At 39.7% G+C, this 72,089-nt stretch overlaps 3 protein-coding genes across 3 annotated transcripts; 2 read left to right on the forward strand and 1 right to left on the reverse strand.

Moving 5' to 3' along the window:
* Positions 1 to 1,274: 1,274 nt before the first annotated feature.
* On the forward strand, positions 1,275 to 24,168 carry LOC131236528 (NAC domain-containing protein 82-like). Its single transcript, XM_058233765.1, has 7 exons — positions 1,275 to 1,500; positions 3,057 to 3,528; positions 4,082 to 4,359; positions 22,181 to 22,555; positions 22,662 to 22,967; positions 23,081 to 23,198; positions 23,597 to 24,168. The coding sequence occupies exons 2-7, from the start codon at positions 3,372 to 3,374 to the stop codon at positions 24,016 to 24,018; spliced, it is 1,656 nt and encodes a 551-aa protein (XP_058089748.1). The 5' UTR covers positions 1,275 to 1,500; positions 3,057 to 3,371; the 3' UTR covers positions 24,019 to 24,168.
* Positions 24,169 to 31,502: 7,334 nt separating this feature from the next.
* LOC131236529 (putative clathrin assembly protein At1g03050) lies at positions 31,503 to 34,411 on the forward strand. Its single transcript, XM_058233766.1, has 2 exons — positions 31,503 to 32,160; positions 33,123 to 34,411. Exons 1-2 carry the CDS (start codon positions 31,503 to 31,505, stop codon positions 34,196 to 34,198), a joined length of 1,734 nt encoding a protein of 577 aa, XP_058089749.1. The 3' UTR covers positions 34,199 to 34,411.
* A 2,794-nt stretch (positions 34,412 to 37,205) lies between these two features.
* LOC131236530 (uncharacterized) lies at positions 37,206 to 41,023 on the reverse strand. Its single transcript, XM_058233767.1, has 3 exons — positions 40,856 to 41,023; positions 40,466 to 40,528; positions 37,206 to 37,476 (listed from the first exon to the last, which is right to left on the reverse strand). Exons 1-3 carry the CDS (start codon positions 41,006 to 41,008, stop codon positions 37,339 to 37,341), a joined length of 354 nt encoding a protein of 117 aa, XP_058089750.1. The 5' UTR covers positions 41,009 to 41,023; the 3' UTR covers positions 37,206 to 37,338.
* Positions 41,024 to 72,089: the final 31,066 nt, after the last annotated feature.

Genomic DNA, 72,089 nt, shown 5'->3' on the forward strand with positions numbered 1-72,089 from the left:
CCAGCATGTGGGCCCCAGTACTCGCCGACAGACGCTGGATTCTAAGTCGCAAGTAGCGACGGAGACAAAGCCGCAAGACGAACTCATTCCCGCAGTTTCCAGTAGGCGCGGACCGGAATAGTATCCAGCACGTGTTTTACGCAGGGCGTAAACTAACCAAGCCATGTGGGGCCCAAAATTATGTAAATGTAGAATCCAATCCGTCCATCAGGTGAAAAAAGTCATTTGGACCTTAAGCTAAACAGATAATCTCAATTAAAAACTCATGGAGGCCACACCAATCGGAACAAAGTAAAATTTATCTCAAAACCTCAAAGCGCGGCGGCGTGGCCCGGCTGAGTTTTGTATCAGTCTTTCTTTTTTTATTTCCTGATCATCCTATTTACGCCCGATTTACGGGTTTGATGAAAGATACGAACTACGGTGGTCACACCCAGATCCATGGCTCAAGTGGTAGACCGAGTGAAAGATACCTCGTTTCAACATTGAGGTCCTGGCATCGATTCCAGTGGAGGTGGCTAACAGTGAAATGTGATCTAACAGTGGGTGTACTAACAAGCTAACAAAAAAAAACTACAGTGGTCCCAAACAAATAAACCTATGGCTGGCAACCCATCCCTATTCTTCCACCTTAACTCGTTCCACACGGAAACGGATTGGCTACTCCCTCTGCCACCAGCCCCGTAGCTGGTGGTGTCTGTGGGCCCCACCATGATGTATGTGTTTCATCCATTCCGTTCATCCATTTTTACATATCATTTTAGGGTTTGTCCTTAAAAGTGAGAGGGACACAAATGTCAGTGGACCACACCACAGGAAAACAATAGTGATTGGATATCCACCATTAAAATCCTCCTATGTCCTGTTTATTTTACATCTAATCTGTTGATTAGGTCATACATACCCAGATGAAGGGAAAAAACAAAGATAGGCTTGATCCAAAACTTTTATGGCTCCCAAAAAGTTTTTAAAGATTGACATTCATTCAACACTATTTCCTGTAATGTGGTCCACTTGAGATTGGGATATACCTTATTTTTTATCACATAACATAAAGTGATCTATAAAAATAGATGGACGGCGTGGATGAAACACATACATCATGGGGAGTAGCCAATCCGTTTCCCTCTAATACCAACGATAGAACCTGATAAACGGAGTGGATCCTATAAAACATGGTAGGGCCTCACGAACTTGGGTGTTTTTCTTGCTTACGCAAACAGGCAATGCAGAGGATTTAGCTGTGAACGTTCGAAGATTTTTATAGTTTCAATCCAACAACCAATGAGAAGAGGAAGAGTGCGAGGGAAGCTTCGTTCAAGGAACTAGCGCGAAACAAACAGCCCCGGGCCTCTCACTCGTTCTGTCCAATTATTTTACCCTATAAAAAACCCTTTTCCATTTCAGCTCTTCCTTTCTCTTCATCGACGAGGGTTTCTCCATAGCTCTCGTCTCCTTCCCTTTCTCCCCCGCTGTTTATTTTTTCCCCTCGTCGTTCAGGTAAGCTTCAAAATCTCTCTCTCCTCTCTTCCATCATAATTTCTTTACGTACCTGCATCTCAGAATATCCGATCTATTTATTCTGTGATTCTAACGTTTCCCCGAATTTGGATTTTCTAGGGTTTTAAAAGACCGATTCCTTCCCTTGAACTCTTTCCCATTTTTCCCCTTTTGTTTTGTCTACTGTAATCCTTGAAATCTCACTGAATATTATTTACCCTTTTCTTTCATCTCTCTCTCTATTTTCCATCTTTGAAACAATATTTTCGATTTATCTTGTGATTTATGGGGTATTTTCGGAAGTTGTGATGTTTTAAGGGATTTATTAGGCCATTTAGGTGACCGGTTCTGAGGTTAGCAAGCAAGATACGGGTTCTTTGTACTGTTTTTTTTAAATTTCATTTTTAGGGTTTGAGTTTAGTCATTTGCGGGGTGGGATTCTACGCATATCAATTTCTCGGCCCTCTCAGAAGTTCGTTCAGATTTTGATGTTATTTAAAAATAAAATGTTTTGAAAAATTTTAAAATAATATATATATATATATATAGAGTCATGCTCCCCTGCGCACCTACGCACGTGCGCACCTTTGCACACGTGTCATGGGTGTCTAATCTGAACGGTCCATGTGATGTGGAATCCCATGAACCCTCACGTGAGAAATTTTCACCCTGATCTAAAATTCTGGTGGGCCATAGCAAAGATAAATGCAAATCAAGGGAGGAAACTGTTTTAATTTTTCATGGCCCATAAAAGTTCTAGATCAAAGTAAAACTTGGTCCTGGGGGGTTTCACAAGGTGCTGCTTCACATGAACGGTTCAGATTTTGGATCCACATCACGTATGATGGGTTCTCAAAAAAGTTTGTATGTAATAGGTACGAACTGGTTCGCAGGTGAGCGTTTCGGTGTGTGTGTGTGTGTATATATATATATATATATATATATATATATATATATATATATATATATATATATATATATATAAAACTGCATGATTCTAACCTCCAAATATTTTTTTCCCTGTCGAAATCACAATATTTTCACAATAAAATTGCAAAAATTAAAGGCTGCTGTGATCTTGAAAATCGCACAATATTATCATGATAATATCGTTTAAAATTCTGCCGACAACATCACAAGATTGTCAAAATCTCAGCTATGTTTGTCACAATGGTTTTATGCTCTGGTCCTATCCAGCATTTCTGTAATCCAGACTGTTCATCTGGTGGGCCTTACTGTGGATGGATGAATGACCAAAATTCCCTTCCAACGGATATTCCCAGCTGTCATATTGGTGGATTTATTGTTTATGCTGAACATGGACCATTAGCCACATGTAGTTTAAACCATCCATATGGATGTGGAACAATTGGAAGGATTGGATTCTCCATTTTTTAAAGCGTCATCTTTCCATGATGGGACCCACCAGATGAGCTGTCTGGATCACTTGAAGGGGAGCCCTGCTTGCATGGAATGCTGGCTGGTTCATGCCAAGTGATGAATAATTTCTTCTCGAGGGCTTCTCACTTCTGACTCTCTTAAGGTGTGGAATACAGGGATTTGCTTGCGCGTCAAATGTCTGTTAATCTCAGTGACGGACATTCATGCCTCGTTCGCAGTGACTTTGATCTTATGTATCGTGACCGCTTGTGGTGTCCTCGCCTATTCCGGCACTGGACTTAATAGATTTTGATTGGCTTGTGGGAGACTTCTGTTGAGATTTTGCTATTGCTCTGGGCTTGCTGCTGCTGTGATGGTTATGTAGATCCATAAGATATTATATTCGGTGTTAAGTACAGCAGGGATTTGATTTTTGTTAGAGCAAAAATATTTCACTATTTAAAGGACGACAATAAAGAGATATTTTAGATATGGCGAGAACATTCCTCCCACCTGGTTTCCGTTTTCATCCAACTGATGTTGAGCTAGTTAGGTACTACCTGAAAAGGAAGGTAGTCGGAAAGCCACTTTGTTTCGAAGCCATTTCAGAAATTGAATTGTACAAATTTTCTCCTTGGGATCTTCCAGGTATCTCTCTCAATCTCTCTACATCTTTCTAGCTTTTACTGGTAGGTTCAATGATTATTCATTGTTAACAATTGGAGATGCTTGCATGTTCCTTGGTTATTTGGGTTTTTAATAATGATTTTTTCCCCATCAACAAAATGTAGTTTCTGAAAAGGGCAAATCGTTCTGATAGTATCAGGGTATTTTTGCTGGTAATTTAGTGTAGAATGATCACCTACAACTAGTTGTATGGGATACCTAAGGATTTTATCTCTTAGATAAAAAAAAAGGAATCCTTGACAGATTAATTAATTAATTTATTTTTTATTTTTAATTTAAAGGTGACACCTGTAGTCAAATGTGATAATTTCTCTTTAGTGGGAATTGAAGTGTCACATGTTTCTGATAACTTGTGGATCCTTTCTTTCTTTTTCTTCTTCTTCTTCTTCTTTTAAGAAAGATTCTGCTAGAATATTTCTACTAAGGTTACTCTTCCACTCATGTTTGTTGCATCTTGTGCTTATTTTTCTCATGTATCTTATTCTTATAAAAATTTCCCCCTTTTTGGGTGCAGAAAAATCTTGCTTGCAAAGCAAAGATCTCGAGTGGTTTTTCTTTTGCGCTCGAGATAGGAAATATGCAAATGGGCAGAGGGCGAATCGTTCCACTGAAAGAGGGTACTGGAAAACCACTGGGAGGGACAGACCTGTCTGTCATAATTCCCAGACTGTAGGGATGAAGAAAACTCTGGTTTTCCATGTAGGTAGGGTACCTCGAGGAGATAGAACTGACTGGGTAATGCACGAGTACAGGCTTGATGACCAGGAGCTGGTTGATGCTGGCATCCCGCAGGTGACATCTGGTTCTTGTTAATGGCTTGAAAACTGCAATCTTAGGTATTGGTGGTTTGTTTCAGACATTTTTGGATCTACATACCATCCATTTGAAAATCAGTTTTCTCTTTCTAGACTTCAAAGGCCATTAGAGTGCATGCACTTGCATGCGTGTGGCATGTGAGAAAACGAGTGCACACACTCAGAAGAAGGAGAAAAAGCAAAACATCAAGAAAACCGGGAAATGAATCCTTGATACAGTATCAATACCCTCTTTAACACGGTTATAATTTTTCTTGCATTGCTATCATTTTTCACTTTATTGATAGGTGTTCATCCAGTTCTGCTTTCTTGATGCACTCCTTTTTTTTAAGTTTTGTCATTTCTCAATGAGCAAACACATCTTTAGTAAATTTCATCACTTTTCAATGAACACACAGAGACATTCCTTTTTAATTTCACAAGATGATTGCTCCTGAGGTTGAAGAGGCTCAGGCACAGCATGTTTTCCATTTTTGGTTTTATGGTGCGCCACCCAAAGTAGCGGCATTCACGTGGCTGGTGGGCTGTGGGCAGGAATAGGGTCCTCACAATTGACAATCTTCAGAAGAGGTCCTTGCTGATCCTGAACATGTGTTGTATGTGCAACCAAGACACAGAATCTGTGGATCATTTATTCATCTTTGCCCATTTGCCAGCGAAGTGTGGTGTCACTTTATGGCGGTGTTCGGAGTCGATTGGGTGATGCCTAAGTCAGCTTGGGATCTTCTTTGGGCTTGGCATGGAAGGGGCAGGGGGAAGCATTTTACGGTGAAATGGCAGTTGACGTTGCCAGCAATCTGGTAGTCTATATGGGGAGAGAGAAATTGGCGCCGTTTTTGTAATCATTTGCAGTCTATTCAAGCAGTGATGGTGGGGATATCTCATTTGTTGTTCGATTGGACTGAGTTGTGAAAGCATTGTGGGGTTTTTGTGTTCCGTCCGCTTGTGGGCTGTTTATTGTTTCTTTTCCTGCTTAGCAATTGCTAGCGGTTTTGATGCGGACACAAGTGCATTCAAGGTGTACCAACGAAGAAAGCGCCAACCACAAGTGCCGTCCTTGTGGATAGGCAACTATTGAGGAGCTGAAGACCTTTCACATGTGATTGGACATATAGAAGACCCCACTTAGGGAAGACACATGTGAAGGAAGATTGGAGAAAGAAGACCGAGGCCCCAAACTTTCCCATACTTATTTTATTTGCGTGTTTTTGACTTAGTTAGGGGTCTTTTAGTAATTTTATGTCTTTATTTGCTTATTCTAGGGGTATTTTAGTAATTTTACGTCTTTATTGGTTTATTTAAGTGGGCTAAAGCCCTAAACACGAATTTTAACTATTGATTAATGAAAAGCAAACCCTTTGGTTGCCTCCTTCCTCTCTTCTCTCTAATGGTGCTTCTTCTCTCCCCTTGATCTTCTTCTTCTAATTTCTTCTTGTGCCCCTCTAACTTCCTCAAGGTAATAACTTTCTTCCTTCTATTTTTCAGTTTTGGCTAATTCTTCTTCGATCAAAATCTTGAGAACCGATCTAAACCTTAAATCCCCAAATTCTCAAATCCCTAATCCGAGAAACTTCTTGGTTCTTCGGACTGGTGATCTTCATTGATCGATTGGGTGTGACCATGCAAGATCGGGAGGTCTCATCCCTCGCCGGATCCAACCTAAGTAGTAATTGAATTCCATACTCCATGGTTGTAGTGATGGCCCGCTCCATTGCATGTTTCCTTTATGATTTTCTCAGTTATGATGATTACTGTTAGAATTTTAAATCATTTATTCCTTTTATTTCCGCTGTTTAATTATCTCAATGAGCATGCATCATAATTAAGGCTGTCCTGCGTCAAATTTGGTATCAAAGCCTAGGCTTGCATGGTTTTTGTCTAGATCGAGTTATCAAATTAGGGTTTCGATTTTTAGGTTTAACTTAGGAAAGTTCCAGGTTTAGAAAGTTTTCAATTTTAGAAACTTTCCAATTTTAAAAAGTTCCTAATCTGGAAAATTTTCAGATTTGAGTTGTTTCCTGTTTCAACTTAATTGTGTCAGTTCATAGTAGTTTTGCATTCATCGCATTCATCTTGAAAGTCATAACACCTAGCAGTCTAGTTAGGTAGAGTTTGGTTCAAGTCTTCATTGTATGCCCACGAGAAGAGGTAGAGGTTTCGGACTTCAACCTACCATGAATAACGAGCAGTTATCTGAGCAACTTGCTCAATTGATACAAAAGATAACCGCCCTAGAAGCGGGTCAAAGGCGTGAGTTTGCCCGCCTTGAGAATCAAATTACCACTACCATGACTAAGGTGGAGCAACTAGAGGCGTCCCAAAAGGAAAACCCCGCTGTAGGGGAAGATGCGCACTCCCAAGTGGAAAGAATCATTGAAGAACGTGCTGCCACACGTGGTGGTAGTAAGGATAGAGATCGTGGTAACGGTCGTGGTGTGGTGCGAGAGGCACGAGCCACATGTGGTCATCAAGACCGTTATGATCCAGATGAGCGTGCGATGAAGAGTGTGAGAGTTGAGGCCCCGAGTTTTGATGGACGCTTGGATCCCAAGGCGTTCCTTGACTGGGTTGTTGACATGGACCACTACTTTGAATGGTATGGCATGTCAGAAAACCGTCAAATGCGGTTTGCTAAGATGAAGCTTGTGGGTCAAGCCAAGCTCTCTGGACTAACACCGAGCGTAGGATAGAGAGAGTTGGTAGAGCCCCTATCACACATTGGTATGAGATGAAAGAGAAGTTAAAGAAGTACCTTCCTCTCTTATACCGTCAGAAGCTCCTTGACCAATGACAATCCTTACGCCAAGGGTCAATGCCTGCCGCTGACTATATCGCTAAATTTGAAGAGTATGTGATGCGATGTGATATCCGAGAAGACCCTCTAGTAACGCTCTCGCGTTTCAAGACGGGCCTTTGTGTGAATCTTCAGCGCGAGCTTATTACTCGGCCCTTAACGGACTTAGATGAAGCATATCAAGTCGTGCAGGAGTTAGAGCAATATCTGAAGGTTCCTGTCGTTCGTCGTTTTGAGTCCCGAGACTCCAATGCTAGATCTAGTTCCCAAGGAACTAAACCTAATATTGGTAATCAACCTAGGGCACAGGCGACCATTCCGCCTAGGCCTAGGGAGGACAAGGGCAAAGGGGTTCTGGGTGCCGGTCCTAGTAACATGAGTCAAGTGAGGTGCTATGAGTGTGGCAACCTTGGCCACATGTCTAATCAGTGTCCTACGAAGAGCCGTGGGAGAGCCTTAGTTATAGGTGAGTCCCACGAGGGTGGAGATGACCAGGGTGATTATGAAGTTGAAGAGTATCACCCTGAAGGAGGACTTACTGATGAAGAAGAAGTGGATGGAGAAGCAACGCTTGCAGTAGTCAGGCGTGTGTTAGCTCAGTCTAGAAGTAGTGCTGACTGGCGTCGAAGCACTATCTTCTACACTATTGCCAAGTGTGGTGAAAAGAATTGTAAGGTGATAGTGGACAGTGGAAGTTGTCAGAATGTGATTTCCACTAGCACCTTAGATCGCTTAAAACTGAAATCCACACCTCATCCAGACCCGTATAAAGTTTCTTGGGTTGACAAGACATCCCTACCTGTCACCCTGCAATGTCTAGTCCCCATTGAGTTTGGGTCACACAAAGAGTCACTGTGGTGTGATGTTTTACCTATGGATGTGGGACATGTTATCCTAGGTAGACCGTGGCTATTCGATAATGATGTCACGATCTTTGGCCGTTCGAATGCGTGTACTTTTATGTATAATGGTAAAAAGATCAAACTTAATCCCATGCCACCTGAGAATACACTAGGGAAGAAGAAGGATGAGAAGGCAAGTGAGCCTAGAGAAATGAAAAAATCCAAACCTAAGTCTTTACATATAATCAGCGCAAGAGAGTTTGAAAAAGAGGCTAAGGAGGATTCTATGGTGTATGCCCTTATGGCTAGAGAAATTACACCTGAGGTTCCATCAGAGTTGCCCCGTGAGGTGACCTCGGTCCTGAAGGAATACAATGATGTATTTCCTGAAGACTTACCAAATAAGTTGCCACTTATGAGGGACATACAACATGCCATTGATCTTGTCCCAGGGTCTACTCTACCGAACCTTCCTCACTATAGGATGAACCCTGCAGTGCATACAGAGTTGAAGAAGCAAGTTGATGAGCTTCTGCAAAAGGGTTTCATCCAAGAGAGTATGAGCCCGTGTGCCGTGCCTGCATTGTTGACGCCAAAGAAAGACGGCACGTGGCGCATGTGTGTGGACAGCCGTGCCATAAACAAAATTACTGTCAAGTATAGGTTCCCTATACCTAGACTTGATGATATGCTTGACATGTTGGCCAGGTCCACTATATTCTCTAAGATAGACCTCAAGAGTGGATATCACCAAATCCGTATACGCCCAGGAGATGAGTGGAAGACGGCGTTTAAGACGAAAGATGGGCTGTATGAGTGGTTGGTCATGCCCTTCGGCTTGACTAACGCACCCAGTACTTTCATGCGGGTGATGACACAAGCTTTGAGGCCATTCATGGAAAAATTCCTAGTGGTGTACTTTGACGATATTCTTATTTATAGTACCACTAAGGAATCACACCTTGAACATTTAAAGAAGGTCTGTAGTGTCCTTAGGAAGGAAAAGTTGTACGTTAATCTTAAGAAATGTGCATTCATGTCTAGCCAAGTTGTGTTCTTAGGATTTATAGTGTCATCTGAAGGGATGCGAGCAGACCCTGAAAAAGTCAAGGCCATAGTTGAGTGGCCAGAACCAAGGAACATTCATGAGGTGCGAAGTTTTCACGGCCTAGCAACTTTTTATCGTCGGTTCATTAGGGGTTTTAGCACGATCATGGCTCCCATTACCGAGTGCATGAAAAAGGGAGAGTTCGTGTGGTCTAAAGCCGCCGTCAAGGCTTTTAAAGAAATTAAGGGCAAGATGGTGGAAGCTCCTGTCATGCGTCTACCTGACTTTTCTACGGTCTTTGTAGTAGCGTGCGATGCGTCTGGTGTCGGTATAGGTGGAGTGTTGAGTCAAGAAGGACACCCAGTGGCCTATTTCAGTGAAAAACTGAATGAGGCAAAACAAAAATACTCCACTTACGACAAAGAATTTTATGCGGTAGTGCAATCCCTGAGGCATTGGCGACACTACCTCCTACCGCAAGAATTCGTTTTGTTTTCTGACCATGAGGCTTTGAGATATTTGCATTCTCAAAAGAAACTCAACCCAAGGCATGCCAAGTGGGTAGCGTTTCTTCAGGAATATTCGTTTGTTTTGAAACACAAGGCCGGGGTTGAAAACAAACCAGCGGATGCCCTTAGTAGGAGAGTGGCGTTGCTCAACTCCTTGAGTGTAGAGGTAGTCGGATTTGAGCAACTGAAAGATGAATACCCCGTATGTCCTGATTTTGGGGGTACTTACGTGTCGCTCTCTAGTGACCAGCATATTATGGGCGAATATGTTCTTAAAGATGGCTTTCTTTTCAAGGGAGACAGACTTTGTATTCCCCGTATGTCCCTTCGTGAATTCCTTATCTGGGAGCTTCATTCAGGAGGGATAGCTGGCCATTTTGGTCGTGATAAGACCATTGCCCTCGTGGAAGATCGTTTCTATTGGCCAAGCCTCAAGCGAGACGTAGCCAAAGTTTTAGGGCAGTGTCGAACATGTCAGCTGGCAAAGCAAAGAAAGCAAAATACAGGGCTGTACACGCCATTGCCAGTGCCACATGCTCCGTGGCAGGACATTAGTATGGACTTCGTGCTCGGGCTTCCCAAGACTATAAAAAAGCACGATTCTGTTTTTGTCGTTGTGGACCGTTTTTCTAAAATGGCGCATTTCCTCCCATGTTCGAAGACGTCAGATGCGTCTCATGTTGCTCGTATCTTTTTTGATGGTGTGGTGCGTCTCCATGGGTTACCTAAAACCATAGTGTCTGATCGTGATGTTCGATTTACTAGTTATTTTTGGAAGACACTGTGGCACATTATGGGAACTCGTTTGCAATTTTCTACTGCTTACCACCCACAAACAGATGGTCAAACTGAAGTGGTAAACCGTAGCCTTGGAAATCTTCTACGTTGTCTAGTGGGTGAACATGTTAAGACTTGAGACCTAATTTTACCAACTGCTGAACTTCCGCATCAATTGTAAGTTAATAGATCTACAGGGTTGAGTCCTTTTGAAATTGTAAGTGGTTATAAACCTAGAATGCCCATAGATCTCTTACCTATGTCTGTTACCCAAAGGTCTTCTGAGTCAGCCGATGCATTCGCACGCCATATTCATGATTTGCATACACATATTAGACAGCGGTTAAATAAGAGCAATGATGATTATAAAGTTTCAGCTGATTCTCATTGTAGAGTGCAAGAATTTCAAGAAGGAGACTGTAATGGTGCGAATAAGGCCAGAGCGATTCTCTCAAGGATCTGCAAAGAAATTACAAGCGCGTAGTGCTGGACCATTCAAGATATTACAAAAGGTTGGGTTCAACGCGTATCGGGTTGACCTTCCATCTGAAATGAGCATTAATCCAACTTTTAATGTGGAAGATCTAGTCCGTGCCCATACTCCCATTGTTGATACATCGTCCCTTTCATGACCTTTTTCTGAGTTTGTTACTCAACCCCTTCCACCCCCTCCTCCACTCATTACCCATAAAGAAGCAATTGAGGAAATCTTGGATGACGAGATAGTATCCACGAGAGATGGGGGTTTCCAAAGGTATCTTGTCAAGTGGAAGAACAAACCATCGTCTGAATCTACGTGGCTGTCGGGCGACGCATTGCAGGGTATTGATCCAGATCTACTCGAGCGCTATAAAAGTTTCAACTCGTCGGAGTCGAGTTTTTCTCACCCGAGGGGAATTGATGCGGACACAAGTGCATTCAAGGTGTACCAACGAAGAAAGCGCCAACCACAAGTGCCGTCCTTGTGGATAGGCGACTATTGAGGAGCTGAAGACCTTTCACATGTGATTGGACATATAGAAGACCCCACTTAGGGAAGACACATGTGAAGGAAGATTGGAGAAAGAAGACCGAGGGCCCAAACTTTTCCATACTTATGTTATTTGCGTGTTTTTGACTTAGTTAGGGGTCTTTTAGTAATTTTATGTCTTTATTTGCTTATTCTAGGGGTATTTTAGTAATTTTACGTCTTTATTGGCTTATTTAAGTGGGCTAAAGCCCTAAACACGAATTTTAACTATTGATTAATGAAAAGCAAACCCTTTGGTTGCCTCCTTCCTCTCTTCTCTCTAATGGTGCTTCTTCTCTTCCCTTGATCTTCTTCTTCTAATTTCTTCTTGTGCCCCTCTAACTTCCTCAAGGTAATAACTTTCTTCCTTATATTTTTCAGTTTTGGCTAATTCTTCTTCGATCAAAATCTTGAGAACCGATCTAAACCCTAAATCCCCAAATTCTCAAATCCCTAATCCGAGAAACTTCTTGGTTCTTCGGACTAGTGATCTTCATTGATCGATTGGGTGTGACCATGCAAGATCGGGAGGTCTCATCCCTCGCCGGATCCAACCTAAGTAGTAATTGAATTCCATACTCCATGGTTGTAGTGATGGCCCGCTCCATTGCATATTTCCTTTATGATTTTCTCAGTTATGATGATTACTGTTAGAATTTTAAATCATTTATTCCTTTTATTTCCGCTGTTTAATTATCTCAATGAGCATGCATCATAATTAGGGCTGTCCTGCGTCAGGTTTCTTTACTATAATCCTTTTACTCTTAAAAAAAAATAAAAAATGCAAGCAGACATGAATGCACATGTATGTTTGTATGAGAAATGCTATTGTGAAAATATGCCCCATGTGTGCACATGTGCATACACCACATGACATTCTCAATGCCCCATGTGCTATTGTGAAAATGTTTGCACCATACTTATGGTGTAAATGGTTGAAAATGGGCCCCAATGGTGTGTGCATGACATCCAGCCCATCCAACAGGTGTAACACAAAAAATCAGGCTAATTTGACCATGGGGTGGGCCAAACCATGCAATACAACGAAAAATTTCAAAAAACGTATGAGTTCAAGTGGTGGGGTCAACTGACCATTGGATTTGGTTGATTTTTGGGGCGTTCCATCGTCATGGTGGGGTGCAATTGATGCATGGGTTGGATGTCATGCACGTGCCACATGGGGCTTATTTCAACCATTTGCACCATGACTATGGTGAAAACGGTTTCATGACAGCATTGTATTTTGTCTTCATAGTTGTTATCATATCACAAAATAATAATAAGGTTTGAATCATATCGAGTTGCAACTCATATTATAGGTCATAAGGTTATTTCAATTTTCTTAAATGAAATGGAAAAATCTGAACAATTATAAATGAATTCAGAAGAACTAAGAAAATGTAAATGAATTCAGAAGAACTAAGAAAATGCTCCATTTTCCATCAATATGCACCAAGAAAAGTAACATATCATGGTCAGTTATGAATTGAGAACCTGTGTGGTGGGGATATTTGTGTCAGTCACTTATAATAAGATTCATTCCACTCATGCACATTTATATGCATTTTTAGTATTATTTAAAAAAAAAAGCCAAAAAAAAAGTATCCCCTCCTCTATTCTTCATGCATCCACTATGCCCAGGGTGTTCGAAAATGGTTACGTTTCGGCCGTAACAGCCGATACATAACGGTAACGGCCGTGACCGTTACGCCTTATGGGGTCGTAATGGCCACCCCCTCTTTTTTGTGCCCGTAACGGCCGTTACGGTACCGTAACGACTGTTACGGGCCTAAAGAAAATAAGAAAAGATGAAAAAATGAAAAAGAAAAAGGAAAAAAAAACGTACTTTTTTTTTTTCCTTTCTTTCTTTCCTTCTTCTCCTCTTTCTTCTCCTCCTCCTCGTCCTCCTTCTCGGGCTGCGGCTGTGGCTGCGGCCCTGCTGCAGCTGCCCCTCTCATTTTCTCCTCCTTTTTCTTCTGCGGCTGCAGCCTTGCTGCAGTTGCCCCTCTCGTTTTTCCTTTCTTTCCCTCTCGTTTTCTTCTTCTCTCATTTTCCCTTTCTTTCCCTCTCATTTTTTCTTTTTCCCTCTCATTTTTTCTTTTTCCCTCTCATTTCTTTTTCCTTATTTGTTTAAGTGGTCTGCGGCGCACGCCGCTTAGTGCACTTGCACTGTTTTAGTGCATGCGGCCCACCTTGATTTATGTATTGTATTATATATCCATGCCACCCATCAGTTTTTCTTGATCATTTCAAGGTATGGTCCCTAAAATGAAGCAGATCCAAATCTCAAGTGGACCGCATAGTAGGATTGAATGCCTACCGTGCACTTGCATTGTTTTAGTGCATGTGACCCACCTTGATTTGTGTGTTGTATTATATATCCACGCCACCCATCAGTTTTTCCTGATCATTTCAAGACATGGTCCCTAAAATGAAGCAGATCCAGATCTCAAGTGGACCACACAATAGGATTGAATGCCCGCCGTGCACTTGCATTGTTTTAGTGCATGCGGTCCACCTTGATTTATGTGTTGTATTATGTATCCATGCCACCCATCAGTTTTTCCTGATCATTTCAAGGCATGGTCCCTAAAATGTAGCAGATCCAGATCTCAAGTGGACCACACAATAGGATTGAATGCCCACTGTGCACTTGCATTGTTTTAGTGCATGCGGCCCACCTTGATTTATGTGTTGCATGAATTTAACGTTGATTTGGGGCATCAAATGGTCCACCAAATGAGCTCTAACTCGACAACACTATTTACTTGAATATAATTTCAAATTTTTTCTTAAGATTTATTGGGAAAAATTATATTAATTTGTTAGATATATGAATTATATAATTGGACATAAAAGCCCCTAGATTGTTTGTTGAAATAAAATGTACACAAGTCCCAAGGTATGTAATACACCAATACCTATAAATATTTTAGCCGAAGCTGCAGCCGCAGCCGCAGCCCAAGAAGAAGGAGAAGGAGAAGAAGAAGGAAAAAAAGGTATGGTTTTTTTTTTTTTTCCTTCTCTCTCTTTAGGCCCGTAACAGCCGTTACAGCGACAAAATCGGGTGGGTGCCCGTTTCGGCCCTGTATTGCGTAATGGCCGATACGTAACCGATTCGGGATACCTTGATCTATAGCCAATACTAGGTTGTTAGGTTCATAAATTCATTAGGCAGTCCGATACAACTTCTCACCAAAGAGTGGACTGTTACACCACCATAAACATGTTCCAAATTATAAATGAATGCATATTTGGAATATTTAGAATATTCCGGATTTAATGGACATTTTTCCATAATTTTTTGATGAAAAAAACAAATTGCACCGTTACGGCCCCGTATCGGCCGATACGGGGTGTATCCGTATAGGTAACGGTGGGCACCGTTACGCCTACTGATACCGATACGGAATACCTTGGCCATGCCCCTCTCGTCGAGGGTGGTGGCAACATTATCATCACTATCATCCTAATAAGCATATTGTTTTCTTCTTCTTCAAAATCGGATGAAACAAATTCATCTTCCGCTTGGACCTTTTTTCTTCATTCTATTCTTTTGCCCTTTCTTTGCTTCTTATGAGAAACTTTCTATGACCTACAATACAAGATAATTGTTGTCTTATGATTTTATCAATTTCACATAACCAAATTACTACACAGCACACACGGCTACACCATGCTACAAAAAAGAAAGGTATCTAAATTTAGTGTTTGAGTGTAAAGTCTACCATATGTCCATATTGGTTATCCTGTGATTGTGAAGATACAACTCCATTTTTTTTTCAATGAGCTTCCACAGAACATTTGACCATATCTATCCATGCATTGTCTTATGGAAGGTCAGGGTCCTCTTTCTTGGTTATCCTGTCATCATTGGATTCTATATCTGAGAAACAAATGGGATCAAGCATTAACTGTCCTTGCATAATGCACTTCAAGTTGCAAATTATACTTTGTGAAAACAAGAGCATTCAATATTTTTTTTCCCAATATTTTTTTTCTTCTTTGAATGCATCCATAATACAAATTTACACAATAACACATAACAAAAATATATAATTATGTTCATATGAATGCATTACACAAAATCGAACTTTCTAAGAATTATTTCACATGCTCAAAGGTGTTCCAATTATGCACACAACCTGTGCAGTTGTGAGTCTTAATGTATAAATTGCCAACTTTTTCAATTTTGAGAAATGATCTCCACATCTCTCCTATCATAAACTTTTGATTGTGGAAATGTATGTAATTTTGTGTGTGCGTGTGTATGGTTGTCATGTACTATTGTGGAGCATTGTAACATTTCCTTCAAGTTAATATATATACGGGTGTATGTGTTAGTCTTTTGACTAACCAGAACACAACCCTTTGCCCTAGCCGTCTCTCCTCCTCTCCCCTTCTTCTCTCCCTTCTCTACATTTCTTCTTTATTTTATTTTTCTACTTGGTATTGGAGCGTCCGATCCAGGACTTGACTGCAACTTGCGGTAGTGGGACCCACTGCTTACGTCATCCGTACATACGGGTGATGTCAATAGTGTACGACCGTACTGCCTTTTTGGTGTAGAAAGTATGGGATCTGGTAGATCTGGATTTTAGAGGAATAATGAAGATTTTTCTACTTTTTTGGAGAAGTTTTTCATTGTGTTTCAGCAAAAATGAAGAAAAATCGAAAAAGTTTAGATTTCGTTTTTTATTTTGTGTTGTTTTTCTAAAGGACTTTTGCGCAGATCTTCTGTAAGGGTTAGGTGTGGTTTATCAAGAGCAATCACTAGATACAAGTCTCACGAAGCTTCGTCAAGATTCGAGTGTTTTGTGAGGAGCGTGTGCCATCACCCCCTTGTTTTTTTGGATCTTTTGTTGGAATTTCCTTATTCCCTTTTCTTTTTGATGTTATGGGGCTGCGTTGTAATATCATGTTGCTCGGATTGGTTTTATCGTGCCTAGAAGAATCCTGCACACACAAGGTGCACTCAACTTCACATGTGAGTTTCTTTAGAAATGATGGATCCTTCCTTCTCAGTTCATCTTCCATTCCTTTATCAGGCCTGTTGGCAGCGTGAGTGTCCCTCCACCCTATTGTTTGTTGTTAGTGTAGTTCACTCACTTCGTGTTGCACGTGATGTACACAAGTCTTTACATGCTATTGTGTTTGTTCTTTCGAGTGTTGCACGTGATGCACCCTTATTTATTGTGCAAGTTGCACTTGTTTGTGAGAGAATTTGCATGTGTATGACAAGTTTGTGACTCGATGGTTGTCGAGTTTAGTTATGGCCACGTACTTGAAGCGAAGATTCAAGCGACAGTTTATGTCCTGCCATGTTGCGTTTGAGCAGGAACAATGATCCATGCTTATAGTTACTATCTTCTTTATATGTATTCCAAGTTGGGCATGATCGTTATACATGCTCCAGCTTAAGGGAGAGTATGGAAATATATGCAATTTTGTTTGTGCGTATGCGATGGTTGTCATGTACTCATATGGAGCACTATAACATATCCTTCAAGTTTTATATATATATGTGTGTCTTTTGACTAACCAAAACACAATCCTTTGCCCTAGCCGTCTCTCCTCTTCTCTTTCCTTCTTCTCTCCCATCTTTACATTTCTTCTTTATTTTATTTTTCTACTTTGATCATATAGAAAAAAAATAGAAATATGAACAAAATAAAATAAAGTAGGCATTTTTACTGGATAATCAAATGGAATAATATAAATTACCTAGCTATTTCGCCTTCATTTAATTTGATCACTTTCTCCTAAACGTACCATTTTTTTTTTTATAAAAAAGAAGTTGTCCATTTGGTCATTGATTATGACTCACACACTTGAACTTGGCACCATTCTTACTTTGCAGTTTAATCCGACCTTAATTTCCAAATATGCTTGAAAGTCATCTTTGTATTGAAATCTCTAATCTAGAAAGTATCCGGCCGAAGACACCTTTACCTACGAAAGTTGTATGTTCCATCGCTCGATGATCATCCAAATGTGCATATATCTTTTCCTTGCATCTCCAAGATTGTTTGCAATTGTTTCCTTGGCCCTATTCGTTGCTTTCTATTGAATTAATCCAAATGCTTTAAATGTGCATACATATAACCCATGACAAGCCATTCATCAAAGTTGACTAATATCAAGGCTTTCACTATTGTAGTCTTCAAGCAATATTTAATTGACAACAAAAAATCTTGATTTGCCAACACTATATCACGGACTCTTTCCTTTGCGACTATTCGCAAATGCGCTCTGCTGCCATGTCTTTGATGCAAACAGTTATCTTAATTTGACTTGCCGTACTTGGATACTTTTTAAAGGAGCCATGTGGCGAAGCGTGTCATGGCAGGTCTTATGGGGTCACCGTTTGTACCTTTTCTCGTTAAATGTAACATCCATACATGCCTATAAATATACATTGTGAACACCCTTTTCTTTTGAGCAAGATGCTTTTTTCCATAGTCCCTACATGGACCAGCAACCTTCCTTTGGTAAGAATAAAGTCAATGCAGTGTGCAGTGTGCCCCACATGGTGATCTGTTTCCTTTTTTTCCATAAGTATTTGACCGACCTCACATAGGCTGATGCACTGTTTGTAATCATTTGAAATACGTTATCCTCAACTTCTTCAACCACTGAATTGCGAAGTTCAAATAAAATTTTCACATTCTTGGAGATGTCCGATTTATCAATCGATCTTAGAAGAACCGGACCACTAGGACTATTTATTAAATTTTTTTAGTAATTGACCTATTTACCCCATTGGTCCATCCATTAGATATGATTGTACGCCCCGTTTTTGCCCACTCTTTATTGTCCACTTTCATCTTTAGATATTTATTTCTTCATGATAGTTTGAAGGCTTTAACCAAGGTCTGAAAGATGCCATTGCTTCCATCATAGCAAAGAAAAATGGACTTTTACTAGGGAATGGCATTTGCATGGAGAAATCTACAATTTGAAAGACAAACGCTTTCTCTGTTCTACTCCAAAATTTGATATGGAGTGGATTACTTTCCTGTCCCTCTACCTTCCCTACTAACAAAATCATTCATTGACTTCATTCGTTTACCTCTGCCATCTTTTCCCTCACCAAAGTGTATGATAAAGAACTCATCCAATGTTGTACATTGCTTCTTTCTTTTGTTTCTTCTCTTTATCCATGCCACTCAGCAACTTCTTAAACTTTCCCCCCCACATTGTCACTTGGGGGACATGCCACAACATTTTTCTTTGTTTGCGTTTGGTGATGTTTCATTTGGAACACGTCCTTGCGATATGTTTTACCATGGAAATTACATCTAAGGTGGATTTTGTTATAACTTAATTTTAGAACAATACTCCGATGTAATTACATTACCATTGTCACCTTCGCCATCTTGACAACCAAACCCAAAGATCCAAAAGAATGCCTCACAAAAAAAGTGTAAGGGATTTTTTGAAAAAATTGGCTTCAAAATCAAATAAAGCTAAAAAAGATATTATACATTCTTTCACACCCCTTCTCTCTCTCTCTCTCTCTCTCTCTCTCTCTCTCTCTTAAATGTAGAAACATGTGTGAATAAACGCCATCCGATTTTGTTTAGAAATAAGAAAGACGTGAAGTTCTTTGCTTTAGGTTTTTTGAATATTTAAAACCCGAGTCCTCTCCTTTTATTCTCAAAAGTTGCAAAAGAGTCAAATAAAGGCAGTTGCAAAAGAGTCAATTAAAGGTAGATTATAAGAGGGGTGGGCTTTTTGTAAGTTTTAGAAACAGAAGGGACAAAAAGGTTTAAAAACAATTTCATTAATTTGGGGGAGCCTATTTGCGGCAACACATGAATCACACGATTAATGGTAGGAATCATACGATTCATATGATTCGTGTGCAATAATCGTGGATTTGCAGTTTGACCATACAATTCATATCATGCGGTGTGCAATATGATATGAATTGTATGATTCATGTGGCAGCATGTGTTCGTGTGTGTGAGTAGACTATTCTCAAACAACTGCACAATGTTGATACCTTGGGAGAGGTATCAACGCATGCTCTCTTTGTTTAGGGGACCCGTACCCATGCCTAAATGGATGTCTTTTTTTCCCTTTGTAATTTTTGAGCTGTTTTGATAAAATATTGTTTTGTTGTTGATTAAAAAAATCATCATAATTATCTAAGTCTTATTCTGTCTGAGGTTTTTCTCTGGCGGGCCCTCTTAATACAAGTTTTCTTGCCTTTTGAAAAAAATCATCTAAGTCTTGTCGCAACAATTGTTCGGAGTATCCTCGATATTATCTCTATCTCCAGCTCAGCAATACTGATAACACTGGTAGTATCAGAAGTTTCAGTTATTGACAATGTATCTCTAAGTATCGCCGATGTATCACCAATATTTTTTACTATGTAAATTTCAGGCATTGCTTGTATTGCTAATGTATCGATATCTCCAATGTATCCCCAATATTTTCGATTGTGTTAATTCTAGGCGTTGCTTGTATCGCTGGTGTAATATTTTGAAAATATCGCTAATGTATCGATATCGCCAAAAATCTGTTTATTAAAAAAAATTCTTTTTTTAAAAATAAAAAAAAAAAATGGGCATATAGTTGTATGCAATGTTCAAATTGCCGACGATATTACATTAACGCAACATGGGTGATATCAAGACTACCTTCTTGTGTCTCCTTCTCAATTGTCAACAGTTTCTCGGCGAAATATCGTGTTGTCGATATTATGAAATATTGATGGATGTTTGGATGGATAGATGGGATGGTTGGACTAATTTCTTTTGATAACACATGCTTTTAAGCCCCTCATTAAATGGAAACTTATTATGTATGCATTCTTTTTGTAATTTTTTATTCCTAAATATGGAAATATGTGTATTTTAGCGTCTTCTGAAGTTCTGCTAAAAATTTTCAATAATTTCCCGCATTTTCGGTTATCGACAATATCGATATTATTTTGATATCCCCAGCCAGTGAAACTTGTAGCGACATCGATACTTCGAACACTGGTTGCAACTATTTGGGGTTGGCTACATGAATGATGTTCCACCATTCAACTCCAAGGGCCAGACTTTCAGTTAGACCATTTGTCATCAAGTCTTTTCCTGCTACCCATCGATGTCCTTTTAGGCCTTCCCCTTTCCCTTTTAGAGTCTTCATCTTGTACCAACTTGCTCCTTCTAACCAGCGCAATTCTTGGTCTCCGTTGCTCATGACCAAACCATTTAAGTCTATCCTTTCCCTCATTTTATTAGCTATTAGTCCTACTACTAAGTTCCCTTGAGTGCATTCATTTCTAATTTCGTCCTCGTATTGCCACTCATCCATCTCAATGTCCTCATTTCAGCAACACCTCCTATGAGCATGTTGTTCTTTAGCTGCCCAACATTCTGTCCCATAAAGCACACCGGGTTTATAGCTATCCTATAAAATTTCCCTCTAAGCATGGCTAATTGATTGCAATCAACGCATGTACCAAACTATTAAATAACACTTGATTGTAATCAACCTATGTAATAGTCTATTACATTGCTCATGTGGGATCAATGCTCTCATTGCTGATCCCAAGCCTAGATAAAGGAGAGGGATTGCATCCGGTTGGCAGACGCCATCAAACTTATGCCATTACTTTGATCATGAATGAGGTGTTCTGTAATTGTAACCATTGTTACCTTTACGATACGGGGCATAACGGCTGTATCTACCCTGTAATGTTGATTAAAAAGTATGAAAAACCTATATATGTTCTGTAACAAACCATTACGAGGCTATTATGGCCTTTATAGGGGATGTAACATGCCGTTAACGGCAATTACAGGTCTTTTTTTCCATAACGGCTGTTATGACCTCATAACTTGTAACGGTTGCTACCGTTACCTTTACGTAACGGCCTTTACGGCCCCGTAACGGCCTTTACGGCACACCATGAATATGACATGCCAAACAAAATATTATAATAAAAACAACAACAACAACAACAACAACATTAACAACAAGTCCTGCTTATACTCCAGTCTAAATACAAAAACTCCAGTCCTGTTATACTCCAGTCTAAATACAAAAACTCCGTCCTGTTTATACTCCAGTCTAAATATATAAAAAGAAAACCAGGATTGAAATTGAGAAGAATATATAACTTGATATCCCCACTGAAACCCAGATTAAGGAATCCATTGTTGTCAGGTTTGCGGTAGGGAACGATGATGAGGATTTTTTTTTTTTTCCCCAAAAAGGAATATATAGACCATGACGTTTATTTCCTGTCTGCCTACAAATTTTGTTATTTTTCCTTGGTTTACTTTTAGCTTCTGACAGGTAAAATTTCAATGAATGAGTGATTTTGATCAAAATGAAGGCTTGAAACTATTGTACATTTGTGGTGGTGCAGATTTTGCCAGGTTGTGGTCAAATATGTAAATTGCTGAAACACACATACAGGGATGTCTCATGAACCCGTAAAGCGACACTTTTGATTTTATGTATGCATTTATATGTATGTTTGTGTGGTGCGTATGTATGTAGTTATGGATGGACATTACTATGTATGCGTATTGTGTAGTGAGTATGTATGTGCATGCATATATGTGTTAATGTAGGTTGTTTGTGGTTGATCTCAAACATCAGAAAGAAGCTTTGTATATGCATTTAAATGCTCCTTTTTGTAACCATATTTGTTACTTGAATGTGAACCACTGTCCATTTGTGCTATAGAGGAAACTTCTTGTACTAGAACCACAACCCATTTTAAACATGTGTACAAGAAACCCCAACATGACCAATTTTGTTTGTTCCCAAACTGAGTTGGGTGTATTTTTCTCTTTTCTTTTTGCAGGATGCATTTGTGCTTTGCAAAATTTTTAAAAAGAGTGGACCAGGCCCGAAAAATGGTGAACAGCATGGAGCACCATTTAGAGAAGAAGATTGGGATGATGATGCTGCAAACAATTCTTCGTTATCTCTTCCTCTTGCTGGCTCTAGTTCTCCTTCACCTGGTTCGGCAGACGGCCAAAATATGGTCATGACAAACTGCGCAACCGAGGCTGGGATAGGGTGTGATTCATTGATGGAACCACATCCTCGACTGTCTCCTGTTGTTGGCGAGGAGGATCCTTCTTTGCTTGAGTATTTTAATGTCAATGAGCTGCTGTCGAAATTGTCTGACAAGGACATTGACGCTTCAGCTTCCCATGGAAGTCATACTGCTGAGGTAACACCCTAGTCTTGTGGCTCTTTTGGCAGAAGAATATTTTGCTATAGCATTACTCGGAGCATTTATACCTTTTTTTTTTTTTTTTAATTGTATTTGCTTGCAGAAACTGGACCAATCCATTCCATGTGGAACTGTTGCTGTTGAAAGGACAGATCCTCTCAACAATGATGAGATTTTCAATGGTTTAGATGATATCACAAGTCATGCAGAGCTGAATATGATCAACAAACTATACACTTCCAACGTGGAAGATGAGCATGTGTTGCATCAAATGCCATTAAATGTTGGCGATAGCTCTTATCTGGAGTTAAATGATCTTCAGTTTCCGATAGAGGATGATTTTTCTGAATTTGGAAAATCGAATGATCTGTTTGCTCATAGCAACCCACTGGATACACCTGCTTCTGGGGTAAACAAATCTTTCCTTCATTTTGTTTAAGGGCTGTTCTGTTTTCGTTTATATTGTAATCATTTGATTTGAATTTTATTGTATTTAAACATAATTTTTTTTTGTGCCATCAGATTGATGATCTTAGCAGCAATTTGGAACATCAAGCAGTCATGCATGGCCCTGCTGCTCCTTCAGTTCAGACTGCAGAAGAAATTGCAAACGAATCTGTTACACAAGCGTTGTTAGGAGGTAGATTTTGCAATCCTGAGTGCTATTAAAAACAAAGAATCAGCATATTCATTCATATACGAGTTTCCAGCATACAAAACAAGTGAGGGAAAGAGAGCAGGAAAAAACTCAAACATTATGAAAGAAAGGCTGTTTTTTTTTTTTTTTTGTTTTTGTTGGATTAGCAGTTTTGCACTCGTATGCCCTCCTCCATATTGATTGCAATTCTGCAAAGATTGTGTCACGGTCTCTGAATCTTTTAGCTTGTTCCTGTGTAGACCCAGCAAATGCGGTTTGTTCTGTGACCTCTGTTTTGTGGTGAAGGCAGAGGTGCAGGTTTGCTGCTGTTTTTTTTCTGAAACACTCGAAAAAAAAAACCACCACCATTTTAAGTTTGTTATCATTTTTGTTGCATTCAGGTGAACAACACGAAGTGTCATCGATATTGGGGCATCTAACCAATGGAGGGGCTTATCTGCTGGGTTCTATCCCTGCTCATCCTGCTGCAGCTGCGGAGTACCCATTTTCTCTTGGAATGGATGATTCTAAGGGCGGTAATCCTTGTTGTGGGAGCTCCATTCATGTCAAGGCTGAGGTGACAGTCGCTTGTGTTTGCACTATAGATGTTACCGCAGAGGGCAAACCCAGGAACTTCCCTTGCACCAGTTGTTATGGAGGCAAGCCATCAAGGAAATGTCCGGGCGACCCGTCTTTCCATGGGGGTGGGGGTTTCATGTTCGTGTTTCTACTGGGAGTGGTATCAGCTTTGATGTGGCTCTTTATTCTTGCAATGAGTGCCAAACTTGGAAGATGTGCATGGAAGCACTTTCTTTCTTGGTAGCATCATCTTCACTCTTCTTATTTGAATGTCTTGTTTTTGTAGGCTTATGTAACTGTCTATGTCGACTTTGTGATGTTTGTGGCCATGCTGCTTTTGACGTTGGGATCTTTTTTTCTTTTAAATTAAATTACTGTGGTTTGATAGACATAATCCATTCTTTTTCCTGGTGTAGCTGGGCCATCCTGGACTTGAACCAGGGACCTCGCCTCTTTTTCTTTTAAATTAAATTACTGTGGTTTGATAGACATAATCCATTCTTTTTCCTGGTGTAGCTGGGCCATCCTGGACTTGAACCAGGGACCTCGCCCGTGAAGTAAATCATCGTACGATCTGACCAATTGGGAGAGAATCAATAGATTTTTTTCCGGGAGCGAATCATCTTTCCCAACGCAGCATACAACTCTGTTGTACTGCACTCTCCAAGTGTGCTTGTTCCTCCCGTTTTCATTACCATGGCAAGTTTTTGTGAAATAACTCCGATGAGAAGAAAAAAGGTGTTAAGAGACCCTCCTGGCCCAACCCCAGACACAAGATCGTTTTTCAAATCTGCTCCCATTTTGAGTCAAGAGAGATAAATAGACACATCCCATTGCATTGATCGGGTTGATCATAGTGACTGAGGGGGTCATTGATTGAATACATAGGAAATAAATTGAAAAAAAAAATAATCTTCTCTTGGCAGGACAATCCTGTCTAGCACAGGCGATGGTGCACTTACTCTCCAGGCTGTGTGATCCGAAGCAGACTTAAACAAGTCATTGATTGAACATATGGGAAATAAATTGGGGAAAAAAAAATCATCTCATGGCAGAGCAATCAGGTCTAACGCATGCCATGGTGCACTTACTTACCAGGCTGTGATCAGAAGCATATCCAGTGCTTGGCAACAGTTATTTATTTATTTATTTATTTATTTTTTAAGAGAACCAACGGTGCAAGTTGTAGTTGATTGCTTGGATGGTTAGGATTGTCCTTACTAAATGTTATCTTGTGTCATTGGACATCCATGATGGGTGCTCCGTATTATTAGAACGGAGCCATGTGTCGTGAGTGTGGGTTAGGAACACCATGCTCGGATGCATGCAACATTGGCTTTTACAATTGTTTTAGATCATTGAAAAGTAAAAAGATCATTAACTAGCCGTAAGGGCATAGAGAAATCACTGATTCACGGGTAATGGTTTCTACAATGACTGGGTTTATTTCTTTACAGGAATGATTAAAAATAACAAAAATTATGGTGAGGTTAGCCCCTTATTGGATCGTATGCCCTGCTGCAGCTGCTGCAGTAAAAAGGGCGGGCTCGGCAAAAGAACAATTTCTGTGGCGCAATAAGCAAAAGAACCCGACTCACCAAAATCTCTATACTCAGCTACAGAAGCATATGGGTGGGAAATAAAAAGGGTGGTGTATTAATTGGCCATCTGCCAGAGGATGTGGTAGCCGGTGATTGGAGCTCTGACCATCTGGTGGGCTATGGTTCATGCCCCTAGTGTAGCTAAGGCCAGAATTTTTGGCATGGCCAAGACTTCTGCTTTAGATGGTGGGTATTAAAAGGGTAGACCTTTCTCAGGTAACTCCAGCCGTCTGCCTGATATAGGAATGAGAGAATTTGAGATAAGCGGACGGTCTGGATTTTACTTGTGGGTCCCATCAAGATGAAGGAACGATCCAAATATCAGGTCGCTCCAAATCTCACATGGGCGATAGTCAAACCATGTGTATTCATAGGTCTTATGCATGATTTTACAATTTTTTCTACGGTGTGGTCCTCTTGACTTTTGGATGTCCTGAGTTTTGAGATCTATGGTGAAAGTGTGTTGGCTCTCCTGATGAACGGTGTGGATCTTATGTAGGTTCCCCCATAGTCTAACATCGAGTGCCCGCGCCAGCCACAATGTCTTGTCACCAAATTCGACCCTCTCCGAGTCGTCATTCGCGCTGTACGCACCATTATGTTTAACGGCTTCCGAGTGTGTGCGACGTCCATATTGCAAGGGCGAGACTCGTACGATCTGGTTCACCAGAAATGGCGGTTACCATCCTCACACGTGGCACTCGTGACTATCAAGACCGTCTAAATTGTGGGGTTCTTTTCGATGGAGCATAAATTTAAAAAGACGCTGGTCAATAAATCCTAAGCATCCAAATCTTTTCTGTTAAATACAAGTTGTGTCATATGTGGATAGCTGGCAGAGTCGGTTTTGACCGTCCATTCTTTTCTGTAATAGAAGGGTCTACTGGAAATTCCTCTCCCCATACACAACCCCGTCGGAAGTAAAATAGGAATTCCTCACTCAAAACACGACACCAATTACATCTTCCAGGTTCGAAATTCCAAGCCAGCAGCCATCTGACTATAATTTTTCTTGACCGTCTAAAGTAGGTCGCAGATCACGGAACGGCTCAGGTTCTCTAATCTGGGAGCTGCTTAGGGAAATTCCATGAGACCAACGGTCTGGATCACCGAACAACAATGGCCGCATCTGTACCGAATGGTGCAGTAGAACACAACACTTAAAAAGTCCAGCTGAGTGGAGAACCTCAGCACTTACGTCCAGCTGAGACGAGAACTTCTAATTTCCTAACACAACTGAGTGAGTGGACGGAGGTAAACACGGGAAATTGGGTGTAAATGGAGATCAATGGCATTGGAGGTTTGTTTGGATGGGAGTAAATGCATGGAAATAAGGGCCCGATTGGGAGCTTGTAAATGGAAGTTAATGAGAAATAGAATTGGAGGTAAATGGATTTTGGGAGTTAATGGCTTAGTTGTGTTTTGGATGGAAATAAATGAAATGCATTTGAAATCTAAATATCTAGTTTAGATGGGAGTAAATGGGAGGAATTAGAGTACATAAAAAATTTCAATACATTAATGGTAACACGTGTTATTCCAAAATAACTTTAATATCTCAAATTAGTGTACATATGTGATATTTAACTAAATGATTGTAGTAAGCCCATTGAAATATATAATTTAGCAAAAAAAAAAAAAAAGAGAAAATTTTGAGCCTTGGGTGGCCACAAACATAAGGATCACAAATAAGCAACTTACCAATGGTTTTTTAACCGTCTATTTAGATGACTTTTAGACAGTTTGGATCATTCTATTAGTGTGATTTAGTGACGTAGTTGATAATTAAATTGTTTTGGAGTATCATCAGCATGCCATGTGTATGTGGATATGTGCGTAGGGGCACCTTTGTTTACTAGTGCGATTCTCCAATGGAAGCTCCAAAAGACATTTCACTCTATTACTTCCAAATCCTCTCTCACATATAGGATGTCATTTACAGGCCCATTTATGCCCATTTCATTTACTCCCATTCAAACACACCTTAAATGTTATCTACTTCCATTTACTCACAAATCCCCCCTCATTTACCCTCATTTACTCTCATCTAAATGACCTCTAAAATGAAATGGTAGTATGCCTGTAAATGAAATCCTTTTAATATGACAAGATTGGGAAGTAAATGAGGTGAAATGACTTTTTGAGCTCTCTTAAAGAGTTGCACGAGTAAACAAACATGTCCGCCATACATGTGGCACATTAATAATACTCTAAAACAATCTAATCATCAGCTACATCCGTAAAACCACACCAATAGAATGATCCAAATAGTGTAAAGGTTGACAATCTAAATAAATGGTTAAAAATTGTTGGCAAGGTGTTTGTTTGTGATCCTTCCATTTGTGGCCCACCCAAGGCTCCAATTTTTCTCATTTTTTGCAAGAGTATGTATTGCAATGTGTTTATTACAATTATTCTGTTAAACATCATGTACGTACACTAATTTGGGATATCACATGTTGTTGTGAATATATTAAAAGTTTTTAATGCATTCCAATTCTTTTCATTTATTCCATCTAAACGGAATATTTGGATTTCAAATGCATTTAATTTACTCCCATTGAAGCACAACTAAGAAAGCTTTCTACTCCCAATTCATTTATCTCGAATTCGATTTACTTCCATCTACAAGCTCCCAAACAAGTGCTAGGGGATTTTACGAAAAAAAAACCCTACCTACTTAATATAATTAAAATTTACACATTTCAGTACATTTTTCTAAGAGGTTTTAAAAAAGCTACCTAGTTATTGTTAGAGTGAAGATTTCTAATAGTGGCTTGGTGGCCTTATAAGGAAAGGAGCCGGTCAGGAGACCCTACCCCCACTGGGATGTTTATGTGAAATCCACTTTGACCACCAAGCACGACACTCCATGTTAGGTCCACATACCAAAACTCAGCTCCATCCTTGATTAAGGTAAACCTTAATATTGAACATCAAGTTGGAATATGCTCTTCCATTCTTGTTAGGAAAGGCGAAATAATGACAATTGCATTGGGTAAAATTGGAAAAACTGCTTCACAAAAAGGAATAAGATGTATGAGTGCATAAACATATCCATAATTATTGGACTCAATGAGCCACATCTGAAATGGAAAGTGTTGATTGAGGAGCTCCAAAACGTTGAAGTTGCAGTAAGAAGGTGAGTATAAGCTATGTATTTTTTAAAAAAGAGAACCTGATGGATTCGAAAATGCTGGCTCGTCTTCATGTATTGCTATGTTGCTGGAGTACGTGATTGTACAAGTTTGCCTATCCTTTCATTGGTTTCGACCAGGATCATGAAGCTTTGAAGCTAGTTGCAGGATTTGGGAACTCAGATTGTAGTAATAGTTTTTTGTTGGGACAGCTTGGGAAAATTGGTCCATCGATGAGATTTCTTGATGGATAATTTCTGGATGGAAGGCTGGTCCAAGGGAAATGAATATTTTATCTTGGTCGACGGGAATATCGAAGAGACATCATTTATGATTAATGGAGAAGGAGTGTCCATTTCTCTAATGAGATCTTCTTGATGAAAGGTTGCAGGACTATAAGATGAATAAGCAGCCATGACATTAATATGAATTTTTGAAAAAGAAGAAAAAAGATAAGAGAGCAAGAAGCGTAGAAAATCAAAATCTTTTTTTTTGGGTTAGCTTGTTAGTACACACCCATGTCAGTACACACACTCAATGGTGTGTGTGTGTGTGTGTGTGTGTGTGTGTGTGTGTGTGTGTAGCCAGGAATGTGCACATTAATGATAAGATCATTATGACTCCTTATATGATTTGATTATTTACTACGTGTCACAACAACAACCTTGAAAAAAGAAAAATCATAATCCATGTTTTTGCCTTGGTTAAGTAGAGTTAATAGGTAGCTAACATGTGGAAAGAAAATTTGCTTGCATTTATTGTATTGAACAACGAACTACATTGCTTTCACCTTTTTGCCTAAAGGCAAAGCAACATGGGAGCAATGTTATACTCTATTTTTTTTTTATCGTTCTTGGAAAAACCTTGTAAGAAATGACATGTGTCATTGCATGAGAAGTATATATAAAGCACATTTAAGATCTTTGAAAATATTTCGAACGAGTGTTGTGAAATTACAGTTGGCATTGATCAGGGTGTTATACTTCATCTATAAACGGAATCTAGCGGAGAAACTTAAAAGCAAGATGTGATGGAGGGAAAAACGGTGCTAAAGTGGTTACCAGGACGTGTCCAGGAAGACTTTAGAAGACAAAGTGGTGCCGAAGTGGTTGCTATAACTGTTCGTCATGGGAAGAAGCATATAGATGGTTATTTCAAAGAAGATCTATGAACAAAGAAGATTTCAATAAAGAAAAATGTCTTATACCAACTCAATCAAACAAATCAATTCATCAATTATCCTCTATGTTCATTAGAATAAGTTGCATTTTGTGTTGTAGCTTATTCTTACATTGGGAGTAACAATACTTTAGTAGCTATAAGTCTTAAATGCAATTCAAGATTATACTCATATGTTAGACAATTTTCATCCAAATATATGGCTAATTTTTGAAAAAGTTGCTTTGAGATACCAACTTTGATAAACTATAACTATGTTATTTTTATGGTTTAACTTTTGTATCATAAAAGTACTTTCATACAAAAGTAAAGATGTAGCTTATTTAAGGAGGATAAACCTGGCCTCTGATGATCTCCTGATCATTTTAAACAATATTTTGATAGTAACTGAACAGTCGACCAGCATTTTAAGATTTTAATTATATACCGTAAACTCGGACGTATCAGTATCCTGGCGCAACCGAGAGGCAACAATACGGTCTGCGTAAGTTTCTTGAAGTGGTTCTTACGGTGTAAATTCAAACACATGGACGGTTCCGATCTTGGGATCATTCAGCATGTGGGCCCCAGTAGGTGTCAACATGCACATGGTAGATCCTAAGTCACGACAGAGCAAAGCAAGCCGCATTTGAAGTCAAAGAGAATGATATTGATGTGGGTGGATGCTGGACAGTGGGGCCCACGTTGATATTGATGTATTTATCTTATATCCACGCTGTCGACTAATTTTTTCCACCTTATTTTAGGTCATTGTTCCCAAAATGAAGCAGATCCAAATCTCGGGTGGACCACAACACAACAAACAGTGGCCATTCAACTTCGACCATTAATTCATGGGGCCCACAGAAGTTTTGGATCAACCTGATATTTATCTGGTCCCTTCATCCAGGTCTGTATGATCTTATTAGCAGGTTAGATAGCAAATAAACATTACGGTGGCCCCAGGAATGTTTTAATGGTAGGCGTTGAATCACAAGTGTACCCTGTTATGTGGTCCTTGAGATTTGGGTCTGGTTCATAAAATGAGCTGGTGAAACAGATGGACGGCGTGGATATAAGACAAATATATCAAGGAGGGCCCCTCAGTCAGGGATAAACCCACCTTGGTGGATCCCCGGATCCACCGAAGCCGCGTCCCTCACCAGCTCAATTATAATCAATAGCCTGGCGCCACGTGTCAGATTCAAGTCCATTGGAGCTCCTCTCTTTTCTCCTTCGTTAATGGTTATTGGATGGCTCATTCAAGTGAGGGAGGCGTATTTTCTGGTTTTGAGAGAGAGAGGGAGAGAGATCTATTCCTCCTCTTTCCTTTCCTTCTTCTTTCCATGCCAGTGGAGGAAGACGAAACATGAAATGAATGAATCCTTCCTTCACAGGCTCCCGACAAGGTACGTATCTTGTTTTTGTGCATAACAGAATGGTATAATTTCGCCAGCGATGCATGGATGCCAATCCAGACCCCAGCAATCATAGGTTCCTTCGTCGATGGAGCATATCCCGAAAACCATGATAATTAGACCATTCTACCCATCCAATCGATCAATATTAAATGGACGGTTATAAAATTGAAATAATCACCGATTCATATTAAAAAGCCAAAATCATATGTTTTAAGATCATTGGCTCAAATGTATTTTTCGAGATATTCTACATCCACAACTACACCCGTGATTTGTATGGTTCGAAGTCCAATCAGATACGTTGATAATGTAGGAAACATGCATTGTTCATGTATTAAATATCTTTTGAACTCACTTTTTTCTTATATTTAAGGATTATAATTCTAATCTCCAAGGAATACACCGTAAACCATGGGTCCTAGCAAGATCAGGAAAGCTCTCGGCGCAGTGAAGGACAAGACGAGCATTGGTCTCGCCAAGGTCGGTAGCAGCAATTCCATCGCCGATCTGGAAGTCGCCATCGTCAAGGCTACTCGGCACGAAGAATACCCAGCTGAGGAGAGGCACGTGCGTGAGATCCTTAGCCTAACATGCTACTCACGTGCGTACGTTAGCGCATGTGTGAGCACTCTTTCGAGGCGGCTCAACAAGACGCAGAACTGGACGGTCGCCCTCAAAACCCTCATGTTGGTTCATCGCCTTCTCTCCGAGGGCGATCCGGCCTATGAGCAAGAGATCTTCTTCTCGACGCGGCGCGGGACCCGACTTCTCAACTTGTCGGATTTTCGAGACACGTCACGATCGGACTCGTGGGACTTCTCAGCGTTCGTCCGTACGTTCGCGCTGTACCTTGATGAGCGGCTCGAGTTTCGAATGCAAGGCCGGCATAGCCGGCACAGGATCTCACTGGGTGGGAATGGTGATGATGACGACGATGATGATGAGACAGCATCTAGGTCGTCATCCGTCCGGGCTACGCCGGTCCGTGACATGAAGATCGAGCGGATTTTCACACGGATGCAGCACCTGCAATTGCTGCTCGAGCGGTTTCTAGCGTGTCGACCCACAGGCGAGTATTAAGATTGCATGCATACATGTACGTAGATATGTATAATGTATTCATGTATATATACGTAGAACTTGTTTGATAGAATGGATGGTCAAGATTGATTTTTAGGGTCTAGATTCATAATAGGATGACATCATGATCATCTTGTTAATTGGGTTTTGGCTAATTAACAAATGGACTCTCCAGATCAAAGATCGAAGTGTCCACTTGTACAACAACCCTTGAGATTTGCACCATGATGAGCTATTATATTTAAATTCAGTCTATAAGCTATCTTTTGTATACAATAGCTTCATATGGTTGTCAATCTGGACCATCCAATTGAGGGGCCACCTCTTTTGCAATAAACAGCTGTAGTCATCCAACAAAACTATTTTCTACTCAGATGGTTAGAATCACTCAATTATGTAATTTTGGTTTATGTATCATGTAAATCATATGAGGGGCTGCAAAGTACCTTGCTATGCATCCAGTATGGAGATTAAATAAGAACTTTGCTATGCATCGAGTATGGAGATCAAATAAACTAAATACATCGGACGCCATTGATATAGGCTTGATGCCGTGGTCTTCTGCACGAACCCATCGAAACTCATCAAAACACACTCTATATGAGACAACGCACCACCCGGCCCTTACACGATTGTAGATGCATTACAACTAAGTGGGGTCCATTGGAACACTAGATCACACTATCCAACCCTTAGGATAATCCAAACCGTTGATCAATAAGACCCACATTATAAGATTCTTACACCTATAAAGTAGTGACCTATCAATTCAACAGTCAGGATCAATCAGCATTCACATCGACTGTGCGGTCAAGATGGTTTATGCACTGAAATTAGGTGTATAACTTAGCCCACATGATCATAGAATTCGTTAGTGGGCATGTTTGTTTGATTATCTCAATTCAAAATTTCATCATCTTCAACTAACATTTCATCATCCACATTGTTCAGGTGCGGCGAAAATGAACCGGGTCGTGACAGTGGCGATCTACCCGTTAGTGAAAGAAAGCTTCCAGATATACTACGACATCACGGAGATTCTTGGCATCTTGATCGACCGGTTCATGGAACTTGAGGTCGCCGATTGCGTAAGGGTATTTGACATATTCAGCCGTGTTTCGAAGCAGTTCAATGAGCTCGACAGGTTCTACAGCTGGTGCAAGACGGTTGGGATTTCAAGATCATCCGAGTACCCGGAAGTCGAGAGGATCACATCCAAGAAGCTCGAGGTCATGGAGGAATTCATACGTGATAAATCAGTTCTAGCGCAGAGACGGCCGAAGAAGAATTATCAAGAACAACCCAAGAAAGAGGTCATCGTAGAAGAACCAATTGAAAAAGTAGAAGAAGATATGACGAGCATGAAGGCATTGCCCCCACCAGAGAATTTTGTTGAACCTGCAGCAGAAGAAGAGGAGAAAGAAGAGAAGAAGAAGAAGAACACCGATGAAGAAATGGATTTGGTGAATATGAGGGAAGATCATGCAGTGACTGGAATAGAACAGAGTGATAAGATGGCACTAGCATTATTCGATGGAGAATTGGCGGGCCCACCAACGACGTGGGAAGCTTTCACCGACGAGTCGAGCGATTGGGAGACGGCATTGGTGCAGTCAGCGAGTAATCTGTCGAACCAGAAGGCATCATTTGGTGGTGGATTCGATATGTTTTCGTTGGATGGGATGTATCAACGGGGGAAGACAGATGCAGAGATGAGTGGTGGGCAATCGTCAGGGAGTGCAAGTAGCATGGCATTTCTCGGTGAGACACCTGGGCGGTTGGCATTGCCGCCGGTCCCACATGGTGGGGCAGGAGATGGTGGAGATCCGTTCCAAGCATCGCTAGCAATCGCACCGCCAGCATACGTGCAGATGTCGGACATGGAGAAGAAGCAGCAGCTGTTGGTGGAGGAGCAGCTTTTGTGGCAGCAGTATGCTAGGGATGGTATGCAAGGGCAGCTTGGGTTTGCTAAATTACAAAATAGCCCTTACAGCCCGGGTGGGCAAAGGCAGGGTTATCTACGTTGAACATTGAGTCTTTGACCGCCGGATGACACATGGCCAGGGTGTTTGGGTCAGCACTGGCAAGCATATGTTTGTGTACTTTTAGTAGGGAAATCTAGTGGGTTGATTGTGTAGGACTGATTATCTTGACCATTGATCACACAAGGTCGTGTAATATCTAAGGGCAATCTTGTAATTTAAATACCAACAGTAATATATAGAATCGGAGTCCCGATCCCCAGCACGCCACGAACAAAAATTTACGGCTCCTGTCGTCCACGTCATTAAATCCAGATCTTCTGAAAACTCCAATTTTCCTGCACTGTGGTTCACGTCATCACCATTGTTGTCGGCAATTTTATATTAAATGCAGTGTGTGTGTGTGTGATGATGTGGCCAAATCAAGTTGTAACAAAGAGAAGTTTTTGTTTACGGCAAGAAAAGGATCTGGATTCTAAAATATAAGAGTGTGGATCATTGATCCACATCGTTGCACGTGATTCTAGCTAACAAGCTAGGCCGGATTTCTCTCTCCCAAATGTATTACCTACCAGGCAAGATAACTTTCACCGTATAGAACTTCTTTGGCCCATAACTGAATTATGTTTTGAATGATTTTTCTGGTTATTCTAGAGCATGAGCTCAAAATTGAGGTGCATCCAATGCTCTAGTGGACCACACTACAGAAAGCCGCAAGGATTGAACAATTATGATTGAAACCTTCTTTGGTTCACTATAAGGTTTATTTGCCATCTAATTTCTTTATAAGGTTTCACCAGCCTGGATGAAAAGAAAATAAATATAACAACTTCGGTAGAGCGTTCTCCAACTTTAACAAGTTTTTGACCAAGATAAAATTTATATTTTAACTTCATTCAGGCATGTATGATTTTATGAATAGGTCAGGTCAAAAATAAGTATCACAGTTAGCCTTAGAAAAGTTTCAACAGTAGTTTGTTCAATCCGCACTACTTTTCATAGTGTGATACACTTGAGCTTTGGATGTATTTTATTTTTGGGCTCATGCTATAGAATTCTAAAAATTGATGGACAATGTAGACATTAGTGATGGACGCCCAGCAATAGAAACCTCCTGGGGCCCATCTTAATGCCCACTGTAGTGTTTATTCTCCATCCAATCCGTAGATAAGGTCACGCACCCCTGAATGAAGGGAAAAAAGATCAAATTTTGAGGCCTATGATAAGCTTTTATCGATCAATCACCTCTATCTCATGTGTTGTGGTCTACCTTAGATTTGGATCTACTTTATTTTTGGGCTCCCGCTTAAAATGATCAAGCAAAATAGATGGACGGCATGGATGTTCAATACACACATCAAGGTGGGCCCACGGTCAAGGTGAGGCTGGGGCGTGGCATGGCGGCACTTAATCTGCTCTATTGCTACCTCGCTACTGGTGCTCTGTCAGCCCCACCATGATGTATGTTTTTTGATCCACTCATTTTTCCAGGTCATTTTAGGGCATGAGCCCAAAACTAAAACAGGTCCAAATCTTAAGTGAAAATCTTAGTTCGACCTCGTTGTAGGAAACAATGGGAGAAATGACACCCACAGTCGAAATCTTTCCAGGCTCACTGATGTCTATTAATTAAGGTTAGGTCAGGCAGATATGGGTGAAAGGAAAACTTAGCTTGATCTGAAATCTTTCCAGGCTCACTGATGTCTATTAATTAAGGTTAGGTCAGGCAGATATGGGTGAAAGGAAAACTTAGCTTGATCTAAAACTTAAATATTTTAATGATGGGCATTCCATTAAGTACTTATTTCATGTGTTCTAGTCCACTTGAGATTATCCATCTGCCTCATTTTTTAGCATGAGTCCTGGATAAGCTAGCATGGATAAAATGAGTCCGGATCCTTTGTTTGAAAGGAATAGGAAATCTGCATTATTATTATTATTATTATCATTATTTATTTATTATTATTATTTTTTTGGTATTTGGGGCACATCATCACTACCAACATTTAATACAGCTGTTAGTAATGACATGGCCCAATAACAATACAAGCAAGCAGAATGTTTCTATTTATCACAAATAAGTATTTGGAATTCTGAAAAAGTAAGTTTCGATCCTCTGCTTGTCATAAATGAATTTTTTTTTATTTATTGTAGTGTGATTAGGAGACATTATCACACCCCGCATCTAATGCAGCAGCACTGATAACATTATTAGTGATATAGACTACTCACAATTCAGGAAAATAAGAAATTCTTGTACGTGGCAAGCAAGGGATTCTGATTGGAGTAAAATACATATATTCTGACCCATGTCGACAAGGACACTTGTACCTATCAAATTCCATCATGTCAGTTCACCATGGATGTCCACGTTGCATACATGTGGTCCATGTGGCATGCATGTGGTGCAGTACGTCCAAATTGGGATCAGACATGCTGATGAGATGGCTCCATCAGCAGTGTACTTGTAGTCCAATCCATCAATTTTATATGTACATCATAACTTCTAAAATATCTGAAGTAAAATAATGAAAATTAAGATAATTAATTGGACAGGGACCATGATGATGAAGTTTCGTAACGAGTTTTGATAGGCCAATGGTACATATAGGCCCACAGCCTTTGAAAAAAAGTTTTCGACCATGTACTCGGTCGTATGTCGTTTGACAACATGTATGACATACATACTACTGGCCAAAGAAAACTCACCACATAATTTCACTATTCCTGAAAGTGGTGTGGGTTTCATCTCTTTCAAGTCCATGTGAATGTCATGAGCCCCACCGCACCTAAATGAAGATCCTCTTGAAAATGAGATGGATTCGATAAGATTTCATCCTGACACCAGTGCAGAAAAATAATAATACCTCTCTTACCCACCATCTAACCACCTCTCGAAAGTCATAACTATAAAATTTTCAGTTACTTTCGATTGAAACCTTCGGATCTAAACATTGTCATTCTCATTAATAAAGTACACATACTGATATTTTTCAAAATATAGTCACCCAATTCAAATATCAGGTGCCACAGTACAACTAGGAGCACCGGATTTTTCTTCTTTCATCTTACATATTGTAATATGCTTTTATTTGATTTTATCTCAATACACAAAATGATACAAAAATACAAAAAAACAAAAACACACACACACACACACACACACACACACACACAATCCCTGGTTAGAAAGGGGCTGTGACGACATCTCTTGAGCCGGGTGTATAGACTGGAGGAATCGTCAGATGAGATGCAACGTAGTCCCATTCATCGCCCGAATCCATTGCATTATTCTCCTTTGCACTAACCACTGGCTGCAAACCCTGTAAACATGAAACCCGCTCGTCATCAACATACGGTTTCAAAATTTCTAAGATTCGCATAGTTCTGACCGTTATATATGGTTGTTGGAGTAGAGATAGAGAGATGGACAGAAAGAAGGTGCTTCTATGAAAGATATTATCTACCCTACCGCACGTGCTGAGCACGTGATGTATATAGAAATTAAATGATCTGCTGATTAGATAATCCAATAACCGTCTACAAGGTGGTGGGTCGCACTCGATTTGCACGAAACGAAGACGGATGGATTTTTGGGCTTTCCTTCGTATTGTTATCATGGCCGATTTTTTATTTTTTATTTTTTTATTTCACCGATCATCAGGATCATGATGGGGTGCAGTGGTGGACATGTTAGTTGTCTCACACCCACCATGTGGGCCCAACAATGCTAAATCAAGAGATGCAATTAATAGGAATTATGGCTCATAAATCAAGAGTTGAATATACTTCTAAAAAGTTAATTATAATAATTACATTTTCATATTATAAAATTATCATTTTTATAGCAATTCCTGAATGAAACAAACAATGTAGCAAGGTTATCATTGCAATTAAATGTAAGTAATGTCAACACACAATTACAAGAGTAAATAATCATTACTCATTTATAACATTTTACCATTGTAAATGGAAAATCAAACAGGGACCAAGTGAAATGATATTTTTGCTGGTTTTTACCGTAGGCCCACATTTCAACCATGTCCTGATTAGAGTAGTTAGAATGCATGTAAAAATTCTTTGGGTCGAAGGATGTAAATTTACACTTGAAAATTTTGTAAATTGTTAACATCTTGTTCTATTTAGCTTTCAAATGGTGAAGTATTTACATGACTCCAAATACATAGAACTTGAGATGATAAATCCTGACAAAATCTTCAAATCACACAAGACTTAATTTCCTAGGATTCCAGGTAAGCATAAAGAGATGCATAAGCTAGGATTGACAATCGATCCCACAAACAATTTGAAGGTGTTTAACCATCCCACCTGTTCTTGTTGTGTGTTCTTCTTATGTAGCCTACCTAATGACCAATTAACCTATTTTTGTGGGTTGTCGGAGAGAATCAAGAGATGCACATGATGAATAGCTTGAAATACTTCACATGTGGGCCCCACACATCATGCATGTGTCAATCATTTTATTTTATTATATATAATGTTTTTTCAAGTATAAAGATTTTACTTTAAATTTGAAACATTTGTTTTTACTTGAAAAAGAAGAAGCGCTGACAATAAAATATTTTTAATATACAAATTTTCCACCTGACCACCTACCTATAAAGTGTCTTCCTATATAAGCCCTTTACAATTTTGTAGGCATCCAATTGGTAGAGTTGTACGTGTTATATATACATGCCGTCAATCCATTGCCAGCTTATTTTAGGCATGAGCCCAAAAGTGAAGCAAAATCCAAATCGCAGGTGGACCACACCACATGCATTGGTGGTGATTGCATACACACCATTAAAATCATCCTAGGACTCACCGTCATGCTTATTTGTCATCTAGCACGCTGATAAGGTCACACAGACCTGGATGAAGGGAGAATACAAATATCAACTTGATCTAAAACTTTTGTGGCCAACAAGAAGTTTTTAACAGCCAATCATCACTTTTTCCTATGGTGTAGTCCACTTGAGATTTCGATCTGCATCGTTTTTGTCTCATGCCCTGAAATGATATGTCAAAATGGATGGACAACATAGATATGCAACACATGCATCAAAGTGAGCCCTAACCCTACCCAGACCGAGCTGAACTCAAGTGTTATGGCAATCGAATCTGCTCACTCAACATGACTCCTTAATTGTAAAAGGTTCGCCAGTAAAAGATATGCAAGTGATGTGTGGATGAAAAAAATAAAAATCACTGTAAAGAATTATAAATACTTCCTACTTGCAAAAACTTCTTTTTCCTAATGATAACACTTGCCCGTTTGGCCAGGTGGATTGGAAGGGATTGAATGGTATTAGGGTGGATGGCATGCATTTCTAGGTAATGATGGTGTTGTCAGTGGATTGTCTTGAGATCCATGGGATTGCTATATCCAGTCTGTTTGGCACGCCCGGCCAATCCCAGGATTAAACCTTCCCATCCCTTCCAATCCCTCGAACCAAATACGTCCCGGGCAAATTTGAAAGGATTAGGGTGGATTGGATGGGATTTAAAGGTAATGATGGTGTTGTTAGTAGATTGTCTTAAGATCCATGGGATTGGGATCAGATCACCGTCTCTGTTTAGCCCCCGAGGCCAATCCCTGGATTTAACTTCCAATCCCTTCCAATACCATCCAATCCCTTCCAATCCGACCAGCCAAATGGGCCTTTAAGAAAACATCATAAATTGCAAAGCCCAACGGTTTAAAAATATGTACTATTTGTGGAGCCCACCATGATGTTCAATGTTCATCCAATCCCACCATTGTGACGATTTCTTTGTGCCCTCGTAGGATCTTAAATGATTTTTTATTTTTTTTTTCTGTTGAAAATTTATTTCGAAGTTCGGATTTAGGAAGAAATCTCAACTTGAAATGAAGATGGACCGAAACTCAAAGCGACAAGAAATCCATATAAACTTTATTTCTTCAAATGTTAGGATGGATTAATCTATGTTTATACATGACTCTCATGCATTGAGATAGATTGGAGCCGAAAAAATAAATATTTATATATAAAACGAAAATTTTGTGAAATTATAATTTATTCTTATTATTGAAAAATATGTGTTTTTCACAGTTAATTAATGTGGAAGTTTTACATATTAATCAGTGTTACCTCATCTATTGATTGACTACAAATTTTATATATTTATTTTGTTTTGATTAAAATGACATTTAACTCCTATAAAATCAAAACTTATCATATATGTGTGTGTATGTATTTGCAATATTTTAATTCTACATGTGCAGATATGTCTCTTAACATTTCCTAAAGTTTTAGTAAAAAATTCATAACTACTGAGATAACATACCTCTGTGAAAATTCTTAAAGCTTCTTCGATGCTTTTGGTATTCAAAACATAAAGTGCTGCTTCCTGCAACAAGAAATATAATTCGCAACTAATTAAATAAAACCAAACAAAGAAGGAAAATTGTAGAAACCCATGTTCCCAAAATACCCATTTGAGGATACATGCAATTGCTTCCTAACAAACCCAACTAAAGAAAATAACACCCTCCCTTTTTTTTTTTTGTGTGTGTGTGTGTGTGTGTGTTTGGATGCCCAATCGTAAAAATTTCATTCCACCCAATCCATTATCCCATCTCGAATATGTCCAATGAGCGGGTGGCAACCAATACTGTGATTTTGGACCTAATCCATTATTACAATTCAGCATCCAAACGCATTCCAAGCTTCTTACCCTCGCACATTGGATTTGGCCGAAGTGGAGCGTCCGCGGCTCGCTCTCAATCGATGACTTCCTCTCTATTTGGAAACTCTCCATATCTCTCACCTTCGATTTGTGAAAGAAGAACGCAAGAAGTACAAATCTCTTATACCGGAAAACGCTCATCTATATAGTAAAACTCGGTGGGCGAGTGTGTCACGACACTTACACGTGTTAGGTGAGATCAACAAGACATCCGTACATGTGGCAAGCAGACAGGTGTTTGTTGCACACGTGTTGGAAGATGGGTAATGTGAAAATTTCAAAGCTATACGAACGTGTCAGAAAGCTGGATGTGGAAGTTTCGACAAAGAGGCGGTTGCCAGGTGGAATTTCGCGCGAAGTGGGGCATCTCTGTTTTGACGAGTAGTAATGAAAAAGCCTCTCTTGTTTATTTAATTAATGAAGTAATCATGATTAAGGAAAGCTAATTACGCACGATGTTGGGACATTTCCAGATCTGGACGGTAGACGTGGGATCTGGGATCATATTTCAATGATTCAGTCGGCTCATCAGACAAAGGATACCCAGAAAAAAACATTGAATCTTTCATGACTTGGATTGTTTAAATCTTTTTCTTAATATGGGGAGTCTCCTTTTGTGGGCTGCTGAGAGGTTCTTGGATCTTGATTATGGTGTCACTGGTCCACGGTGTCACAATTGTATGAATGGTTCAGATCATTACAACACAGCCTGTCGGCTATGGGGGCGTTTGTTTTCTTATTCAGCAAGCTAAATCCTGAAAGTTACTTCCCTACGTAATTCCTACCGCTTTTCAACGACGGGTTGCATTTTTAACGCCAAACACTGAAGGTGTAAATTTCATGCGGGCCATAGTGATTTATCTGGCTTATCCATGCTGTCCATCCGGTTTTATGGCACGAGCATGAGCTCAAAATTGAGCCAGATCCAAAGCACAAGTAGACCACACTATAGGAAGCAGCGAGAATTAAACACATACTGTAAAAACTTTTTAGAGTCAGTTGAAATTTTGAATCAAGCTGATATTTGTGTTTATTTATTTATGTTTTATGTTGACATGATCTTACGAAGGAATTAGATAACAAATAAACAATCTTATGACCGTAAAAAGAAAAAAACATTTCAAGGCGAATGTTTTAGCAGTTTCCTATATGCTGTGGGCCAGTTGAACTTTGCATCTTACCTTATGCCTTAAAATGTTCCGGTAGAATAGATGGACGGCATGGTGAGGCCCCGCAAACTTAAGCTAATTTTTTTGGGACCAGTTTTTGGGAGGAAAGGCCCTTAAATTTCAAACAGGGTAAATTTGTAATAATTTGCTATTTACACCTTAGTCGGTATTAACATACCATGGGGCCCACCTTAATGATGTGTTGTGTATCCACTCCGTCCTTCAGTTTTTCCATCCCAGTTTAGGATGTATTTTTAAAAATTAAGCAGATCCAAATCTCAGGTGGACCACACCAACAAAAATAGTAATAACTGAACGTCCACCATTAAAAACTTTACATGCCTTACAGTTTTGGAAACCTGTCCTAAAAAATGAAATGAGTAAACGGATGGACAGCGTGGATACACAAAATAAATAACCAAACTTGGGCCCCACACGGTAAGGGATAACACCCACAAACGTGTTACCCCGGTAACTAACACCTTGTCGGCGCCCCGACTTGGTATTCCTGTGACATGGATGCGGTTCGCCGACTACGTACTCAAGTGGGCCGAAAATATAAGAATTGAACATCCACAGTTGAAATATTCATTGGGTCACAGAAGTTTCGAATCAGGCTATTAATATTTGGGTTTTAGGTTCATACCAGTAGTACTAATGACGCTGTAAACAGTATGGATGGCATGTAAACATCACTGTTGATCCGATGAGGTTTCAACGGTTGGAATTTCCCTACCACAATTTCCTTTAGTGCGGCCCACTTGAGTCGTGTATCCTACTAAATTTTGTTATCAATACCTAAAATGAGTTCACAAAACGGATGGAAGGGATGGATTTCTCACAAACATCACAGTGGCCCCCCAGCGCAGGAACTTCCTACCACAGGCTTTTGCAGGAAATCCACGTCCGACCATGTACTGGACGGTACTTTGTGAGTCCCACCACAATTCATGTGTTTTATCCGTATCGTTAATCTAATTTGTTTAATCATTTTAGGGCAGGAACCTAAAACTAAAGGTTGATCAAAATCTCAAGTGGACTACCCCACGGGAAATATGGGTGATTGAAAACTCACCATTAAAAACTGATTGGATGCCACAAAAGTTTTGGATGAAGCCGATATTTGTGTTTTCCCTTCGTCCAAGTCTCCGTGACCTGATCATGTTATATGTTTCAATGGTAAGCGTTTAATTACCACTATTTTCTGTTGGCGTGTTACACCTTAGATCTTGATCTACCTCAGTTTTGACTCGTTTTCTAAAATAATGATCTAAGATGACGGATGGGCGGTGTGGATAAAACACACATCGTTATCATGCCCACAAAGAATCGTCTACTATCAACCTGTCTACTGAAAGTGTGTCAGTGCGCAATGGGTGTCCTTCTGACATCCGCTCCCTCCATTTATGTTAGCTTATCCAATCCTACCACTGCAACCTTCTTTTAAGTGCCACATAAGTTTTAGATCAGCTGATATTTTCAGTCATTTTATGAATGGGTCGAATGGGATATAAACACCACTGTAACTTACATAAAGGCTTCAACATAGGAGTTTCATTCTTCTGTTCATGTGGTGCAGCTCACTTGAGTTTAGAATCTACTTCACTTTTAGCTTACATTTAACCGGGTGAAACTGATGGACGGAGTGGATGTGGCACAAACATTCATGTGGACGTACTTTGTCATTAGGACGTGAATTTTCAACCCTTTTTAATGGCACGCAGATTGCCTGCAACATGAAGTTAGTTGGGGGCTACCTTGAATGTTTTTAAAAAATCTACTGTCCATCCATTTTGCCAAAACAGTTTACGTGAATAAAAAAATGAGGCAGATTTAAAATAGTGTTCGGAAAACAATTTGGATTGAACGCCCACCCTTGAACTCGGGAGCCACATAAGTTGTGATTCAAGCTCATTTGGATTGAACACCCACCCTTGAACCACCCATGAATGGTATAAATGGCATATAAACATCTAGCCAATCCTCCTTTTCCATCATGCAGCCCAATTGAATTTTGGATCAATCTTATTTTTTAACACAATTAAGTTTGGAAGGTGAACATGAGCTGAAAAAACAGACGAAGGAGTGGATTTTTCACAGACATTACACTAGGAAACACCTAACTTGCTGTGGCAGGTAATCCATGTTCCCTTTTACAGAAGCCTTGCAACTAAAAGCTTTGTGTGGCCCACTGAAATGTACATACGCCATCCGCTTCATTATCAGTTTTGCCAGGTTATGATAGTATGGTATTCAAAAAATTCGGCAGGTCAAAAATCCAAGTTGGCCACACGGCAAGAAACGACGAGGTTAAAAACAAATGCCATTAAGATCTCTTTTCGGCCGCCTATTGGGATATATAAACGTTATGCGTACACAAAACTTCTGTAGCTTTAAAAAAAAGTTTCAATGTTGGTTTTAAATCAACTGTTTGTTTTGACGTGTCACATTTGATTTTTTGATATACTTTATTTTGCTAATGAGCTAGTACGCGGATTCCTGCCCTGGGATGCCGTTTTGCAAGCTTATTTTAGGACGTGCCACCCAAAACGAGTCAAATCCAAAACTCAAGTGATCCATACGAGAGTAGACAGTGGGAATTCAGTTAATACTGTTGAAACATACCTATGGCTCCAAAAGTTTTGTATTAGGCTAAATTTTGTATTTTTTCACTTCATTCTCAGTGGGAATGACCTTATAAACGGTTTGGATAGCATATAAACATAAGGTGGAGCTAGCCCAAGAAGGTTTAAACCGTAGAAATTTCTTTTTTTCAATTTTCTCTCTAGTGTGGCCCACTTGAGTTTTGGATCTTGCCTGAATTTCTCACAAACATCACAGTGGACTCAACTTGCATCCCAGCGGAGGAAATTCATGGGAAATCCTTTCTCAGGGAATCCCGCCGTCCAATGAATGGACGCGGGCTGACAGGTGTTGCAAGAAATTCACGTGTCTCGTGGGGGAACCCGAGTGTAAAAATGGGGTGAAAATAAGCTATGTTTAATCATAGCTAGAAACACCAGCCATTGTCAAGGATGGGTGAGTAGGGTCCATGGAGCAGTGATCCAAAAAGCTGATGATTTGACCAATGTGATGGCTCATGAATCTGAATGATCATCTTGACCCTTTAATAGGTGGGAGTAGATTAGGTGCGCCCCACCCTCACCCAGGACAGTGAAGCCCTTAACATGGTCCCCACCATGATGGATATTCTATATTTATGATGTCCATCCATGTAGTTAGGTAGCCTCCATCAATGATTCACCTTAACATGCATGGGCTCACCTAATTCCCGCCGTTGGTAGGTAGCCTCAATCAATGATTCACCTCCATCCAAATGAAGGCAAGCGATTCCACATGAGGAATTTTTGGGGCAAGGACCATCAATGTCAATGGTTTGGACCACTTAACCATCATGCTGACCTATGAGCCAATATAAATTCATCTAGAGAAATAGGTTGGGTGGTCCACTAGGACAAGCAAATAGATAATTGGGATCTTCGGCTCAAGCTAAGCCCTTAGTGGCTAATGGATGAGTGATGAACAAACCATGGCCCACTTACAAGAACCGAACACATCATGACAATATTCACATCTTATGCATCTATAGCTGTCCCCACCTTGGATTGGAAGTGGCTCACAGGATCCATAGATGGGATGATCCTAGCCTAGCGGCCTTCAAAGCAATGGCAGAAAAGAAATGGACTTGGATTCGGTATTGACACATACTGAAGCTGGTACTAGTGGGTGTTGTGGGCACCACGGTGATGAATGTGTTTTATACATGTCGTCCATCCATTTTTCTAGCTCATTTTAGGGCATTAGCTAGGTTAAAAATGAGTCAGATTGAAATATTAGGTAGACCACACTATATGAAACAGTGGTGATTGAAGACCCACCTTTGAAAACTCCTGGGCTACAAAAGTTTTTCAACATGTGTTGTAGTAAACTGAGATTTGGATATGCATCAGTTTTGTTGTCATGCCCTCAACTTAGTTGAAAATTGGATGGCCGGCATGGATAAAGCACATACATCATGGTGGGCCTATAGCACCGACCATTCACTATCCAATGTGAGTTCAAAAGAAAACATTGTTAGAAATATTATGCTGAAAATAATAGATAGAAAATTCAAAAATGAAAATTAAAGAAGTAAGAAGACTTTCTGTTATCTTGAGTCAAGGCATGACTGAGTTACTTTGCTTTAAACTAAACTTGCCATCTTGGACCGGGTTCTAAGTGCAATAAGAATATAGACAATTAACCTCTAGAATATGACTATAATCCGGTCCCAATGTTGAACTCGTCGTATACATGCTCGAACTAGCATGCAGAACGTAAATCAAAGTGAGTTGACTCAACGACAAACTCAGTTACAAAACAATAAAGAGCCAAATACTTATTTTTGAAGAAGCAATATATATATATATATATATATATATATATATATATATATATATATATATGAATTTTTGAATTAATAAAACCAAATTAGAGTAAGTTTATTTAAAGACCATAATTAGGTATTTAAAGCACAATTTCAAATGAGTTAAGTTCGTTGGGTTTAAATCCAACTGGTACGATCATCCGACCAGGCGCATATCTGGTTTGAAAATTCGTATAGAAATGACACTGCGAGTATACTCAGAGAGCAAAATTGTTGAGACAAGTATACTCTCAATTTGTACATAGACTCAAACCTAAGCCCAAGGTTAAGTCTGATGGCATAGCTCCCCATATGACGAAATTCATATGCCCATAAAAGAAGCTCAAGCCTTATACAAAGTCATATCTTATAAGCTTGAAGTTCTCGTTAGTCATTTTGGTAAACAACATACTTATCAGCTTCTCCTCTCTTTTATCGCTCCTAATGCCTCTCTTCAGCAACTTATAAAAAGCATAAAGGCACTAAAAATTAATTGAAATAATTAAGTAATTTTAAATAAAAAAAGTTACTTGTAACTAATCTTAAACAAACTTATCTAAAATAAGTTGCTTATTTACTGTTGTAAGTAGAAAAAAAATATCTTATTTGACGGTGATACCATCAAATAAGTAGTCTTTTTAACTTACGTTAGTTAGTTTGGTTATTAAATTTAAATAAATGGTTTTTTAGAAAAAGTAATTTATTTTCTTACGTTATTTTTATTGTTTTTTAACTTTTAGAAGTAACTTATTTATTTCATTTTGATTGGTGACATAATAACTTAGAAAATTGTTTAAAGAATAAGATGATCTACCGAGCCTTACATGATGATGGCCCATGTCGAGGTAGCCTCACATGATGGACAATCCACATAAAATGTTTGCCTCTAATGATGAATGACCCACATCCAAGGTGAGCCTCGCATGATAGGCAACTTACATTAAAGGTGGGGCTCACACGATGGGCAACCCACATCAAAGGTGGGCTCCACATGATGGGTAATTAATAATGGTAGGCCCCATATGACGGATAATCCACATCAAGGTGGGCCCCATGTGATGGGCAGTCCACATCAAAGTTTGACCTAATGATGAGTGGCCCATATCCAAGTTAGGTTCCACATGATGGATGACCCACATTGGAGGTGGACCCAAATGATGGAATGTCCACATTAGAGGTGGGCTCCACATGATGGGCATTAGATATTGAAGACAGGCCCCACATGATGGTGGGCTCCACATGATGGATGACCAACATCAAAGGTGGACCTTACCTAATGAGAATTGTGCACATTAAAGGTCAGCCCCTAATGATGAATGACCCACAATGAAGATGGCCCCTGTATGATGGAAAACTCACGTATATCAAAGGTGGGACCACACAATGAACGATCTACATCAAAGGTTCACCTCATATGATAGACGGTGGATGTGAGGGGGACCAAATAGACTTTGGAGATAATTATTTTTTATGTTGGAAACCAAATATACATTTCTGCTTTTTAGATGATAAGTAAGTTGTTTAGCAAACATACTTATCGCTGATTAAGTAGAAACCAAATTAAAAGTACCTTACAATCCAATCCTTAAAAGATAAAACAATTTCCAAATCAATTTTTTTTAAAAAAAAGAGGAAGAAATTATGAATTTTGAAACACATTTATATTTAAAATTTATTTTAATAAAACAAATGTTACTTCCATAATAGGTCCTGGTAAATGGATGGTTCTCATAGTTAGATTATCCGGAATGTGTACTGTCGATTGATGGCTCTAAGCTGGATGGTATGAACGTCTAGCTCTAAACGGGCATCTGAACCTGATCTGTTTTGGTGGGGTGAGTCAGGGTCGGGTAATCGAAGGTGGATGAGCTCTTCTGTTCGTACATGAATTGGCGACTTGGATTTAGTCTAACCCATCCCATCTGACACCTCATCTCACCTGCATGAATCACCCCTAACTTGCCCCAGTCTGACCGGTTCACCCATGACTCTGGCGGTCTATAGTTGTAACCTTGGAAGGAAGATCGGTATGCAGCCGTCCTCTTTGGGCGATTCATGTGTATAGCCTTTTTTCTTTTTAAGGGTCTCGACCCATTGCTCGGTTCTCAGTACAGTACGTTTCAACACTGAGGTCATAAGTTTGAGTGCCAGTGAGGTGTGGAGTTGATGAAGAAAAAAGGCATATATGTACTAAGACTCTTTGGATGCGACCCGGTTTGGCCAGTGAAGCTGCGGTCAGTGTCATGTACGCGTTTTATAGACATAGTTCATCCATTTTTATGATTTATTCCACAATGAGGCAGATCAAAATCTTAGGTGGACCACTCCGTAGGAAAACAATAGTGATTGAACGTCTACCTTTAAAAACTTACTAGGTCCCAATGTAATGTTTATTTGACATCCAACATGTAGATTAGGTCATCCAGACCTGGATGAAGGCAAGGAACAAACATTGGCCTGATTCAAAACTTTTGTAGCCCCAATAAGTTTTTAATGGTGAGAGTTCAATCAACACTGTGTGGCTCACTTGAGATTTTGATCTACCTCAGTATTCGTTTCATACTATAAAATTATATGGAAAAACGGATGGACAGCATGGATGAAACACATACATCATGTTGGGGTCCACAGAGCACCGACCACTAGCCATTGTATCCAATCCGATTCCATTTGCATGACACTCTCAAAGCTTTAAAAAAAAAAAAAAATTTATTAAATATAAATTTATTGATCTAAAAACTGTTTAAATATTAAAATTTTATTAAAACATTTGCTGATGATTTTTTTATTATCATAGTTAGATAATAAAAAACAGTCATACACATCTTAGGAAGTCCACACAACAAGGAACAATGAGGATGGGATGCCAATTATAGTGTTTTTGTAGAACAGTCGTGCACTCGATGATTTGAGCATGCCGACAGGATAGGCGGGGCCATTCATCGTGGGCCTGGGATTGGCCCTTCCTTGATAGTGGGCCTTGATTTGAGGCCCCCACATAGAAATCAACGGCCCAAGCCTAACAAATAGGCACCATTCAAATTTTTTAATCTGTGACGGATGGCTAATGATAAAAATAAAACAGTCGTTCTAATAATTTGATGTAGAATATTTTTATGACATTCTTCATCAATGGTGGGATACAACACATCAACGGTCTAGATTACATAAGCATGTCCTCTACATATCACCACTTTAAAAACCATATATCATATGCAAATATGCAGACCCAGTGTACTATAATTCCTATAAAAAAGAACAAATCTCCACCACCGAGAGGAATATTCATTACTAAAACGAGGTCCAATTCCATTTCTTGTGAGATTGTTTTATCTTCTAGTGGACTAGAATGGCCTTTTTGCTATGCATGTCCACATCATTATAGAAAGCTTGGACGTGTCTGATGTCCAACATCAAGTAATGGACGTGGTCAACCAAGGCAGAAGTGGAAGGCAATTTGAAAGATCCTTACCATTCATCAGGTGGGGACAACCGAGAATGACCGTCGACTAATGAAAAATAAGGCAAACAAACTCATTAAGTGGGCCGCACACGTATATGAGAAAAATGAAGTGTCAGGATAAATCGAGAGATGGCCCACATTTAGTTACTTACACATGCGGTCCACCTAAGTAGACCATATTAATCTTTGTGGCAGAGATTCCAAAACCCAAAGGACGCAGCTGTGAATTTTGGCAGAATATGTAGCTGTGTATTAGTAGGAGTGATTTTCTTAAAGCTCCGTCTGCGAAAACAATGAAGAGCATACAGAGCTTTGTACCTTAAGTTTTTATTGCATATAATTACACCCAAGTGCGTTTTTTTTTTTTTGTTAGCTTGTTAGTACACCCACTGTCAGTTCACACATCACTGTTAGCCACCCCCACCAGGGAATGGATACCAAGACCTCAGTGTTGAAACGAGGTATAGCGCAGTCTAAGTGCATGGAAGTATGTAATACATGGGGGCTGTTTGTTTTCTAATTCACCCCAGTAAATCCCTGTATTACCAATGTAATTCTCACACCATCTTCATGCACAAGTTGACAGCTTGCTCTCTTAATATTAAAACCAAGAGGTGTGTGAATTTCATGTGAGGCGCACTGTGATGTATGTGGCTTATCCACATCATCCTTGTTGAAAGATGGTGCTTTTAATCTGTGCTAGAACAAGTGAATTTGATTGATTGAACTCTACCCTCCAACAATCGAGTAAATTCTGAATTTTCAAATTATCTAAATAATTTTTGACATTTTTAGTAGAACAAACATAAAGGCTCGATCGATTGAGATAAATTCAAAATATCATGTTGGCTCTCTAGACACCTTTAAGCATATTTGATTGATTGAACATTATGGCGTTGATCGAAGGATGCTCGATCGGTAGTTGCATCAATGGCTCGTGAGATTTTGTGTAATTGTGTGTTATATTTTTTAATTTAGATGCAACACTATATAAAGATTTATAATATGGGATTAGGGTATGAAGAACTTGTTTTAAATGAGAACTAGGTTTTTTAAAAAGGCTTTATATTGGGTTTTTGCGTTTGTAGGTTGATCTCCTCTTTTGTAATTTATTTTCATAGTGAATTGCTTGTCGCTTTCTGCCGTAATTTTTTTCTGCAAAAGTTTTTTCACGTAAAAGCGTGTGTTCTCTGTGGTTGTTTTGTTTGTGTTTATCTGTTGTCATGTGATTCAATTCTAAGGTTGTTTCCATGCCCCAACAACTGGTATCAGAGTGTATGTTGGAGATTCAATTGGAATCTAAAACTTGACGATGAAGGGATTGAACATAAAATATGAGATGGAGAAGTCCACTGGAAAAGTTTACCGAAAAAGAGTTTACCGGTTAAAATGAGAGGCCTTTTAGTTTGGCAAAGGTTGTAGCACGCACTCTTTGGAAAAGCAAAGCTTCCAAAATTTTTGAATGAAGATGAATGAGAAGAAGTTAATCGGATGGTGATTACATCGATCCAATTATGTTTGGATGATGGATGTCCTTTATAATATCCTTAATTAGATGACCACCATAGGGCTCTTGATGAAGTTGGAGAGTTTTTACATGACAAAATCTCTCTCAAACCATCTATATCTGAAGAGACAACTCTATAATTTGAAGATGACGAAGGGGTTGAATATCGATGAGGCATCATCGCCTTTAACAAACTAATTAATTTGCATACTGACGAGCGTGGAGGTGAAAATCGATGAAGAAGATAGAGCCCCTATCCTATTAATGTTCCTTACGGATTCTTATGAAAATCTGATGGATACTTTGTGCCATAGTAGAGACACCTTGGAGCTTGACACCACTATCTAATCGCTTTAGTCAAAGCAATTAAGAATGAAGAGCGGTTGATAAGATACACCTACGGAAGCGCTGATTGCTAGGGGTAAAATGTCTGAGCAAGAAAAAAAAAATCATGATTGAAGTCCAAGTCAAAAGAAAAAGGATATTTGAAGTGTTGGAATTGTGGTAGACATGTACATACGAAGAAGGATTGTTAGAATCCTAAAGCCCAAAGAATGAGAATTCATATAATTCTACAAAGAGGTTAATTTAACGGAATCCCCATGAAGGTTCGAATGGTTGCGATGTATTATTGGTATTCAAAATGTGTTACTTCTATTAGGAGTTGATTTTGAATACAAGGAATTTGTATCACATGATCCCTTAATGGAGTTGGTTCACTATGTACAACGAGTATGATTGTGGCTTGGTTCTTATGGGCAATGATCATGCATGTAAGATGATTGGAATTGGATCTGTTCACATCAGAATGTTTGATGGGGTGGAGCGTCCTTTGACAGATGTGAGACACGTTCCAGATTTAAAGAAAAAATTGATTTCTCTATGTGTTATTGATGCACTATGATGCAAGTTCATAGGATATAATGGTGTTCTAAAAGTTTTAAAAGAGGCACTCACCTTCATGAACGCACAAAAGAGTGATGATCTCTACAAGCTGATAGGGAATACACGTTTGTGGTGGAATCCACATCAGCATGTGTGGCATGCACATTTAGGCCACATGAGTGAGCGCAGTATGAAGGAACTCATCGATCAGGGTTTAATTATTACTTTTAAATTTTTTTTATTTTAATATATGTGGGCATTGCATATATGGTAAATAACCAAATTTGTCATTTAAAATCAGAAAACATAATAGTAGTGGACCATTGAATTATGTGCACTCTGACGTGTGGGGATCGTCCCCCGTAGTTTCCGGAAGAGAGTCATCCTTATTTGTAACATTCATTAATGACTTCTCTATAAATGTGTGTAGTTATTTTATGAATAATAAATCTGATATATTTGCCAATTTCAAGTTTTGGAAGTTCATGATTGAAAAACAATCAGGGTGATAGTTGAAAACGTTATAAACTGACAATGGTAAAGAATTTACTTCAAAGGAATTCAATCATTTTGTAAGGATAAGGGGATTGCGAGGCATAATGCAATCAGGCACACGTCGGAGTAGAATAGTGTGGTAAAACGTATGAATTAGACTCTTTTAGAGAGGACTCAAAGTATGTTAAATAACGTTATATTAGGCGAATGCATATAGAATGAGGTCATTAATACGGCTTGCTATTTGGTGAATCAGTCCTCATCTACAGTTATTGATTGTAAAATCCCTAAAGAAGTATGGAATGATCAAAAAGTTGACTACTCAATGCTATATGTATTTAGTTATGATGCTTACTCTCATGTATCATCTATTGAGAAAGATAAGCTAGACTAAAGGGCTAAAAAGTGTACATTTGTTGGCAATAATGGTGTTAAGGGATATAGGCTATATGATTCATACGAAAAATCACAATGCGCCAAGACGCCAAGTTTGATGAGGGTTCCTTGTTCCACAAGGATTAACGCAAGGAAACAGAAAAGTCAGTAGTGATTGATGTCAAAATAAATAAAGGTGAAACACTTAAAGAAGCTGAACCGCAGGAAGAGGTACAAGAGCAAGTGGGGCTGTCACTTCTTTGGAGAAGTTCATCGAGGGATCGTAGGTTACCAGCAAGATACAGAGATAACTCAAATATTACATGTACCCTCATGACGGATGATTAGGATTTGCCTACTTTTCAGGAGGCTCTTGATGATGTATATGCTGAGAAGTAGATAACAGCGCGATGCAGGATGAGATGGATTTTTTGTACAATAATGAAACATGTAAGCTAGTGTAGCTTTCCATTAGATATAAAGTGATTGGTTGCAAATGAATTTATCAAAAAAAACATAATAGGTACAAGGCTATATTGTAATGAAAGGTTAAAGATATCGAATTTAGAGAGATTTTCGCACTTAGTGAGATTTTCGTGTTGGACGTAGGCCAGTGGGGCCCACTTGTGAGCAATCACTAGTGGGTACATCCCATGTTTTCTCCGGTCTCTTCCTTTGAATTAAATATTTTTAATTGAAGATAGGGATTTGATCGGATTATTTGGCCTCATCCTAATCCCACCCAAACTCTCCTTCCTCTGTTATAAAAAGGAATGCGCTTCTCTCGTGTAAAGCATTGAGTCATACGATAAACCGAGAGTATACAGAGAGATATTGTGTGCGCTATAGGCTGTCCATTTTAGCTTGTCCTTGGGACGATCTGATCCATAGATCACAATCTGGGGCCACTATATACCGTAAGATCAGAGGTGTGAATAGTTCCATCTACTCCAGTAGTAGATAGGCGGGCCATTGAAGCACCATTCTTCTGCTTTGTGAAGGTTCCAAACTTCGTGTATACCGTCAGATCTTAGGGGCTCACCTTCCGCGCTTCCCTACAATGGTATCAGAGCATATTTAACGGCGGATCTCCGATTACATTCATCTAAAAAGGTAAGTAACTCATCTTTTCTTTTTGGATTGGAATCCATGTGTATGGTGGATTAGATTTGGATTTTGTATACACGTATGCCATGTGCAAGTGAACCCAACAATGATGGACCAAGGTGATCATGTAGACCTTTATGATTCAATACACCTTGTGTACACGGCATGGATGTATACTTTATGGTACTTTACATAAGTTGTTGTATTGAAGTACATACGTGTACATCTCATCCAATATACAGCAATACTTGTTATATTAAACTACACCACTAAATGGATGCTGGTGACGTATCTCTCAACACAGCACTACATACCAGGCCTGGGCCCCACCCCATTGCCAGGCCTACACTAGAATATTGAACACATACAGCACTACATTAACATGATATAGCATTTTTCGTGGGCTATAGCCATGTGTAAGTATGTTGTCCTTCTAGTAGAATCTGGACCGTCCATCTGCGAAGAGATCATGGATTGGCCCTAATTAAAAAAAATAAAATAAAATTCCAATTGGATGGAAAGATGGGATCTTATACATGTGTTCTTTATGTTATCATGTGTGCCTACAGTTAAAAACTTATTGGGGCCCGGATGGTGAGAAGACCGCCTGGCCGTCTATATACGTGTTAGTTCAAAACCCGTCACCATAATGCATACCCATCTATATTACTGTCAGTGACGTATCTCAAAACAACTAAATCATTGCTGTTGTACACGTGGGAAGCTGATCCGCTAGTGTACATCATACCAGCAATATCCATGTTGTATTGAACTACACCACTGCTGTTGCAGAAACGGATTGACTGATGTTCATAACATCAGCCATAGTGACGTCAGCTATTCATGTGGGTCTGATCACATGGTATAAGATGAATCCAAACCGTCCATCCATCAGGCACATGGGCATTCTTTTTTCATGGAGTGTTTCTGAAAACTCATCTTGGCCATCATGGGTAATGTGTTGGGATAGTTTGGAACTTCTGATGCAAGGGAATTGTGGACATGAACTCATCTAAGACATGGTCCGCTTAATTGGAGGGTATGGATTCATAGGGTCGTATCAGATCCTATCCATGGGGATGTATCAGATCCTATCCATGGATCTATGTTGGGCATAGTTTGATTGGAGTATGATTGAATTCAATTGAACAAGATTGGACCCAATTATAACCAAGTCGACTTGGATGAGTCACACCCATAGTCTGGACCCACATGAATGGAGTGTGTTTGCTGCACCAAAATCCAACTATGGTGCATTTATAATGACCTGCCAAATAAGATAAGAGTTATGCTCTGGTGGGCTAAGTGTATAGGAACCCTCCATTAGGTCCAGTACTCATCCGCTACTAGGCAAAAATCACAGGAATCAGATGGTTTTAATATCCCATTATTATTTTTTTATTGAGGTGATGAGGGCGGCTGGCTTGGGTCCGTAGAAAAGGGTCTTGTCAGTGTTGCTGGCTCGGCTGTTTTAAGATGAGCAGTTGAGTCATGTAACTTAGGCGAAAGCCTAGGCTACTTGGTTCCTAGAGTGGAGGGTACTACGTTAACTTGGGCTACGGGTCAGTGCTGACTACTGACTCAGGCCTAATGCGCCCAACGGTTTTAAATCAGTCGGACCACCATTTTTTTTAAAGATGGTCTTGAGAGATATAAGCTAGAATGATGTGGCCCACCTAAACCTTGAATTTATTTATTTATTTTTATTTCATGCTGCTACTTTATACCTGTTTTTTAGATTGATCTAAGATTCATGCATATGAATGTTGTTTCCTTTCTTCTTCACTATTGATCTAGAGCTCATTAGTGAACGAAACGATCATCAACCATGATGATCAATGTTGATGAACGGATCCATCATCAACAATGATCATTAACGGTAATGATCGGATCCATCACTAATGGTCATGATCACAGGTGAAGATTGTACTCTCTTTATATCTAAGCACTTGATTTTTTCTTTCTGATGATGATGTTAATATGCATGAAAATATTCGGCTTGATGTGTTTAGATCTAAGCTCTCTTATTTTTCATTGGAAAATATAAAAAAACTTAGTACTTAGATACTCCCTATATACATATAAAGGTTGTGCATAACCTGAGTGGGAGTTTATTCTCCTCTACGAAATGATGCATGCAACCATGTAATGGAAGGTTGCAGGTTATACAAATTTATTCTTATAAAAGTATTAAACCCATCTTAATTAGAGAACTTGATTGTTTTACACCGCCCATTCGGGTATGTGGACTTTCAGATCTCATTGAGATGTTTTAACTACTTTTATACTTTAAAAATTTATATAACACGTAGAAATGCTGATGATTAGTGTCAATACCTTAGATCATAGCTAAGTAGTGATACTCATGCAATGTAGAGATGGCCACCAAAGCGTTAATCGCTGAACAACTAAAAGGACAACATTTTGACGGCAACAACTACGAAGACTGGTCCCGCGAGGTGCAATGCCTTTTGGACGAAGACGACATATCTCACACACTCGATGTAATTCAAGAGGAACCCATCTTGGCTGAAAACGAAAATTTACAAGAACATAGGATTGCGATGACTCGCTATAATAAGTGGCGAAAATAAAATCGTTCAGCCCATAATGTCCTTCTTAGCACTATGCACAAAGAACTCATACCTACGTATGAAGTGCATGAAACCGCTAAGGGAACCTGGGAAGAACTGACAGATGTCTATGGGCAGAAGTCAGATGCGAGAGTTAGGGTAATGAAATTAGAATTTCAAGAGTACAGGATGCCTGTCGGCTACCCCATCAAAGATCATATTCGTAAGATGGAGCAAATGATGGGTGCCCTTAGGAATGTTGGGTGTAAATTGACTGAAAATCAGAAGATTATAACCATGCATCGTTCCTTGCCTGAATCTTAGGCCTAAATCAAAAGAATTCTGAACCATACTAATTTTATCACTACGTTCAGAGACTTTTATGGCCACCTGGTATGTGAGGTTGTGGCCACCTGGTACATGAAGTTGAAATGAATGCAATTCAGCCAGGTTCGGCCAAGGCCTTTGTAGTAGATACCCATAAGCGGAAAGCTAACAATAAACGGTTCAAAGCTTGCAAGAAGGCGAAGAAGAATAATCAAGAACAGAAGACCACAGCGCCTGCTCCAAATCTCAAGAAGGGGAATGGAAAGAAGAAGTAGAAAAAGATAAATATAGTCTACTTTGTCTGTGGAAATTCTGGCCATTATTCTCAATAGAATGGTGACCCACCGTCCAAATATAAATACATCTGCTGACGGTCCCACCGTCCAGTAGTTGCTGGACGGTGTAAGATAAGACTCATACATCAAGGTGGTGTCCACCATCAGATGGATGGATAGGTGAAACACGTACATCAAAGGTGAGGTCCACGACCGTGTCCAGCGATGGATGATGTGGATACAATAAATACATCAAGGTGGTCGCCACCGTCCATACCACTGGACAGTGTAGATATACAATACATACATTGAGTGTGGGGTCCACAGCACCGTCCATACATTCTGGACGGTGTGGATCAAAATATACATCATGGCTGGTGTCCACAGTGCCATCCAACCTGTCCAGCACCGTCCAAACATTGGACGGTGTAGATCAAAACACATACGTCAATACAGGGCCCCACAGCACTGTGTACGGTGCAGATAAATCACGTAGTTTATGTTAGGTCCATGTCCACACAGCTGGACAGCTTGGATAAACAGATGGACGACGTGGAGGACACATACATCGTGACGTGCCCCACGTCCTGAGATGGATGGATGGCATGTAAAGAATACATATATCAAGACCCCACCCATCACCATCCAATCTGGGTGGATGGCTGGATCAAACACACTATCAAGGTGGGTCCCATAGCACCGTCCAGATGCTGTCAGAACAGATGGACGGTGTGGTGTTTCACACGTGCAGGGTGGAACCCTGATCTGGACGGTGTGATGACCCACCGTCCAAATATACTGGATGGTGAGGATCTTTCTATACATCATGGTGGGTCCCACGTGGGGCCCACCATAGTATTATACTAATATTATATGTATATATTATATGCACACCCTTTAGCGTCCAGATGGGCGGTCTGGACGGATGGATTCAATCCATTCATTTCAAGGGCCCACCGTCCAAAGATCTGGACGGCGTGGATTGACATAAACATCAAGGTGGGTCCACGTGAGTGTGGCCCACCAAGGATTTTTATTTTTATTATTATTATTTTTTTATTTTTTTTATTTTTGGAATGAAGCCGATATTTCTGTTTTCCCTCCGTCCAGACCCCAGCGTCTGGACGGTCAGGATGCAATACATGCATCAGGTGGGTCCACGTGAGGGTGGCCCACCAGCTGAGGAACAAGCTGGTATTTGTGTTTTCCTTTCATCCAACGATCAGCAACAAGGTGGCATGGAGATCCAAGGCACCACCACAATCACGCCTCTATTGCTGCTGCTATGGTGTAGCCCATAGGCGCTGGATCTAGGCCTACTACAAATGGACGATGATGATGCAACTTACATCAAGGTGGGGTCCATGTTAGTGGGCCACCCCACTCCAAACAAAGCTGGGATAGCATTATCCCTGTCCAACGGCCCTACTGTGGTCAACGGTTAATCTAGCTACATCTGGCCCACTGGATCATAATCCCAATGATCTGAGAGTTGACGGTTGGGATCAAATACAATACGTCATAGGAGGGTCCACGCAGGTGGGCCACACAGCCCCCAGGATCAATCTAATATATGTGTTTTTCTCTTCATTAGAGCCTAGGATCGCTGGACGTCCAGCAACTTGGACAGCAAGAGCGTCCTTGCTACTAAACGGTCCGGATCATTTTTACATCCATCAGGTGGGCCACAAAATATGGGGGAGAGAGAGAGAGAGAGAGAGAGAGAGAGAGAGAGAGATGGAGGGATGTGAGTAGCGGACGGACCCCGCAACTATGGTTTCCCTCTTTGAATAGTACATACATCAGGATGGGTCCCACCATATGTGGGCCCTGTAATCAACAAAATCACAAAAAAAAAAAAATCACGCACCTATGCTTCTACTTGGACTTCTTCTTTCATCAACACACCCTAAAGCTCCAAAGGGCCCTGTAATCAACAAAATCACAAAGAAAAAAAATCACGCACCTATGCTTCTACTTGGACTTCTTCTTTCATCAACACACCCTAAAGCTCCAAAGGGTGCGATTCAACGGTCGAGATTGATTTAGAGGGTGAGATTGGGTGGTAGGGAGTGGGCCACACAAAGCTCCTCTCATGGAGAACCATGGACGTGGGGTGCTCTCATGGTGCTTGAGAGAGAAAAAATGAGAGAGAGATGATGTAAGAAAGAGAGGGATGGGTGAGTGATGGGGTGAGTGATGGGTGAGTGATGGGTGTACTTGAAAAGGGATGGGTGGAGAGAGGGAGAGTTGACTTTGGGTTACTTTTTGGGTAAGGTGACATGTACTTAATTGATTTGACCTATTGTAGAGATTCTCTCGGTATTGCAACGTGCGGCGTTTCCTCGAACCGAATGTGGGCCCACATCTCCTGGCCTGGGTATCACCTCGGCGCGTGAGACGCGGCGTCGGAACCGTGGCGACGGCGCGGTCACACTGGTACAAGTCTCGGGTCGAGCCGACTCTGGAATACAAAATACAATTCGGAGTCGCATGCAACTGCCGATAAAAGATCGCGGGTCACCGGAATTCGACCGAAAAGACTACGGAAGCCTACGGAACGGTACGAGCTAGGACACGGGTCTTACATCTCATCTCACACAAATCTAAGACTTTTGATTGTTTTCTTAAATATAAAGCTGAGGTAGAAAATCAGCTTGAGAAAAAGATTAAAATCCTTCGATCTGATAGAGGTGGCGAGTATACATTTGAAACATTTAAATCATATTGTGAAAACGTTGGAATTGTTCGGCATTACACAATGGTTTACACTCCACAACAAAACGGTATTGCAGAGAGAAGAAATAGGACACTATTGGACATGGTTAGATTGATGATGGCACAAGCCAATCTTTCTACAACATTCTGGGAAGACGCATTGTTAACAGCCGTCTACGTCCTTAATAGAGTCTCATCCAAATCCATTTCTAAGACTCCATATGAGATGTGGTCTGGGAGGACTCCTTCTTTAGCCAACCTACGCCCTTGGGGATCTTTGGGATATGTTTTGCTACCTACTCATCATAGAGGTAAACTTGATAGTAAAACTATTGAATGCGTGTTCATTAGGTACCCTATGCATTCAAAGGGATACGTTCTAGTTTATGAGGACCATGAACGATGGATTGAGATAGAATCCCGAGACGTGACGTTCGTTGAAGATAGATACCCAATCCGAATGAAGCAAAAGGTTTCAATAGAACTTTTTGAAATACCCGATGTATCTTAGGAGAGTGAGAGTTCTGCTCCTCAAGATAAAGATGCTCATATAGTTCACCAGGACAGTGGGAGGACATCTCAGCAGGCTTCTGAGTTACGTCGAAGCGAAAGAGGATTGATTCCCCAAAGATACTTTGATATTGAGGGGCAAACATTCTCTTGCGTTGTAGTTGATGATGATGAACCTGATTCGTATCAGGATGCATTATTATCTTCTAACTCGGCCGATTGGGTAAATGCTATGGATGAAGAGATTGCTTCCATGAATAAAAATAAAGTCTGAGAACTTGTTGATCTGTCTTCTAATCGCAAAGTGATAGGTAATAAATGGATACTTAAGATCAAAAGAAAGACAGATGGTACAGTGGACAAGTATAAAGCATGATTAGTTGCCAAATGTTTTACACAATAAGAAGGCATTGATTACCAGGAGACCTTTTCACCTGTTACAAAGTTCTCCTCAATCCGCATGATCTTGTCCATTGTCACAAGTTTAAACTTAAAGTTATATCAGATAGATGTAAAGACCGCATTCTTAAATGGTGACTTGGATGAAGAGATATACATGCAACAACCCATGGGTTATGTGGACAAAAAGCATCCAAAGAAAGTCTATAAGTTGTTGAAATCTATTTATGGGCTGAAGCAATCTTCAAGACAATGGTACATGAGGTTCCACTTAGCCATTACAACTTTTGGATTCACGATGAGTGAAGAAGATCATTGTGTATACATGAAATGGTCTGGAAGATCTTTTCTGATACTATCTCTATATGTAGATGATATCTTGTTAGCTGGTAATGACATACAATTGTTGATATCGACTAAAGATTGGTTATTCTCGAACTTTGAGATGAAAGACCTCGGTGAAGCCAACTTTATTTTTGGGGTAAAAATCATCAGGGATCGCCCTAAGAAATTTTTAGGCTTGTCTCAAGCAACCTATATACAAAAGATCTTAGAGCGGTTCAAGATGGAAAATTCAAAAGCTGTTGAAATCCCTATGGATAAAGCTACCAAGCTAGACAGGAAATCGTGTCCCCAGACTGAAGCCGAGAAATTGGCTATGTCCTCAGTACCTTATGCAAGTGCAATAGGGAGCTTAATGTATGCTATGCTTTGCACCAGACCGGATATTAGCTATGCAGTTGGCATAGTCAGCCGTTATCAGAGTAACCTGAGATAGTCTTATTGGCAAGCCGTCAAACGTATATTTCGCTATCTCAGAGGAACAAAAGACCTAATGTTGTGTTATGAAGGAACAAGCCTCGAGTTCAAAGGATATTCTGATGCTGCTTGGGGTAATGACGCCGACGAGGGAAAATCTATTTTAGGGTATGTATTCTTACTCGGAGGAGGAGCTATCTCATGGTCGAGTAAGAAACAAACATCCACAGCTCTTTCATCTATGGAGGCTGAGTACATTGCATGTTGTGCTGCAGTTCAAGAGTGTGTATGGGTTCGCAGATTTTTATTGAGTCTGGGTGTTGTACCAAGTGTTCGTCAGCCTATATCGCTGAAGATAGACAATACTTCTGCCATTGACTTGGCAAAGGACCCTAAACACCATCAGAAATCTAAGCACATTGAAATCAAGTATCATTACGTCCGTGATCAAGTGAGAGATAAAAAGGTCGCCCTCAGCTACAATCCTACTAAGGAGATGATGGCTGATCCTATGACGAAACCTATAACTAGATATCTATTTCATGTTCACGTCAGACAAATGAGATTGAGGAAAGTTTGAATGATGTACTTGTTTTATAAGACATTCGATCTTTCATGAATAATATATTCCTTTTATCCAGTATTGAACACTAATATAAACTAGGTATGAGGATCCTCAGCATTTACCTTGAAATTATTTGGGATTTCTATTTTTGTCGGCAGGCCGATCACCCACTCGCACGGGTTGACCAACCTTGAATGTACAAGAGAGATACATTTAGGGCTATGTTTATACATTGATGTATGAACTTCCCTTTATTGTAAATAATAGAGGATGAGGATATGAGTGAGTTATATCCGCCTACAATCTTATAAAGATTGTAAATGAGACTGATACAGTCAAATAACATAATCGCTCCATTCTGTTACATGCGATCAATGTTATGGCATGAAATTAAAACCAAGTTATGAGGTTATGAGATAAGTCGTACCTCATGTGGAATGACCAGCGTATTGTATACCCGACATTCACCTAGTATTGTCTACTTTACGACGTGGATTGTAGTCGCGTGCTGGGACCTATTACCTACAGATTGCTTTGATTCGATCTAATCATTGCAACGTGCGAGTAGCCAATCTTGTAGGTGACTTTTTGTGTCCTTAGCTATCCTCCTCTTGTGTATATGAGGATGAGATTGAGTGTCGCTATTTTAGTGTATTATGACGAAAGGTCCTTGATTGGTCAGACTCAGTTACGCTAAAAAAGCGGCTTGATTAATTTCAAATTACACATCTGCATGGGGAAGATCCCGTAACAGCTACACCAAGTTTCTAGAACTATAAATACGCACTTGAAGACTTATCCGCCGACAGTATCGAGTTGTTTTTATTAGACTTTTGCAAACAATATTTTTCTTAAAAAGCATATATATATATATATATATATATATATATATATATATAAGTATTACTTTAAATTGGTTTCAATCGAAGTTTGTGAAAAATCAAGTTTTCAGAATAACTCGATAAGTTGGATAAGTGCGTATGTTGGTCGAGTACTCCAGGTCGGGAGTCAACTCCATCCGGTGTGGTCATGCGGACTAGGACAGGCATTACAAAGCTTGGGTTATTAAGTACTAGTCAGGTGGTCACTTAGTACTTAAGCACCTGTGAGAAGATTATGGTGATTCAGCTGGTCCCACGCCTCTGATTCTTTTGATCGCAATGTTTGGTTCTTTGATTGTTATTAAACAAGTTAGATGGACAAATTTATGTGCCTATCTCACAATGTGATTGAGTGGGAGATGTTGGACGTAGGCTAGTGGGGCCCACTTGTGAGCAATCACTACTGGGTACGTCCCATATTTTCTCCGGTCTCTTCCTTTGAATTAAATTTCAAATTTAAATATGAATTTGATTTTTAATTGAAGATAGGGATTTGATCAGATTATTTGGCCTCATCCTAATCCCACCCAAACTCTCCTTCCTCTGTTATAAAAAGGAATGCGCTTCTCTCGTGTAAAGCATTGAGTCATACGATAAACCGAGAGTATACAGAGAGATATTGTGTGCCCTATAGTCTGTCCATTTTAGCTTGTCCTTGGGACGATCTGATCCATAGATCGCAATCCGGGGCCACTATATACCGTAGGATCAGATGTGTGAATAGTTCCATCTACTCCAGTAGTAGATAGGCGGGCCGTTGAAGCACCGTTCTTCTGCTTTGTGAAGGTTCCAAACTTCGTGTAGACCGTCAGATCTTAAGGGCTCACCTTCTGCGCTTCCCTACATTTTGCACCTGTGGTCAAGCATGTATTTATCAGGTTTGTGTCGACATTAGTTGCCTAATACAATCTTGAACTAGAATAATTGCATGTAAAGACAATTTTCCTTCATGAAGAATTAGTAGAGCAGATATACATGAAGCAAGTAGAATGTTCTAATTACATGGAGCAGAGAATAAAATTTGTAGGTTAAAGATGTCGTTGTATGACCTGAAATAGTCATCTAGGCAATGGTACAAAATTTTTATTTCTTTTTATTTCTTTCATATTGAGCCAACAGTTTACTAGAAGTGAATTTAATCATTATGTCTACTTTAAAGAACTAAGTGATGGTGAATTCATTATTCAAGTATTATATGCTTTTAATATATTTATCACCAACCATAAAATATTTGATATCAACGTATTGAAAATTCAATTATTAAGGATATTCAAGATGAAAGATCTAGCGGCTAAAAAGAGGATTATCAGTATTGATATTATATATATAGGGACAGAGAAAGGAGCAAGCTATAATTGTCTCAAGAAGAATACCTTGAGAAGGTTCCACTCAAATTTGAGATGGACAAGGCAAAACCAGTTAATATAATGTCGTACACAAATGAAGAAAAGCAACATATGTCTCGTGTGCCCTACTCGAGCATAATTAGTAGTCTAATGTATGTCATTGTTTGTACTAGACCAAATATTCCACATGCAGTTGGAGCTGTGAGCAGATATATGTTAAACCCTAGCAAGCAATATTAAGAGACAATGAAATAACTACTTCGTTACATACGAGAAACGATTTACTACGTTTTGATGTTCAGTAAATCCAAAGAGAAATTAGTAAGCTATCTGGATGCTGATTACTCTGGAAACGTGGATAATAGAAGTTATACTTCTTAATACTCGTTTATGTTAACGAGTGGAGCTATCAGTTGAATGTCAAAGCTTCAGTCTATGATTATTCTTTCCACAACTGAGACTGCATATATGGCGGTAATAGAAGCATTCAAGGAGATGGTTAGGTTGAGGAATATGATAAATGAGTTGGGGTTTCAAAAGGAAGCAATGCCTGTGAATTATGACAACGAGAGTGCAATCAATTTGGCAAATAACTCGGTATACCATTCTCGTACCAAACATATCGATGTTCGTTATAATTTTATCCAACATGTAGTTGAGGAAGGCGGTGTTACTCTTAAAAAGATCACACTAGCATGAATTCAGTCGACATGCTTACAAATGTAATTCATGTATAGAAGTTCAATTTTTGCTCAACTTCTTTGAACTTGACAAAATAGAATTAAGATGGAGTATGCACAAGAAACAATGATGAAGCTATGATGAGACGACTAAAGATGGAGGGAGCAACTTGGAATAGTGGAGCATAGAGATTAAAGTCACGGTGGAAATTGTTGAAAACCGATGACTTTAATTTGTGTTCGAACAAGGGAGTTTGATCAATCAAACTCTATCCTCGATCAAATCTCGAATTTCCAAATCATTTCTTTGGACGGTTTGGATATGTTCGGTCGATCGAACATGAAGGCTCGATTGATCGAGATAAATTCGAAATATCATGTTAGCTCTTTGAAAACTTTTGAGCATGTTTGATTAACCGAACATTGTGTCGTTAATCGATCGAAGGATGCTCAATTGATGTCGATTAATCGATGGCACGCACGGTTTTACATAATTGTGCAATCTGTTTCCTAATTTGGGTATAACACTATATAAGGGTTTGTAACACAGAATTAGAGTATGAAGAATTTGTTTTAAAAAATAATTAGGGTTTTGAGAAGGGTTTTATATTAGGTTTTTGCATTTCTAAGTTGATCTCCTCTTTTGTAATTTGTTTTCATAGTGGATTGTTTGTCGCTTTGTGCTGTGTTTTTTCCTACAAGAATTTTTTCACGTAAAATCATGTGTTCTCTATAGTTATTTTGGTTGCATTTATTTTTTGTTGTGTGATTTATTTCTGAGGTTACTTCCACGCCCCAACAATATTTTTGTTCTCACAATTGATTTTAAAGCATGATCTCAAAATTAAGACAAGTCCAAAGCTTAAGTGGACCACACCACAAAAAATAGTTGTAATTAAACCCCTACCCTTCTAAAACTTATTAGGAGCTTAGAAGTTTTGAATCAAGACGATATTTCTGTTTTCTCCTTATCCATATCCATGTGACCTTATAAATAGGTTAGATGACAAATAAATAATCTTTCGAGTCCTTTTTAACATTAGACATTTTGTTGTCATCGTTTCCTATTATACTTGAGTTTTGGATTTGTTTTATTTTTGGACGCATGCCCTAAAATGTTCCAGTAAAATGGATGGATGATGTGGATACATCACATACATCACAGTGAAGACAATTTAAATTAGTCTTTTTTGGACCGTTTTCCAATATAAAAATATTAATTATGAATATGAATCCTCTGCTTGCCACAAACAGGAAAATCCAGCTTATTGCAATCTAATTGGACCACATCATCACACACTGCATTTAAAGTGGTAGTGCTGATAACATCAACGATGATGTGGACCAATTAGATTGCAACAAGCAGGATTTTCCTCCTTGTGGCAAGCAGAGGATCCGGATTCATTAATCACATGAGTAAGAGATAATTATGTGATATTTACATGGTATTTATGAACGTAGACACACTTGCAAGCTGTACTTAGACGCACTTAGACCATGCTTTGTAAAGAAGCGGATTAGGCCACTGTAATAGATTTTGATACATCTAGCTGTAAATATGGGAAACTTATTTAAAGTGGGCTACTCCCATTCAACAGTTCCGGGACCACTTGGGACCACACAATAATTCAAATGCCCAAAGAGTCATAACAATTCCTACCAAATCATAGTATATGCACTCACTGATGTAACTACTGAGAATGATGGTTTTAATTCATTAATTGATGGGTGGGTGGAAGCAAATTCAATAACAGAATCGCATTAAGGAATTCATGTGTAAGCAATACATCAAGATCTTCTTCTAGCAAGAAAGAGGATAGGGATTGAATCACTGTGTGGAAGACACATTTACTACTCGTGGGCATTTTAATTCCTAACTAGATTGGTTGTCGGAGCACAAATATCCATTTCATTAGCTTCCAAAATCTCTTTGAATCTTTAAATAAAATGTCTTACATTCGCAGAGACAAGAGCACAAAATTTTAATAGAACAGAAACTGCTTACTTATCTCTGTAGAGGGAGCCAACCGCGTTCATACTCGAGTTTGCCGTTTTGGATTGGTGTTGTTCAAAAGGTAAATTTGAAGGGGAAAACATAGCATCTGAGGAAATCTGTGGGAAATAGAAATTTCTGGAAAAGAATCTGACAAAACAAGCTGTTTCTCAAAAGATGTGAAATTTCCAATTTTTTTATGGTTTTCTTATACAAAATGAAGACCATCCTTTTTCAAAGAAAACCATTGAAATGAAAATGAATTCTATACTTAAAACTGAGGAATGCAATTTCATTTCCACATTAGAAAGATGATTCCACCAATACAAGAGTACACCAATACCTATACTTCTGTCATCAAACATGATCATGTTCTAAGCTTCTTTCTCTTTCATTTCTTGTTAACAAAAAAACCATCATGGCTGATCGGATGCGAAGATATATTTCCTAACAAATTGTATCCTAGATATGAATTGTTCATACTTTTTTGTAACAGGCATTTTGACCCCTATTCTGCGAAACTGGCTCACCATGATCGTTTTGTAGGATTTTTATAAGATGGGTCTAATTAATTAATGGTTTAGATATACCTAAGGGTTGGATATTATGATCAGACGTCTTGATTAATTACATCAGAGTTGTGATAAATCTCAAATTTGTGTTAGAGTTGCTGTGCTTGAATTGTGATACATGCATATTATCAGGATGGACTCGGAAACTTTATAGATGTGTGGAGCCTTCCTACATTTACTTCTCTAAAGGTATAAGGGGCGGAACATCTCAGCAATTGCATTAAATTAGATATGCAATTTCAATTCAATTACATGATCTCCATACTCATGCATACTTCCATTTTTATTTTTATTTTCAATTTCACAATCTATTTCCACATATTCAACCTTTACACCAAGATTATCCTGGTAACATTCATATTGGATTCGACCATACGATATGATTGGTATGCATCACCTGTTCATTTCTTTTTAAATAGTTTTGATGAAATTCAGCTCTATAGCAAGACTTATGATTATTGGATAGCGCCATAATCGAATGAACCATGAAACAGTGCTTATACACATTTCTCGGTGGCTACATACATTTCTTAATAAATGGACAACCAGACACTGCACATGATTGATTTGTTTTCCACATTACATGTATCACTGTACTTTTGATGTTGAGTGGAGCAGTTAGCATCCATACGCATGCATCACCTTATAATGTACAGACATTGCGGGGCCTGTGGTGGATATAATAATTTCTCTACTATTTGATATAATCATGTCAATTAGTCAATCCTAGACATGATAGTTTAAAAACTAGATCTTTGACTCGACTAGACGTTGAGTCAAATTGACGAAGACCAGGTCTAAGAGTCTTTGCTCCACTCAGTATTTAATAATTAAATTAATAATATTTAAAGTAGTTAGAAATATTTAAGAGTTGCTCATTCACAATTAATTGTATGTCCAATTAGTAGGCATATGGGGCTTGTCGTGGTGTTTTTGATATTTCACCCGTCCAATAAAGTTGTCTCATCTTGAAAATAAATGCCCTAAAAAATTAGGTCGAAACAACTATTAGGTGGGACACACCATAGAAAATCATGAACAACCACGGAAGAACTCTCATTTTCATGGTTAGACTGACTGGATTTTCAGGACATCTCATTTTCGTGATATGACAACCTTGTTGGATGAGGGAGATGTCATACAAATACCATGGTGGGCCCCACATGCCAACTAATTGGCATTTCTCATATTTTAGTTATGAATATTTAAAAATACAGCTGCTAAAATAAACACGATGCATGGCAGCCTGTTTTATATTCTTATCTTATAAAATCAAAGTTTATGGATAAACTCGGCCTAAAACATAGCCGAAAGTGAGCTGACTCGGCTGAGTTCTAATTCAGGTCACCGAGTGGTGGAAGTTAGAACTATATTGAGCATTGCTTCTAAAAGAATCAAAGAATACTACTTTTATGGTTCTTCATCTTCTACTTTTTCACATCTATTTTTTTTTTTACCATCCATCATAGGTCACATCTTGAATGGCTGAGATCGTGTGATTAGCATGGCTCTTGAACTGCATAAAATCAATGGTAGGGCCCACTGTATGCACCATCATGACCAACGTTCCTCAGCCACTTTAAGGTGTGATAGTAGGTTCCATGGTAGGTGTGGCAGGGATGGTCTACCTCAATCATCTCTCGATTGCGTATGAGGTTAGGCCAAGCTGCGGTGATGATTTATGGCAGTAATTCATCCTGATCCCACATACTCCTGAAATATGTGTACAGAAATCCGAACCGTTCAAATCATAGACCACATTGTAGATTGAGCTTAAACCCAAAATCCCATAACAAGACAATCATATAGACCCGATTTCACCAGTCAAATCCAAACCGTACAAAATAATATCTCAGTCTTCCATTTGATAATCTCCCAATTGGACGGTCATGATTGCCGTTCATTATGATCTTCCTCTTATACTCCATCCACAGTGGTCCCCACGTTTCTACATTCAAGGATTGGGCATGCATGCGATGTATATGGTGGAAGAGTCATAATGGTGGTGAACGGTAGTCATCGTATATTCGCACTGGATGGTGCGGTGAAGGTGAACGCACCAAATCACGACATTCATTCCAGTTTCAAGGCCCACATTAAAGTGCCACGTGATTTTCCTATCGCTTTTTCCAATCTCCAGACCCCACAAACCTGCAACTCCAAGTAAAGAATAAAGGGCAAACGGAACGTACTCGCGAGGGCCGTACAATATGTGCCTCGCGATGATCTCAACCGTTCAATTGACCAACCACCGGGTCCTGTCTACAGGCCACGCAATGCAGTTTCAGTGACTACTCGATCAGTGGGCCTTCCATCAGACGGTTCAAACAAGGCATTTAGCTGTTCAAATAAAAGGCTGAGATTAACACCGTTCATTGATCAGACAGTTTTAATATCTAAGCATGGATAAAGGCTGCATATCGTTTGTGCATCGGGTAGACCCGATCGCTATTCATTGTCCCGCCAAAGAAGGGAGGCGGCTTTGGTGGATCCTGGCTACGGGGCAACTGTGATGTATGTGCCTTATATCCATGCCGTTCATCTGTTTTGATGGCTCACTTGAGGACATGATCGAAAAAATGAAGCAGATGTAAATCTCATGTGGACCACACCATTCGTGATTGAATGCCACCATTAAAAACTTATTAGAGGCCACCGGAATGTTTATTTGCTATCCAACCTGTTGATAAGGTCACAAAGTCGTGGATGAAGGGACCACACAAAGATAAGCTTGATCCAATGTAGCCTCCTAAGCAGTTTTTAATGGTGGGAGTTCAATCACCACTGTTTCATGTGGTGTGGTCGACTTGAGGTTTGGATCTGCTACATTTTTGGCTTCATGTCCTTAAAGTACGCTGGAAAAACGGATGGACGGCATGGACATAAGACACGTACATCACGGTGGACCCCATAGTAAAGGATCCCCTAAGCCGCCCGCACAAAGGACAAGTTGATATGTACACTTACAAGAAAATGGACGACAAAAACGATTCAGTTACCAGTCAAAATTAAAACATTACAGCTGTGGCCCGCCTGGTTATCGGACGGACTCAGAACATGAGCCGTGTGGCCCACCTGTGGTGGGAGTCCCTCCGGCAATCCAACGGCAGCCGTCTTCGTGTACGGGGGCTGTCCACGCGGCTCATGTACCCAGTCGTCATAAAGCGGGGGTCGGTCATCCCGTTTTCCTACAGCAGCGCATGGTAGAATTTTCACGAGCAAAAATAAATCCACGACAGAAGTTCCAGGGCGCGGGCATCACGCGATGATAGATCCAAGGGGCAAACCGCAGCTCATGTGCAAACGTGGCACAAATGTAAAAGATCCCTACCATTCATCAAGTGGGCCACACTATCGGCAAGCCTATCCTCAAAATCAGTCAGCTCGACAGCAATACGACAAAAAAGGACTGTTACAGTAGGGGAATGGTCACATGGTTGAAGGCGGGGTAATTACCATACATTCAAGCTGCGTGGAGCCCACACATGAAGTGTATGTATAATCTAAACCATTAATCGAATGAGAATCCTCATGTAAACTGTATATCCCAACAATCACTTCTATCAAAAGCTCTGGTGGGAGACACCACAGAACCAATGTACAATCGTGCCAGCCAGACAATATATTTACTTGTTGTAGCCGACATGAAGTAGGAACGTTTTGAACTTCCTTGTACCCCTTAATCCCGGCAGGTTGCACGTGATGACTGCGTTAGATGAGGTGTACACAACACGGTGGGCCTCACATTCCATCTGAAAGTTCTAAGTGGTTGCCCCCTTCCCAATGTAAACTTTTCCCTTTTTGTGTGGCCAGCATAAGTTATAAATCTGGATGATCTTAAACCCACACATGTAAAATAATGGGGCGGATCTAATGGACGGATTGGATGAAATCCATACGTCACAGTGGGACCCACGCGGCTTAACATATGGTCCACATGCGAATTGTTCCCGTAAAAGAAATTTCAACGACCTGTATTAAAAAGAAAAAAGAAAAAGGAAACGAGCATGTCCGGCCCACTATGATCCTGAAAATACTTGGCATTTTAAGCAAGTTATAATCTCCGTTGCGGCCCCACATGGCGAACGGAGAAGCTCGCAAACACGTGTGCCACGAATTGCCACTTCAATCTCTTCCCAATGCGAATCGCATAGGAAGCGTATCGCGTCCTGTCCAGCGAGGACGGCAGGAAGGGCT

Source organism: Magnolia sinica, chromosome 2 (genome assembly GCF_029962835.1).
Source record: "Magnolia sinica isolate HGM2019 chromosome 2, MsV1, whole genome shotgun sequence".
Classification (NCBI taxonomy): Eukaryota; Viridiplantae; Streptophyta; class Magnoliopsida; order Magnoliales; family Magnoliaceae; genus Magnolia; species Magnolia sinica.

What these genes read in the sequence shown, in the direction of transcription:
- LOC131236530 (XM_058233767.1), bottom strand. Translation starts at nt 41,008, where the DNA reads ATGAGCGTTTTCCGGTATAAGAGATTTGTACTTCTTGCGTTCTTCTTT. An exon ending in GCCAAATCCAATGTGCGAGG is followed by an intron (nt 40,529 to 40,855) that starts GTAAGAAGCTTG and finishes TTCTTGTTGCAG; the next exon opens with GAAGCAGCACTTTATGTTTT. An exon ending in CTTTAAGAATTTTCACAGAG is followed by an intron (nt 37,477 to 40,465) that starts GTATGTTATCTC and finishes TCATGTTTACAG; the next exon opens with GGTTTGCAGCCAGTGGTTAG.
- LOC131236529 (XM_058233766.1), top strand. Translation starts at nt 31,503, where the DNA reads ATGGGTCCTAGCAAGATCAGGAAAGCTCTCGGCGCAGTGAAGGACAAG. An exon ending in TCTAGCGTGTCGACCCACAG is followed by an intron (nt 32,161 to 33,122) that starts GCGAGTATTAAG and finishes CACATTGTTCAG; the next exon opens with GTGCGGCGAAAATGAACCGG.
- LOC131236528 (XM_058233765.1), top strand. Translation starts at nt 3,372, where the DNA reads ATGGCGAGAACATTCCTCCCACCTGGTTTCCGTTTTCATCCAACTGAT. An exon ending in ATGGAAGTCATACTGCTGAG is followed by an intron (nt 22,556 to 22,661) that starts GTAACACCCTAG and finishes ATTTGCTTGCAG; the next exon opens with AAACTGGACCAATCCATTCC. An exon ending in TACACAAGCGTTGTTAGGAG is followed by an intron (nt 23,199 to 23,596) that starts GTAGATTTTGCA and finishes TGTTGCATTCAG; the next exon opens with GTGAACAACACGAAGTGTCA.